This window comes from Pyrus communis, chromosome 1 (genome assembly GCF_963583255.1).
Source record: "Pyrus communis chromosome 1, drPyrComm1.1, whole genome shotgun sequence".
Lineage (NCBI taxonomy): Eukaryota > Viridiplantae > Streptophyta > Magnoliopsida > Rosales > Rosaceae > Pyrus > Pyrus communis.
The window spans coordinates 43,075,868-43,146,012 of NC_084803.1; the positions used below are offsets into that span (position 1 = coordinate 43,075,868).

At 36.6% G+C, this 70,145-nt stretch overlaps 6 protein-coding genes and 1 pseudogene across 13 annotated transcripts; 6 read left to right on the plus strand and 1 right to left on the minus strand.

Annotated features, from left to right (window-relative positions):
* Positions 1-362: 362 nt before the first annotated feature.
* LOC137728322 (large ribosomal subunit protein P2y-like) lies at positions 363-785 on the plus strand. Its single transcript, XM_068467141.1, has one exon. The coding sequence runs from the start codon at positions 426-428 to the stop codon at positions 783-785; it is 360 nt and encodes a 119-aa protein (XP_068323242.1). The 5' UTR covers positions 363-425.
* Positions 786-3,639: 2,854 nt separating this feature from the next.
* LOC137737005 (large ribosomal subunit protein bL21c-like) lies at positions 3,640-7,501 on the plus strand. The gene is made up of 5 exons (XM_068476348.1): positions 3,640-4,097; positions 4,355-4,435; positions 6,282-6,383; positions 6,524-6,598; positions 7,245-7,501. Exons 1-5 carry the CDS (start codon positions 3,762-3,764, stop codon positions 7,314-7,316), a joined length of 666 nt encoding a protein of 221 aa, XP_068332449.1. The 5' UTR covers positions 3,640-3,761; the 3' UTR covers positions 7,317-7,501.
* A 2,080-nt stretch (positions 7,502-9,581) lies between these two features.
* LOC137713739 (DEAD-box ATP-dependent RNA helicase 28-like) lies at positions 9,582-18,063 on the plus strand. 2 transcript variants are annotated; one of them, XM_068453085.1, is made up of 19 exons: positions 9,582-9,960; positions 10,057-10,245; positions 10,327-10,395; positions 10,560-10,666; positions 10,852-10,930; positions 11,292-11,465; positions 11,587-11,735; positions 11,879-11,974; positions 12,097-12,199; positions 12,392-12,454; positions 13,012-13,073; positions 13,271-13,367; positions 13,548-13,666; positions 13,750-13,792; positions 13,964-14,065; positions 15,406-15,504; positions 15,592-15,675; positions 16,430-16,701; positions 17,648-18,063. In XM_068453085.1, the coding sequence occupies exons 1-19, from the start codon at positions 9,628-9,630 to the stop codon at positions 17,661-17,663; spliced, it is 2,256 nt and encodes a 751-aa protein (XP_068309186.1). In that variant the 5' UTR covers positions 9,582-9,627; the 3' UTR covers positions 17,664-18,063. The 2 variants fall into 2 exon arrangements, with proteins under 2 accessions (XP_068309186.1, XP_068309193.1); XM_068453092.1 differs by lacking the exons at positions 15,592-15,675; positions 16,430-16,701; positions 17,648-18,063 and having other exon boundaries at positions 14,422-15,504.
* Positions 18,064-19,341: 1,278 nt separating this feature from the next.
* Positions 19,342-30,651, plus strand: LOC137718411 (mitotic spindle checkpoint protein MAD1-like; annotated as a pseudogene).
* Positions 30,652-38,497: 7,846 nt separating this feature from the next.
* On the plus strand, positions 38,498-42,458 carry LOC137719636 (protein NRT1/ PTR FAMILY 4.3-like). The gene is made up of 5 exons (XM_068458678.1): positions 38,498-38,766; positions 39,385-39,602; positions 40,119-40,556; positions 40,821-40,963; positions 41,232-42,458. The coding sequence occupies exons 1-5, from the start codon at positions 38,622-38,624 to the stop codon at positions 42,124-42,126; spliced, it is 1,839 nt and encodes a 612-aa protein (XP_068314779.1). The 5' UTR covers positions 38,498-38,621; the 3' UTR covers positions 42,127-42,458.
* A 2,391-nt stretch (positions 42,459-44,849) lies between these two features.
* LOC137713770 (uncharacterized) lies at positions 44,850-50,377 on the minus strand. 7 transcript variants are annotated; one of them, XM_068453145.1, is made up of 9 exons: positions 50,111-50,178; positions 49,376-49,444; positions 48,973-49,057; positions 48,546-48,835; positions 47,920-48,002; positions 47,740-47,815; positions 47,131-47,316; positions 46,125-46,253; positions 44,850-45,799 (listed from the first exon to the last, which is right to left on the minus strand). In XM_068453145.1, the coding sequence occupies exons 4-9, from the start codon at positions 48,675-48,677 to the stop codon at positions 45,629-45,631; spliced, it is 777 nt and encodes a 258-aa protein (XP_068309246.1). In that variant the 5' UTR covers positions 48,678-48,835; positions 48,973-49,057; positions 49,376-49,444; positions 50,111-50,178; the 3' UTR covers positions 44,850-45,628. The 7 variants fall into 7 exon arrangements, with proteins under 7 accessions (XP_068309246.1, XP_068309254.1, XP_068309224.1 ...); XM_068453153.1 differs by having other exon boundaries at positions 48,973-49,213; positions 50,111-50,154; XM_068453123.1 differs by lacking the exon at positions 48,973-49,057 and having other exon boundaries at positions 48,546-48,665; positions 50,111-50,373.
* A 2,721-nt stretch (positions 50,378-53,098) lies between these two features.
* On the plus strand, positions 53,099-59,923 carry LOC137713761 (protein root UVB sensitive 6-like). Its single transcript, XM_068453112.1, has 13 exons — positions 53,099-53,955; positions 54,183-54,281; positions 54,436-54,549; positions 55,282-55,353; positions 55,453-55,563; positions 55,638-55,757; positions 57,665-57,766; positions 57,847-57,919; positions 58,037-58,120; positions 58,241-58,305; positions 58,389-58,490; positions 58,590-58,772; positions 59,432-59,923. Exons 1-13 carry the CDS (start codon positions 53,572-53,574, stop codon positions 59,486-59,488), a joined length of 1,566 nt encoding a protein of 521 aa, XP_068309213.1. The 5' UTR covers positions 53,099-53,571; the 3' UTR covers positions 59,489-59,923.
* Positions 59,924-70,145: the final 10,222 nt, after the last annotated feature.

Here is a 70,145-nt window from a genome sequence, read left to right on the forward strand (position 1 = left end):
TAATGCTCCGGCCATCCTCGTCAAGACTTTCACGGACGTGAATTACGTCAAGAAGCTAACCTTGAATTACTCTTGGAGTGGCACGGTGCTGCTCAACCCGTAGCCCAAAAACATCGGTCCGTTGGCGGGGAAAGGTCAGGGGCATAGAGAAACAATCAAATGGCAGGATCAAACTCCAGTATTACAAAGAGAAGAATCAGTGGTACTGCCTAGGATGAAGTCAACTACTACAAAGATAGGACAAAATACCATTCCGATATAAACCCAATAACTAGAATTTGGTTCGAAACGGTTCGGTTTTTTTCATGATTTTTTTTTTTTTTAAATACCTGGAGCTTGAAGCACATTTCTTTTTTTCCCGCATTCGGCTGCAAATTTACCCTTTCTCTCCACACTCCGCAGATCCAGAGCCCTCTCAAGCAGAGATGAAGGTGGTCGCTGCATACTTGTTGGCTGTGTTGGGCGGCAAGACCACCCCTACCGCCGAAGATCTCAAGGACAACCTTGGCTACGTTGGTGCCGAGGCTGATGATGACAGGATTCAACTTCTGCCTTCCGAAGTCAAGGGTAAGGACATCACAGAGCTAATTGCCTCTGGAAGGGAAAAGTTGGCCTCCGTACCAGCTGGTGGAGGTGGTGCTGTTGCAGTTGCTGCAACTGGTTGTGGTTGTGGTGGTGGTGGTGGTGCTGCCGCTGCTGCGGCTGAGGCAAAGAAAGAGGAGAAGAAAATAATGATATCAGGGGAGAAAAAAAGAAAGAGAAAGAAATGGGTGAGAGGGAGCTGAGAGAACAAAAGAAGAAAAAAAGCAAGAGAGAAATGGGGGAGAGAGGAAGGACCTGAAGGTGGAGGCATGATAGTAAAAAAAAAAAAAAAAAGAATAAAAAAAAAAGAAAAAATCACGGCTGGGGAGAAGAAATGAAGAAATAATTAGTATGCTAGGATTCCCAACTTTCTAATAGGAGGCCTAACATTCTATTTAGGCTTAAAAGGGGTTAAAGTTTGGGCTTGGAATTAATTTGGAAATAAATATCCATTATATATAATAATTAAAATTTTACATAAAATTAATATATATTTATTCGGTTTGGTTTGGTTCGATTTTGTACTTTTGGTTTGGTTTTTTTTTTCAATTCAATTTTCGATCTGGTTTTTTTCGGTTTTTGGTTTTGTCAACCCATCCCTAATGCTGCCCTATGTTAAAGTATGGTCCCTGTCACTTGTTTTTCTAAAGTGAGCAACTCTTATGATGTGATTATGAATTTGAATGCTATTAGAATGTGTTTACTTATTGGCACATACACACACACACATATATATATATATATATGAAGCATAGCTGCAAATGAACTGAATGTATATAGTACAAATGGGGAAAAGCTCCTTGATGTGTTCAATGCTTCAAATGCTATCTTCTGTTTGTCATATTGGAGATTTATCATTTACTGGGTGGAACTTTTGTGACGAACCGCCACGCATCTACTTCTAAACACAATAGATTCTTCTTCAAGTTCTAAGTTTTTTCTCCAGTGAATACAAATCTGTTTCCTCCCTTAACTTTTTACTATGTTTTGTAAACATGCGATGCATTCACGAAGGTACACTTGATGTTTTTCTCCTGCAGATGAGATGTAACAACGTTCTCTATCTTCATGGAGTGCCGGAGGATCGATGAAGAAGTTGAAGATGCTGAACTAGAATAAGATGTGCAATGAGGGTTGGTTATAATAAACAGAACTTGGTAACCAGGATTTTATCTCTAGCTACTATATGTAATTGTTGTTTAGTTGGAAATGAAAACCTTTCTACTGATTTACTGCACCCAATTGGCTTATTTGTTCATGTTGATGTTCAGAGTAGCATTAACAATGGCATAATCCACCGTGGAATTTCTTTGAATTGGAGATGATATTGGACTAAAGTTCATTGTTCTAATATAACATAGGCGGCACTCAAGTACAGGCCACAAACTAAACGACCCAAAGCCACCAACCAAAGCCTCACCTACAAACTAAAGTTCATTGTTCTACTTCACGTTTCATTATTGTCGTTGTTTTCAATTTAACATGCGTTTGAAAATAATCTCCCCTTGTTAGTTGCACTTTGTGGTTTGGATTTGGAACATTAACAAGTTGTGCCTTTATTGGCCCTAAACCTTTTGAGCAAAACTACTTTTATTCGAACCCATTGACAATTGTCATTAAAAATCTATTGTGAAATACTACTACTGTCTTTATGTCAACCCATTTTTTGGTCAAGTTCATCCTTTGAGGATGAGCTGAGCCGCATAGACTTCGTTGGTTGCGAGTCCAGCGCCTTTGAGCCACATGAGGACCAGAATAGGTCTAGGCCCTTCTTAAAACTTCTCAGCCTTGTGGGTGCACCTTCTTCATTCCTCCTGATTCCCCAGCTTTTCCTTCTTTTTTCAGTTCGCAAAGACTTGCTTTTTCACTTTAAAAGTCTTATTTCTTATTTCTTTCCCTGGTCTTAGGTTCGATTCTCGTCAAAGTCGAATTTGAACCACATTATTGCTAGCCCATTGTGAGGCTTAGCCCGCTTTGTTCATACATGTTGAGCTCATACATGTCATCTTTGTAGTGTAAAAGGCTTTGTTCATACTCAGATTTGGGCATAGAAGTGGAATTTGTAGTGGTAAAGCACAGTACGCAACGGTCATTGAGTACTTGAGACTCAAGCCCTCTTCTTCTGGAATCACAATGTGTTGATGACAATGATATATGAGTAATTCTTTCGCAGCAAGCAATAGCTTGGAGTGCAGTTACTACCGCGCGAGTGGTCTTTATCTTTTACTGTTGTTGTTACTTCAAGGTAACTATGGTAATCTTGACGAAGAGGGGGTAGAAAGCGAGTGAATTCTTGTAGTAAATCTGGGTGGTCTTTGAAAAGAGCTGCAACCTTGTGATAAATTACCTCAGTAGCCTCGCGGTTATTGTCACTAGATTCAGAACTACTAGTACTACTAGAATTAGCCTTTCGTTTTCGTTTGGATGACCTGCTGATCATTCTGTAACTAGGCATAATGTTTGTAAAAAACTCATAAACATCATCATCATCCTCATCATCTCGGCTTTCGCATAACAGTCGGGTCTTGACTTTGTTGACGAAATCAAGGGCTTCTCGGAAAGCAAGAGGAGGAGGTGGGCAGGGTTGAGAGGTAATTTGATGTTCCTTGGGCAAGAAGGCATTGAAACCTAAGAGTAGATGAGGGTGTCCTTGGAAGAGCTGTTTGACGATGTGAACGACAGCGGTGGCTTCAAATTTTTTGGACCGGAAGTCTTGGAGGAGCTGAACAAAGTGGTGGAAGTTTTCAATCTTGTCTTGCTTTGCAAATACCTCCTTCACCTCCCTCAAATATGCCAAAGACTCGCTTTTTGTTGGTTTCATCTTTTTCGTGTCGTAGGTGTCTTCTTCTTGTTGCGTGGTTTCTAAGACAAATTCCAAGGAATTACAGAAGACAAATAAACAGAAAATATGAGAGGAGAGAGTATTTAAAACTTGGGGTCAATGCCTTGTTTCAAAAGGATTCCCACTGCAAGTGGCAAGTGTTACAAAAATTGATTTTATTTTAAATTTTGCTGAAGGGGCAAAATTGGATTTTAGAGTTTTGCTGATGCAGGGTACAAATAGCAAATTTCATGGGTCGATACAGAAATCCCCCGACGGATAGGATAAAAGTCTGGCGGGCGTAGGAGAGTGACGCAGAGTGCGAGTGGCGAGTGAGCTCTGAAAAGAAAAGGCAACAATGGCGGCCTCTGCAACTGCAACAATTTCGTTATGCTCTACCTTCGCAACCCATTGCAAAATCTCGCAAAACCTTCAAACTCCGGCAACCCATTTCAGCTTTCCGTCTCTCTCCTCTTCTTCTTCCCACAAGCTGTCTTCTTGCTCTTTACGGCGACCCACATTCCCGCTTCTGATCAAGTCGTCGGAGTCGGATTCAGCCGTGGTCGTCGAGGCCGAGTTTCAAGCTCCCGAACCAGAGGCCGGGCCCGATGATTCGGAGCCAGCGGCCTTGCAAGTCGTGGAAACCCCTTCGTCGGAGGCCCCAAAACGAGAGCAGCTGTTCGGCGTTGTCATGGTATGCATTCAATTTCACTTCTTTGATTGTCTTTGTGGTTACCCAGATAAGAATTTTAGCTGATTACATGCTGCTAAATTTCGTTTTTGGTCGTTAATTTGGTGTTTAGTGGTGGTTTAGTGCTGATTACCAGTTTATATAGATGACATTTTGGTTCTGTATTACATTTAAGAGCAAAAATTGAAGTCGGGGTTCTCTAATCAGCTCAAAAATTGTTAGTCTTACTACTGGGGTTGCTTGTGTATGATGCCTAATAGATCGGTGGGCGCCAGTACATTGTCATTCCTGGACGATTTATCTATACTCAGCGGCTAAAAGGCGCTAATGTTAACGACAAGGTATGATATTCTTCGCATTCTTCACCATTCGTTACTTGAATTCCTGTTGTTGTTGCTCCATTTTGGCTTTAGTTTTAGTTGTATGGAATTATCTAGCTGTTAATTGTAGTTTTTGTGCAATGCCTAGCTTTAATAGTATTTTTATGCATCACTGTTACTAGAATCACACAACTGGAGTGGTTTTGTTGAAGTTCATATGCTTTTACTTCCTGGGTTGGATGAGAAACATTCCATTTACAATGCCATTTCCAGAAATCGGCCTCCAATATTAGACTCATCAGTTGAGTTAACCTGTGATATTAGGTGACTTTCGGCTAATCTTACAGCACGTCATAAATTGTAGAAATCATTATTAAAACAAAATGTGGATTGGAAATGCTGCAATCAGTCATTTCAAGACAAATTGTTAATATGATACATGCAAAAAGTCTGACTAGAAATTTTATGTTGGTGCTTCTTTGAAATAAGCAAGAAGAAGACCTAACAAAGGTTAGGAGACGTCAGCAGAGTGTAAGGATAGGCAGGAACACTAGTATGGTATTGTGAAAACGTGTATATAGACATATTGGAGTCCGCATTTAGGTAGGAGTTCTGAAGAGGTAAGGACCTGTGGGAGGCAATCTCATAATTGTTGGAGGACTACCTGCTAGACATACGTAGTGGTCCCTTAATTGATTGGATTGTCTTTGTTTTGAAGAAGTAAAGTAATCCCTTTGTAGCCAAGTTGCTGCTCCGGCATGTTATATTTGGTTTATAAGAATCCTGGTTGGTCTGTCGTAGTGATAGTTTTATGATTTATCCCCTTAGTCAATTCAGCATTCTGGCTTACGCATGTGGCAACAGTCAAGGCCCAATGTTGGACGATTTTATGCTCCAACATAATAAGAAATCAATAATTTAAAAGAACATATGCAAGACAGAGGCTTCTTCATTGTCTTGAAAATAAAGAGTTTTGTGTATTTCACTTTTCTTTTTTAATAAACTGTTATAGTTTCTTCTCAAAAAAAATAAAATAAATAAATAAAGAGTTTAAGTTGATGTTTCAATGGATTTCAAAAAAATTCAGCTGTCAATGTTTTTGTGTATGAAAAAGCTTTACCTTATGACAACAGAGAGGGTATGCTCTTTTGAAAAGCGGTGTCATACACGTATGACCTCAAAAGTTCCTGTCATTGCTAGTTGCTAACTTGGACAATTCTATTATGTCCTTTTCCAACACCATTTGCTTCATCAATCTTGTGATATGGTATTTGCCGCATCAATCTTGTGATATGGTATGGTTTTGTGTGCATAATTTGATCTGTACCTTCAATAAGGAAACAAATGTAGTAAGATAAAAAGAAACATTAAAAGTCTCATTTTTCCTTCAGTTGAAAACTTTTGTGAATCGAAAAGTTGTAGAGAGTGATTGAACAAGAAAATCAACCCCAGAATTTGGGTAGTGCAATGTCACGTAAATCAATATAATTTGGTGTCCAGAACCTTGCATCATGGTTTTGCTGATTTAGAAGGAATTTATTTTGTAATAATATTCTTGTGATTCTGATTTCAAATTATCAATCACTTGAATAAGGATTTAGTTTATCCAAGCTCAGCGGTTCCTCACCCACGCCCCTTCCAGCACGAGTGTACTTTTAACCCTATAGAAATGTACTCTTGCTTTACTAGACTTCATGAAAAATTGGAGAATACTGTGGCCTGGTGGCCTCTAGTTTAGCCTTTAAGGGCTTTGAAATCAATTATTCTTTCTATTATAAAACCAGTGATGTTATCAGTATTGGATCTTTATTTTCTAAGAAGTTACCGCTGCTTTGTCCTCAAGGTGTTTAAACTTGATCTTATGCAGATTGTTCTCAACAAAGTGTTGCTGGTGGGGACTAAAACAAGTACGTACATTGGAAAGCCAGTGGTGACAAATGCCGCTGTACATGCTGTCGTTGAAGAGCAGGTAATTCATTAATTCATTATGTTATATGGAATCTCTCTCTTTTACCATTGTAAAGAAGGTCTGTATATTTGTGAATTTGTTTGCGTTTAGTTAGTATCTTTTTAATATTTTCTGTCTTATTGTTGCGTATTCTTATGCAGGGACTTAATGACAAAGTGGTTGTCTTCAAGTATAAAAAGAAGAAAAATTATAGGAGAAACATCGGTCACCGACAGGTATTACCGTCATTTCTTTGTGAACCAACCAGAACATTTGATTTTATTCATAAGTGCAATGACTATTCTTTCTGTTATCTGTGTAGTTACTTCGATTGACTTGATTTCATACATCGAAGCAAGGAAAGAAAATGAGTTTCAGTTGTTAATATGATGATAGAAACTAAACTAGTGCATACATCTATATGCATCATGCATCATGCATTTTACGGCAATGAGGATTTGCCTCTCAGTTAGTTGATTACCCTACCTTTTATTTACTCTAGTTCAAATCCGAGTCCTATTTCCAGATGCAATTCTTGAACAAAACAATACTCTAAACCTCGATTTAGTTGACCAATGGCATCAGGGTTGTAGTACGAACTGGTGAATCTTGCAGAGTCATCACATGTGATTTGCTGGTACCCCAACCAAAGTCAATTCTTTCGATTTATCATCGTAGATAGGACACAATATTTCCTTATAGTTTCCTGTATGGTTTTCCTCTAATGTCCCCAAGGAGTTTGGTAGTCCTGTATGATAAAAAAGAGCTTATATATATATATATATATATATATATATATATGTCCTTGATCAAATACACATCACTAATCTCCGAATTGCCTATTCCTGTTTTGATGATTTAACTCGTTTGTCATGTATCCAGCCGAATACGCGCATAAGGATAACAGCGATAACAGGCTACCAAGACTATCCAGCAGTTACTCTCGAGTCGTAGGGCTGCATAGGAAGGTTTGAACGTATGATTCGTGATTGGTTTTGTGTGTCTTGTGAAATGTTATGAAGTAATGAATCTTAAATTTCTTTTTTCATAGATTCGTTTCGGTTCTCATTTTGTATGTAAGCTGGTATATGGATCAACATTCGTTTCAATTCCACTATTGATTTGTGTGTCGTTACTAATTTGACATGATTGCAAGTAACCCCTTCCAAGTTCCTGCACAGGGTTGAAATCATCACAACCTTCAACAATTTACACTGTGGCCTGGTACAAATTCATTATTTTACCACGTCATATCTATTTCTAAGGTTCACCAAGGAGGATTCGAACTTGGGTGGACATGGAGCACTGACGCTGTGCACAACTCATGTATGCATAAACACTCTTCGTTTTTTGAACAATCAGAAAAATTAAGCCAGTTGAAAAACATGAAATTTTGTACTTTCATCATTCCTCTGTTTGTAACATGCACGTGAGTCTCACATGTGAGGAGAAGATGGTCAGTTCATCCTTTCCATAGTCACTCCCCATTCATAAACAAAGACATCACGAACTGAAATCGCATTCGGGTGCGCAGTTGAATTCTTTGATTGAACTGCTCCTTCTTGATTGATGCTGCTCCTTCCATCTTATCGCTTTCGGTTTTAGATTTGGTTTTTGTTTTGGATTTTGATTTTAGATTTATGCTGCTCATCTTCTATCTTGTAGTTTAGGAACAGAGGTTGAAGTGTTGGATTTGTTATGGGAATTGGGATGAAATGACCTTTCATTCTCAAGGGTTCATAATCACCATTGATAAACATGGTTCCAATCAATAAGCACAACAAACTACCAAGACATTCAATCGTTTACAAAATTCAACTTTGATAACCTAATTATAAAAGCGCAAAAAACAAAAAAAAAAAAAAAAAAAAAAAAAACAGTGGACTCCCACATATGAAAGTATCAAAATACAATGCATCCAAAATAAAATAAGGGCACTATCAGGTTTTCTTCTACCATAGGTTATGATTTTTGTGGACAAAGCTCTTGCCAGGAGGTTTCCATGGTGCAACAGTTTGTTTATAGAAGTGGTTGGTGGATGAGGAGGCCATACCTGAGTATGTTGGTGACGTCTCCCTCAATTCTTCGCTTTGCCATCAATGTGGCTTTTCAAACACAAACCAAACCTCTGATATCAATGAAAGAATTTTGTTCGTGCTTTAGAATTGGAATGTCATGAGCAGTGGCGGAGCCACTTGAGGACTAAGAGAGGTTCGGGCCTATCTTGAAGTTTCTTCACTTTTAGTTTCTGTTTTTGTGGGATATTTTGTTTTCTTTGACTTATGTACTTTTTTTTCCCGGCTAGCTTTATTATATTTATCTAATTGCCCAAAAAATTGTGTTTTACAGTAGTATTGTTATGAAACCAAATCCTTGTATCAACTAGCCTTCTTTAGTTAGTCACCCTTTTGCATGATTTGTTGAATAGTGAAACCATGCGTATATGGGATAGAGGAAGAAATTTTCATCAGTTCGGTGCGGTAATTTTCGTTCAATTTCAATTTAGGAACTTATAAAGAAGTTTGATGCTTATGATATAATTATCTCAATCTATTTTTTTTCTTCATGAGATTCATCTCTTTTAATTAAAATTTTCCATTCCACTATGAAAATGAATTTTTCTTGCATTAATTATATTATTTTTTAATCAATTTCTTTCATAAGGCTTAGTGGCCCTATCTAGCCTCGATTTCTGGCTCTGCCACTAGTCATGAGGGTTTTAGCTAAGCTATTGGCATGCGACTAACTATGAAATGACCATCTTATCCTCACATGCATGCTACTAACGGAGGAATGACAGAAGTTTTAATTTTGGGTATAAATTTTAACAAACTTAGACTACAGGGATTTAAATCCGATTTTTTTTATCAGATGAACTATCTTCTGAATACCTTATGACCACGATGATCATTTATCCAATTAGACCTTTCATAAAATTCTCTCAATTTTGAGATATTAAACTGACAACTTTGAAGTTTTAGTTCACTCGTACATTCCTTTTAAAGACGAATTAACTGTTTAAGTTAACTATTAAAAAATTGAAAATATCTATAAATATTAAAAAAAGTGCATTAAAACGGGGTGATGTGAAATTGAATTAAAAACCTTGTGTTAGGTCATTCTAAACCCTAATGTAGATGATGTGGCATGTCCACGTAGGCCTGCCTCACCTGTCGAAAACCCTACTAGGAGGAGGAATACGCATTCGCACCCAAAATCCATAAAACCCCTCCCTCTCGATCTCCTCACCCACAATTTTTCAGAAATGGCTGCCGCTTTCGTATTTGAGCCCCCAAGTGACGAAGAATATTCCGACGCCGAAGAACAACAACCGCAGGAGGAGGAGGAAGAAGATGAACAGGAAGAAGACGAAGCAGCTCTGAAACCCTCTCGAGCTTCTCGCCACTCTGAGTCCCCGTGGGACTTCGCTTCCTACTCCGAAACAGTCGCCCAAGAACATGCTCGCCGGAGCACCACCTCCGTCGATTTCAAGATCTCCAAAGCCCTGCAGCAACGATCAGTCCCCAGTGCCGTTGCCCACGACGATGATGGTAGCTCCGAATCCCAATCCGAATCCGAACCCGAATCCGACAAACAGGTCTGTGTCTTGTTGATTTTACTCAAATTCATTCAATCAATTCAATGTGTATAAAATTGCTTAAATTAAGCTATGTTGTTGGTGTTGGTAATTTAGGAAGATTATAAGCCGGAAGATGATGAAGTAGTAGATGATGCCACTAATGCCGGTGATGGTAAAACGCCATTTTTCTCCCCATCAGATGGAACCTCCTTTCATGCAAACTCGTTCATGGAGCTCCATTTGTCTCGCCCTTTGCTTCGGGCGTGTGAGAAACTGGGTTATACCAAGCCCACTCCTATTCAGGTCTCGAATCCTGTTACGCTTACAATCCATTTCCTGTTGCTTTCATTTCAGTTCACTGAATTTATGGGGCTTTGTATGTAGGCGGCGTGCATACCATTAGCTCTGAGTGGGCGGGATATATGTGGGAGTGCGATTACTGGTTCTGGCAAGGTATATTACTTCTCTTTTTGGTAGAGTAACCATTACAGTTAGAGGTGCGGTTTGTGTGTTATTACTTTTAGTGATAGTCGAATCAAAATTATCTTCGTTCACTTCACAACTGATCTTTCTTTTCATCTCAATCTGTTAACGCTTTTCTCACCTTTTTTACACAGACTGCTGCTTTTGCGTTACCTACTCTAGAAAGACTATTGTTTCGTCCAAAGCGGGTGCCCGCTATTAGGGTCCTCGTTCTCACCCCAGCCAGAGAACTGGCGGTGCAGTAAGTTTTAGTTCCATATTCAGTTATCTTATTTATACATTATTGTCAGTTACTGTTCCTTGACTACAGTTTTCTGGACAATACTGCTTGGTTTTAGGAATAATTTCCTATGTAAAACATCTTTTAGGATCTGTCCTTTTATCTTGTCATTTTAGTTTCAGTCTAACTTTTAACATGCTTTTCAGGGTTCATAGTATGATTCAGAAACTTGCCCAGTTTACTGATATCAGATGCTGCCTGGTTGTTGGAGGGCTTTCATTAAAGGTTTGATTCACTTCCATTTCTTAATGCCTTAACTGTCAGATTCCTGGTTTGAGGTTGGATGTCTGGCATCCCTTGAAACATTCAGTTCCAAGGGAAAATAGCGTACCTCCAACATCCAATTATTATATTCCCTCTATCCTTGCATAAGTGAGTGAGGTCAAATATTTTAACTCAATATTAGGACCTTGTAGCTAAATGGAAAACCTACGTTACCCCTCCCAAGGGGAAAAAACATAGTAAGTGAAAGTGAATGAATTATCCACTTGGCATGCATAATGATTTCCAGTCATTTTTTCTTATTAACTTTTTCTCTCATTTCCTTTTTCCAAAAATATTCAAGGAATGGCATTTTTTTTATCAGGCACAAGAGGCAGACTTGAGAACAATGCCAGACATTGTTGTGGCTACTCCAGGACGCATTATCGATCATTTACGCAATTCAATGTCTGTGGATTTGGATGATCTTGCTGTTCTAATTCTTGACGAGGCAGATCGCCTTTTGGAGGTTGGATTTAGTGCTGAGATTCATGAGCTGGTATGCCCTGCCCCCTTCTTGATGCAAGCATGTGAAGAATTGAAATATTTCTGATTGACTTAAATAATTTAATATTTTTTATATATTAGTAAACAATCTCTAATCATAAGTTTTTATGCAGATTCGAGTATGCCCCAAAAGGAGACAAACCATGCTATTTTCAGCTACAATGACTGAAGAAGTTGACGAGCTTGTTAAGCTTTCTCTGACCAAACCATTACGCCTCTCGGCTGACCCATCTGCAAAACGGCCAGTCACACTAACGGAAGAGTAATTAATTATACCCACTATACAATTTTGCTTTGTTCAAATTTTATCATTACCTGTAGCAGCATTTGACTCTATAATAAGGGTATGTTGATGTATGAATTAAATTCACCTTTTTGCCTGTTGTCATTTTGGATGTCATGTAGAGTGGTTAGGATACGACGGATGCGTGAAGTAAATCAGGAAGCAGTTCTACTTGCATTATGTTCAAAGACATTCACAGCCAGAGTGATCATATTCAGGTTTGTAATATCTCCTTAAACCATTATTGACTAAATAACAAATATTTATTCCGAGTTCCTTCCTCATATTGGCTGATATCTTTTGTTAGTTCTGTGTAATGATTGTTTATTTTCTATGGCAGTGGCACAAAACAGGCTGCACATAGGTTGAAGATTTTGTTTGGGTTAGCTGGGCTTAAGGCTGCTGAGCTTCATGGCAACCTTACACAAATCCAGCGTCTAGATGTGAGTAACTTGTGTGCTTAGTGAAGTTTGGTTTTGTGGGTTATTTGTATAATTAGTTAGTGAAGTTTGCTCACCTGCTTAGTTATATCTAATGGTAAAGAAGATTGGCAATGACTGTTGGATATCTTGCTAGTTGACCTTATTTTCCTTTTTATTAATATGTGAAAATCTTTTCTGTTATTGTTTGTGTAGGCTTTGGAACTTTTCAGGAAGCAGGGAGTTGACTATTTGATTGCAACTGATGTGGCTGCTCGTGTAAGAACTAATCCTAGATTTTTTTTTTTTTTTTTTTTTTTTTTTCTGTCTGTACATTAGCACTTCCAGATGTGTGTTCTTACTCACTCAGAACTTTGTTCTCGAATTTTGAATCTCTCTCTCTCTCTCTCTCTCCAACTTTGTCTCATATTGGACATTGAACCGATTGTTGAAATCACACTAACGTCTTTTACACATATAAAACTGCATATTTTTATTGATTTTGAAAATCAAATTTAAAAAGAAGAAGATGTGCTACTGGCTGACATGCACCATGCGGATTGTTGACTTTACCATATAAGATTAGCCAAACTTCATATCGTTTTCCAACCAGGATTTTCAAGGAATTGATGTCCTTAATAATCTTATTGTACTTAACCAGTCCTCTCTGGGTTCCATTATTGTATATTATTTTGTCTTTGTGTATTAGGCGGGGATAGGAGAGAAAGGTGTGGTTGTTGGTCTATGGTCTTTTCTTCCCCTACATCTTGACTCTGTAAAAACTACGAAAATTATGTTGCTTTATAAAAATTAACGAGTCGGTTTATATTCTGCAGGGACTTGACATCATTGGTGTTCAAACAGTTATAAATTATGCATGTCCTCGTGACCTTACAAGGTAATCACTGGCCACTCCCACTGTTGCAATATATTCATGTATTCACCTGTCCTACCATTGACATTTAGAAATAAACTGTTGCTGACTTGTATACCTTATTTTATCGTTTATGCATTTATGGTTTGTGCATGTATTTTTCCTCCTTAATCTTATTTTTGCATCTTTGTGACTTCCTTCTTGTTTCTTTCCTTGTGCAGCTATGTTCATAGAGTGGGTCGTACAGCCAGAGCAGGCAGAGAAGGATATGCCGTTACTTTCGTGACAGATAATGACCGATCTCTTTTAAAAGCCATTGTGAGCATCATCTTCTTCTGTTGTGTTCTTGGACAAGTGTATTCTTTTCTCCCATTCGTCCTTGAGTACACTAACCCTCGTGTTTAATGTTCGCTTATCCAAGTACAAAAATGATGTTCACGATTTCAAGAGAATTGTAGTTTTAACTTATATGTTCCTTGGGGGAATTCAATTTAATAGGCAAAAAGAGCTGGTTCAAAGTTAAGGAGTCGAATTGTTGCAGAGCAATCAATTACTAAGTGGTGTCAGATTATTGAGGAAATGGAAGATCAAGTGGCCACAATTCTTCAAGAAGAGAGGTTTGCATTTTTTTCTCTAAATAAAGGTTTTTGACTTACTTAACTGTCTTCCGTAAAAGTAATTAGATTTGGAATATATGCAGGGAAGAGCAAGCACTAAGAAAAGCTGAAATGGAAGCATCGAAGGTATTTATTAACACCAATCCTTCCTTGCTACCTAATTTGTTGTTATCATTTTTGAGAGCACAACAAGCAATCAGAAGGTTGTACAATGTTGCTACCAACACATTCCTTGGAAAATTGTTGTTGTGTAAACTTATTATTATTATGGTTTAATCTTTGTGGCCTTCATTACAGGCTGAGAATATGATTGTGCACAAAGATGAAATTTATTCACGCCCCAAAAGAACCTGGTTTGTAACAGAAAAGGAAAAAAGGATGGTAGTGAATGCAGATAAGGTAATTTCTTTGTGTACCATGTTGTTTTATGTTGACATGCATTTGTTTCAGTCACTTACAATTTAGGTGATTTATCTGGTTCATGAATGCCTCAGATTTGCTTGGATTATTTTAATACAGTAAAAACTCTATATAGTCATAGTTTTGGGACCAACCCAATTTTATTACCAGAGGGAGGTTATTACTTAATGGAGGTTTAACTACAAAGAAAAGAATTTTTTTTTTTTTTTTACTTAGTTATCTTAAATGAAAGTGTTGGGTACAAAGGTTTACATTAGTAGTGAGCGTGTCAATTTCCAAAATGTGGACATTGGAGCAAGAGAGACACCTAATGGCTGATACATGTATGTATGCAGTGCTATCTTTTATGCCAAAAGTTTGATGCCCAGAAGCTGTAAACGAGAGATTACGTGCCTACAAGCTCAAAGACTTGACATCAACTCTAAAGAATAAATCGTTATCCCGGACAACTTTAGATGAATATTTTTATTTCAATTTCAATTTTGATTGGTGACATTACGTATTTTTTGACTTTATCCACAATTATTTCTATGTGGAGGCTTAGTTTTTATAAGACAGGACCTAAAAACATTATAACTCACTACAGTATGGAGTTTATTCTTATATATAACCAGCCCAGATTGGGATTGAACTTTTTTATGACTAATCCGAGGCTATTCCTATAAGAGTACCACTATACTGAGGTTTTACTTTACTACAGAATGGGTACAATACTACAATGTAAGAAAAATACATTTGCGATGACCTATGGAAAAGCCCTCAGTATGGGGGGCATTGGATACCATTTGTAATTATTCTCTACCTGTTGCATCTTCTGATTACATAAATTTAGTTCCAATACCATATAATGGATGTGGTTCGAAGTATAACTGAGCTTCTTAACCAAAAAAGGCAATATTTGATGCCATTTTCCATGTGGTAAGTGATCTAAAGAAGTTTAACTTGCCCTATACCCACTCTTTGATTAACAGAGAAAATCTAAACCTTATTGTTTCTCCTTTGATTTTCAAACAATGATAAAGCCAATCATTCCAATTGTTATTGGGTTAAAATATTCTTCACTATTTTTTTTTTCCAAACCTTTTCAATAAAGAAGAGACTGTTTGTATGGTTAGAGGTTTTTCAAGTCAGCAAACCTTCTCCAATGTATGGTTGTGTTCTTTTACTAGGAGTGAGAAGCACTTAAGCTGCCGTAGATCTTCATTGTAATCCTATTTTCTCAGGATGACTTGTTTTCTTTTCTATTCTAAGCATTTTTCTTGAATGGGGGACTTAACAAAGTAAGGGCATGATATCAAAGTTCTTCTTTCTGCTGACAGGCATCCAATGAAAGTGAAAGGCACCCTGGAAAAGAGGTAATCAGTGCCCAACAAGCTGAAGATTTAAAACTGAAAGAAAAGAGGAAGCGGGAGCGTGAGGTGATTGTAATCCTGCATTTTCCTTTTTCAAATTTTTATTATAATTCATTTGGGTCAAGTGTGTGACATGACAAGTGTTTGGAGCAGAAAAATTTGCCTCGAAAGAAGCGACGAAAATTGGAAGCAGCTAGGGAAATGTTAGAGGAGGAAAATCAAAATGAAAAGTTTGATGTACATCTCTCTCTCTCTCTCTCTCTCTCTGACTCTGCATATACTTATATATAATATTTCTGTACCTTTTGGATGAACTTTTTGGGGTAATTAGAATTGCCTAAGTGTTCAGGTTTTTGTCATCTTAATTTTGATTCGTATGTGGGGGCAGTCTTGTATTCCTGTGGCCAGCTTAGGCCACTAAGTCATATATATAAAATGTTTAGTTAAATATTATATTATTGTGTTTTAGAGTGGAATAATATACATAAACAGAAAAGATATCAGGATGAAGAAATATTTGGTTGGTTGGTGTAGAGGTTTAGTGCAAGATGATTATTGATTTTTGTATTACCCTTGGGTAGTTGACATTCACTTCATCAGTATGTTTCCCAAGTTTCTGGATATGTGGTCTTCTATAGTTGAGGGATTATTCTCTTTCTCATATACTGTGGGATATGTTAGCAGCCGCAAAATGATTTTGGTTGAGGTTATGTTACTTGTAAATAGATCTACTTGAGAGGTCTTAGCTAGTTTTGCTAGATGGGGGATTTCTTATCCACTATGTTGTAATTCATGTAATTATTTTAATAAATTGTTATCGTTTCTTCTCAAAAATAAAAATTAAAAAACTTAGTGTTCATGTAATCTTGTAGCTCAAAATTCTGAAAAGACAAAAAGAGACAAAACTTTGATGACCATATCCACACACACACATACACACAGATATGTATAATGCAATAGCGCAGAGTAATCATTATGTAAGGAACTGCAGGGTAGTGGAAAAAAGGAGAAGACCGGAACGCCACTTGTTGACCTGGCTTACCGACGGGCAAAAGCCGTGAAGGCTGCAAAGAAGGCAACAGATGCTGGCAAAATTGTGAGGAAGACTAGTAAGAAATCTACTCGTCCCCCCCAAAAAACTCAGTCAAGGACAGAGGAGATGCAGGACCTGTTCCAGAGTGACATGAGTCAAAGGAGGCAGAACAAAAAAAGTAGTGGAGTCGGAAATAAGAAGTCCAAGAATTCTTTTAAGAGCAAGTCGAGGTATGAAGCACCTTATCTTGTGATTAATCCTCCTTTCGATTTTGATTTGTATCTTACGGTCTTACTAAGCATTTTTGTGCTGTACATAGACTTTATGTTATAGATTCAGTCAAATTTTTGAATGGGCACATATCAGCTAACAAGAAGTCCTTGAGAAATGTACCTATAGTTTAGTCACCTGAAAGTTTTAAAATGAACAAACTTGTAGACTGTTTTTATAAGATGCTTCAGTGCAAAGGTGGCTTTGTTGAATGTGAGAACATCAGCACAGGTGATGAGACCTAGTCTACACCCTTGTATTACCCCTTATACGCACAAATTTCCTTTTAACTGCTGACCTCGAGCTTGAGCCTTTGAGTGGATCCATTTGGCTGAAATTCTGTTGACGATTGTGGTATAATTCCATAAGCTCTCTTGCTAGAGTTTGTTTTTGGTACAATAAGTTTAAATTGGGAGAATAGCGACTACATGATTTCTTCTCTATCTCGATCCTTTATCATGTTATTCTTACTTGTGGTAAATAAATTGTTTAGTACTTGAAAGGCCATTTGCTGATGATTTGGTGATCTATAATCATGTCTTGTTTCGTTAAAGGTCAGGCAGTAGGCGGTGTAGTCCTGTAGGTAGGGTTTTAGATAAACAGAAGAATTAGGAAAGGTCCTTTATCCATTAAATGCACAGTGAGTATCTTTTGTTCTAAGCTATCGTCTGCCATTTAGCTGGTTGACATTGAAGTGCATAGAAAACTGTACATTTTAGTTGTTGAAGTAGCTCGAGTATTTGTATTTCTATTCTCCTTAAGTAAAGGGAGCTTCCATCTTAGTAATAGCTCAAATGGTACTATCTCGGCTTGTTGAGGTTTCTCCTTTGCTGCTTGTATTACCTCAATGCACGAATGATGGAAATTGCGTAATAGATCTTGTCTGTTTTTTGATTTCTAAACCAGGTACAAGAGGAGATAGCTTCATCAAGCTGGGAATCAAAATTCCCCATACTGTGTTGGACATGCAGTGAAAGGGTCGATTGGTTTCTTCAAGTGTTACGAGGGAACATCTGAGCGAGAGCACTACGTAACTGGTAATAGCATGGTAGGAGGAAAGGAAGAGCGGACTTTTTGCCTTTCATATGCTCAAGGGGATTTAGACTTGTCTAGCTTGGCTCCCGGTATTTTAGACGTGAATTTTACTTGTTACTTAACAGTTTTCTCAAACTTTTAACAATTGATGATCAAGTTTTGATGAAATTCATTTGATCTTTGGGTCTAGTCTGGTCACCATTGTCAACGACATTGCTGTTATTACTAGTTGCACCGTAACCGTGACAATTGGGTGCAGTCACCAAAATAGATGACCTTTGGGCACCGTTGCCAGAGTCACCAATATAATGAGAGTATCAATCCCACGTCGGAAAAAAAAAGGGACCTTGCATGTGCTTATAAATAATTGAATTACTCATCATGTTTTCAATTGATTTTACGATAGAAGCTCAACTTTCTTCATTTCCTTGATGTTTAATCTTTTGTAGACTAAGAATGCATCATTTTATTCATATTTTTGTGTTTAGAAGAAAGGGGATGGGCGGCCACAATATATATGTACTCTAAAGATGTGCCCTATTTATCTCTCGTTTGGAAGGATTTTGGTAGGAAGTAGGGGGAAAAGGATCCTTTTCCTGAGGATTCCGAGGATCTTGTGCTCAAGGTCGTTTATCATATATCGTGCGGTCAGTTTTCGTTAGGTATTATTTATATTTAATTCTAAATTTTAAATTTTAAATGATTTCTGATCACAATGAACAATTATGATCACATGATCTTCCGGATGCCCAAAAAAGGGATCCGGAGTAGGGACAATTTGATCTTTTGTGTTATACAATCCACTCCTATTTGATTGTACAAAAGCAAAAAAATGACGTAGTGTGAAAGCCCAAGGACAAAAAGGGGAACAAGACAGAAATAAAATTTGCATAATGATGGCGTCGCCCGGGTTCGAACCAACTTTGCCCCTTTAGGGACCACAAAAGAAATTTCGGATAATAAAAAGAGCGATTGCGTCAAGGAAGATTTGCAGCTGCAGCTGAAGAGGTGTATTTAGGGCTGATTTGGTACAGAGGTGATTCGAAAAAAAATTGATATTAAAAATAGTTGGGAGCTATTTTTGTGTTTGATAAACATTCAGCTTCAGCTTTTTTCACAGTTTTGGGTGAAAAAAAGGCAAAAACAAGAAGCTGCAAAACCCAGCTTTGAAAAATCGATTTTTTTTCACATCTGTTTTACATAAAAGTTTATTAAACACTATAATACTGCTTTTTTTTTTCTTTTCAAAAGCACGTTTACAAAAAAATTTACCAAATACTCTGTTGTTTTATTTCACAGCTGCTTATTCTCACATCACAGCAGAAACAATTTTTTTTTTTTTTTTAGAGCACGTCAATACCAAAAGAGCCCTTATTTGGGTTTCAAACTTGAAAGGGGGAGAAAGAGAAAAGACGGTGCAACGAGAAGCCATCACTCACTCGTCGTTACAAAAGAAAAGAAATGGCGCCCTCCCCTTGCGTTTAAATTAGGCCACCGCTTCTCTCTCCTCTTCTTCTTCTTCTTCTGTGCTGTGCTATGCTGCGCTGTTAGAGAGAGAGAGAGAGAGAGAGAGAGAGAGAGAGAGAGAGGTTTAGGTTTAAGGATTGTTTGAAGATGATAGTGAGAACTCCCCCAACGAAGAAGCAACGGGCGGCGCCGTCGGTGACCGAGACCCCACCGCCTGCCCCTGCCACAGGCCCAGGCCCTCTCGTCATCTTCGAGGACGACCCTCCTCCTTCCCTTCCACCTCCCGGTTCCTCCTCCCACCACTTGCTTTGCACCTATCAATGCCGCCAAATGGTAATATTGCTTCCCTCTCTTCTTTCTGCCTCTCTATATGTAAATATTTATCATTTTCTAGATGGAATAATCCATTGATCATCCAAGTGGCTGCTCGATTTTGCATCTTCTGTTTCCCAATTGAAGTGGCTGTTCAATCCATACTAGCTAGATACATTTGAATCAGTTAATTATTGTTGCTGACAATTTATGATATCTAATGTAATTGATTCATTCAATTTTTCATACCTGGATTTCATTCTGGAGGCTAAGTCTCGTATATGCCGCAAATCGTAATTTCGATTGAACCATTTTAGAATTTCTTTCCCTTCACTATATATATTTTATGTAAGGTAAATGTTGGCCTGTAATTGTCGTATTCACGCTGCAGATTGTTTTCCCTCTTTGAATTTTTCCTTATCATCCAAACCCTTTGACTTTGTCCCGACTTTTAATACAAGTTCTACAGACCGGATGTTATTTTCTAATGTGGATTCAGTACAATCATCTGTGTTTCTTTTCTCTTGCTTGTAGACCTTATTGTATATTTTTTGGCTAAGTGGAACCCTTTCCCTTCCTTTGGCGCAGGTTAAATCAGATTTTATAGATGCCTTGAGCAATGCAGAGAAGCAAGCTTCTGATTATCAATCTAAATTAGCGGCTTTAAATGACAACTTCTGCAAAGTTGGTGGGTTCTTTTGATAAGATGTTCCACTACATTGCTTAACATCTCTTTTTTCTCCTCAGCTTCCCAAATGTTTTTGTACTTATGGGTCTCGCAGTTCAATGCTGTACTTCTGTTCGTTACAAAATACATATTTTTCTTTCTGTCTTCTGGCAGGCTGAATGGTAATTGGAGAGTTTTCGTTCCAAACTCACTGTTATTGTTGCACAAATATTCGAAAAAACATTTCTTTACTTGATGGGATTAACTAAGGATGTAATATGGTGGTATATGACTATGTAAAGATTTTCGTCTCAACAAGTGACAAAGCTAATGAATTTTAAATTTTCTTATTTTGAGCAGAGTATATGTCTTCATGCAGGACAGACCATCTTAACTTAAATTTTCTTATGTTGTGGGTTTTGTTTAGCAAAATAAACATATGGTGTAGTGGGTTATGGTTGTAAAGAAAGAAGCTCAGAGTGTAGAACAACTTAAGCTTCAAAAGAAGAATGAAAGACATAAGGATGGTAAAAAAAAAAAAAAAAAAACTGGTTGTAGCAGCAAAAATACCATGTGATTTGAAACGGTGCGTGCAGGAGGCTAAATGAGTGCTAAAATTTGTAGGAAATACTTGTGGATTTGTAGGATTTTAATTTGGTAAGGAAAAGGATTAGAACTGCAAAGAATGAGAAAGTGCAGCTTAAGCGAACTTGGGGTTTAAAAGAAGCTTCGGAGAATGAAGTTCAAGGGTTGAAGAAGACCTTGGATGTTTCATTTGGGTCAAGAAAGAACACCTTAGTTGTGGAAGAAGAATGAAATATAAAGAAAGGAAACTGCTTCTAGGAATACTTATGGATTTTAGGCTATCATGGGGATAGAGTTTGTGGAAAATGCTTGGGATTTGTTTAAGATTTCAATTGAGTATGAAAAGGCTAAAGGGTTAGAACTGCAAAGTGCGAAGAAAGCTCAGCTAAATCTCTTGGTATTTGTTTCAGTCTTATCCTTGGATCATAGTGGGAGGTCTTTTGTTTGAAATAGAAATCACTGCAACTGCAACATTCTGATTGTTGAACTGTCTGTTGGGCTATCTAGTGGTGGGCGGAGATGCACGCATGAGGATTGTTGAAATATAAAAACAACAACTGACCCACATCCTAATGGCTGAGCTTGTGGTGGTAAACCAACAGAAAATTTTCAGTTCCTTTGTTTCAGTCTTATTTTTTTAGAGGAGGATGCATATACAGTCTTTTAAACATTTTCTTTTCATACTGGATATAGAATAGACTATCGGAACTAGTAGGCAATTCTGGATGACTAACTTAAGAGTAGAGAAAAGTCCTGGACTCTTCGACGTTACTAGAACACCATAGAATTATGGGCTGGACCTTGTTAGTTCCATATCTCTACCTGCAAATAAATGTGCCAATACATCTTAAACTGAATTTCAATTTCTGATTTATTTGTAGGCTCCGAGTAACTTGAACCTAATACCATATGAGATTTGTCTTCGGTTTGTGTTGTGGGCCATTTATGTTAAAAATCACAAATTTCAAAATCTGAAAATAATAAACCCTACAGGATAGTTTCTTTCTTGTTTGGAACTACTTTACCATGTCTGCATGTGAATTTATTTCATAAAACCGGTAAGATAAGTTCTTTTCATTTAAATCAAAATTCCTTCGGTTTCTGGAAAGCTAACCATGTAGAAACTCTTTAGATTAGACATTTTATGTTTGTTGTCTTGTCCCTAATTAGTTACATGTGCTGCAGAATCTGAGAAGAAGAAATATCTGGATCAATTTTTGTATGCTGAACAAGAACTTGCCGCTGCAAAGGCACGTGAACAGGCTCTGCAGGAAGAGCTTTTGAAGGAGGTGCACGATTCTCATGAAAGATTGACTAAACAATTACAATCAAACAGCGAACTTGAGGTATATGCTTGAACCTTTATGAATGCTGGGTACTTCCTCCACCATTTGGTTTTCCCAAAAGAATGATTCATTTGTTCTTTCTGTTTTCCTCCTAGTTTTGTTTTGTTCCCCTCTTGGAATTCCAAACAGTTTTTCTGTCCCACTCATCATATCACATTTCAAATTTCAGGTGAAGCTTCAAAACAAAATGAACCTTCGCATGAGAGCTGAGACTTCAGCAGCTTTGGCTGAGGAGAAAGCAAGTGTTATAGAGGGGAAACTGAGACATCTTTCTGAAAGCATAGAGAAGGAAAAAAAGAGTCTCAATAACGATCTTGCCCAGCTGAAAGGAGAATCCAAGCTCACTGTTTCTAGAATAACTGCAGATGTGAGTGGTGATTTTTGATTAATTTAGTTTTACAGTCTATGAATTTATGACCATCAGCAGTCATTCAACCTTCTCCATTCTTGTTTAGCGTGAACAAATGGAATGCAGAGCTCATAATGCTGAGAAAGAAACAGAGCTATTGAAAAAGCAGCTGGATGATATTAAGAAGCAACTTAGTGAGGTAGACCTCTTATTTCTATTGCTCTTAGATACCAGTTGATATGTTCAATGGAAAATCTTTCTCATATATGCATCATCACCTGTCCGTTTACAATACCAAATGCGGTGTTACCTTTTCTTTTATAATTTATTTGTATGTTGGTCTGCTTGGCCTTGATATCAAATGTATTTTTGTATAATATTACGATTTGTCTTATACTGCTACGAGTTGATCAGTTTTTCTTTTGATTCACTTTACTTTTCAGTGCGTGCAACAGAAGAGTGAAGTAGAGAAGAAACTATCAAGTCTTACATTTCAAGAAGTTGAATCCACGCAGAATAATATTTTAGTTAAACATCTGCAAGAAGAGCTTAGAAACTTTGTAAGTTTTGTTGTCGATCTTTTCTTTCTAATGAATAAAATTGTTTCTTCCTATTGAATCTTCAGGTTCTCTATGAAGTTGGTTGACGATCATTCTTAATTAGTTCTTTTATTTTATTTTTTTACAAAAAAATCTTCAGCCCTCGAAAGATTAATTTTTGGTTTGGCGGTTCATAAAATTCTGAACATTAATAATTAAGTAGCCAATATGTCTGTTTATGTTCGATGGTGCATACTAAGTCAATGCATTGTTTGTTTGGTAATGTGATTTCGGTCATTTGGCCTGGGGGTAAGGAGTATATTGTTATGCATAGTTATGGTAGTTTGAGTTTTGCCTCATCAACCTTTTATATTTCAGCATAGATTTTGTATTATTATAGAAGATGAAGAAGGGTAAAAGTTTATCATTTGGTATAAAAGAAATTGTAGAATTCTGAACAAAAAGAAATTTTTTAAAATACTTTGGGGGAGAATATTTTCTTTTGTGTTATTAGGAGCTTCAGTTTCAAGTTTGAACAGATTTCGAGAAGCTTCCGTTTGAAAGAGAGTTGTGTATGACTGAGTTCATCTTTTCTAGACTAATACCTTTCTCTTGACTAGATATGTCCCTCCTTTAACTCCTCTGCATTTCTTGTGTATTCCAATAACATTTTCTTTCTAAATTCCTAGGATGCTGAAGTAAGGGAAGCAAGAAAGCTGAAGTCAGCTCATGAAAATGTTGAGTTATTGAAGGAAAAATTGTTGGAAGAAAAGAGCCGTAGAGAGAGGGTAGAAGCAGAGTTATCCAAACTACAAGAATTACAGCTTAGTATGAAGAAATTGGAGGATGAATTGACATCTTGGAAGTTGATCATTAAAGACATTCCAGGCGTGTCATGTTCTGAGGATTTACCAGTTAAATTTGCATCATTACAAAAGTACGTGAATAGCTCATTTTAGTACTTTGAAGTTTGAACCAGCATTGTTAGATCATTTAGATGAATGAATAAATTCATAATCAGACAGTGAGGCTTTCCTTGATGCTTCTTATTCTTCTTCTATTATTTTTTGTGATCTGTTTATTTTTGTTAAGGCAGCCAGGAGTGCACTGCATAGTGTGACTCTTTTATTAGTTGATTAAAACTGAACATCTGGTACAACATCAATGGTATTAGAATTACATTTGTTTGTGGATAACTTCCCAGCATTCCAGTGGAGCTGAACATTATACATTTGAAACTAAATGTTAAAAACTGTGTATTTTGTATGCATGGGTTGTCTCTTTTGTTTAGACCCTAGAATAACTGTACCTGCTATAGACATTTCTTAGGAAGTAGATGATTTCTGGTACTATGTGATGTATGCATAATGTGATACTATTGATAATTGTTTGAGTAGGAAGACTTCATAATAGATGGTCTACAATGAGCTGGTACCATGTGCTTAATTTCAGTGATTGGAAATATCATCTCTAGACTTATTTCAGTGGTCTGGTTTTCACCCTATGACACCATGTGTGTTTGTTTGGTGTTTGAAACAATCGCAGAAGGATCAAATGGACCTGTCAACTTTCTATATTATTTGTTGTGGGGTTTTTTTTAGGACTGAGAATTATTCTATTCCTTTTCTTCTAATCATGCTTGACCTGTTAACGAGGGTTTCAAGTTTGTGTAGTTGGTAGAGTTTATATGTAGGTTATCAACAAGTTCTGCTGTCATCATCCCCACCATGCAAAATATTATTATTTTTATTTGTTATTTTATCTGAGATTTGTTCATGCTTTTCTCTGCCTGAGCATTGAAGATGTTTTTCGGTTTCCAGTGATTAACATTTTTTCATTTAATGCAGATAGGTAATTGATAGCATGATGAAAGTGGGTGAGGCAAATGCTCATTTGAAACAATTGGAGGTAGCTCTACATGCAGCAAAAATTGATTAACAAAATGCTGAAATAGAAGCTACACTGGCCAAAGAGAAAGTGGATGTATCAAAATCAGAGGTTAAGCGGATTGAATCGATGGTAAGCATGTAACCAGGTAGTTTTATGCCATCTTTTTCTTAATTCATTTAGTTTTGCAGTCTGGCTGTTGCTGAGCTTATTATTTATCCTTCTACTGCTGTACAATCCCTCTAATTTTCTGCTTTGGAAGCTTTCATTGAATATTTAATTTTGGGGGTGGTTTGGGGCTGTGTGGGTGGGTTGGTGGGTGTGCATAGGGAGAGTCAGGTTTCAATGTAGGGTTATAATTGTAGTGGTTTATCTAGGATGAAGAAAAGATTGGTGTAAATTGAACCAATTAATCATAATTTCAATCAACATGCCTGAAGATTGAGCCCTAGAATTGTAGGGTCTCCTTATATAGGCAATCTGATAAGTCATAATGTGACATGAAACTGTAATAACTAGCCCTTAAACGTGTGAGGATGTGAAGTTAAAGAGTCCCACATTGGTGAAAGGAGAAACCTTGCAAGGGCTTATATGAGGTTGGGCTACTCCCCATATTACCAATTGGTTTTATGGTGGAACCTTAACTTTCTTCATGGTATCAGAGCAGGTTGGCCCACGTGTGAAGCCCAATGGCGACACGTGCTTCACGTCACCCAATTCATGTTGTCCACACATGTTTGGCTTGAAAATTCACACATATGAGCAGGAGTGTGAGGATGTGAAGGTAAAAGAGTCCCACGTTGGTGAAAGGAGAAACTTTGCAAGGGCTTATAAGAGGTTGGGCTGCTCCCCATATTACCAATTGGTTTTATGGTGGAACCTCAACTTTCTTCAAAATGATTTGTAATTAACACCTATATTTTTTAAACTAAATATAATAAGCATAATTTATATGCTTATGCCCAAATTTTCTTGCATCCTGCATCATTCTGGCTCTGCACTGGTTGCTTTTTGTATTCTCTAAATTAAGGTTAATGTGTGGGCGATGTAGCTCTTTTTTGTCTAACATTCTTATTCTCATTGATGCATGAATAATTTTTAGTCTACTGATCATTACTTTAGTATCCTATCACACTAAGTGGTTTTGGAAAATAAGTTAAAGTTTGGCTCTCTCAAAGAAAAACAAAAGTGTGGTAATCTATTCAATACGGTAACTATTGTTTTTTTTTTTGGGAGGGGTGGCCGGAGGGGGGGTGGGGAGTATAACTGTCCTATGAAGTGAATGCAACCGCAACGTAAGTTGATGAATGTAACAACTTGAAAAGTCAGTATAGAATATAGATCAATGTTTTCAAAAACGAAGGCGTTATTCATGTTGAGAATGAATCCCACATTGATGGGAGGAGGAACCTTGCATGGGCTTATAAGTAAGTTGGGCTACTCCCCATGGTGCCAATTGGTTTTATGGAACCCCAATTTCTTCAATTCAAGGTGTTTTACTTCTTACAAGGTCATAGAAATATCTTCTGGGACGCAGACTTATATAGTAAAGAATTTTTAGAAGCATAGAAAAAGTAGTTGAAAAAAAAAGCATTATCATTCAAGCATAACAATCATTATCGAAAGCTCTAATATTCCATTTTTTCGTACAAGTCAGTCCCCAAAGAAAGTGATAAAAACAATACTAATTATCTTTTAAGAATGTATGCTGAAGGAAGTATTAAAATGCAGCTCTCTATGGTTACTGAGGAAAGAGATAAGTTGAGAAATGTCATTAATGGACTGAAGTCGGCAAAGAATGATGAAGCAGCCAGTCATACTTTTCTTCAGGTTACATAATTTCTTTCTCTTTACTATTTGTAATTCAAGAAATCTCTGTTTAAGTTCATTGTTTGGTTTCCTCATTTGCACATGCAGGAGGTTGAATCATCACTTGTAAAGAAAGAGGGCTACATTAAAGAATTGGAATGGGGTCCATGTGAACAAAAAGAAGTTAATAGTCGTCAACGTGAAGAAATAAAGTTGCTTAAAGAGAGGTTGAACAATGAAGCTAGAAGAACAAAGTCATTGGAGAGGGAGAGCGATTGACTTTGTTCAGAGATCACTCTGCTGGAGTCCAAGGTGGGTGCCAAATTTATTCAGAGCATTATTGATATTAACATTATTATCTTAATTTTTCTTGGCACTTAAAGGGCCACCACCTGGGTTTGAATGGTGGCTGAGCCTTGAACTTTTGTGGACTTTGCCACCAAGCTCTCCCCTAAAGAAAATATCATTATTACTAAGTTTGTCCATATCATTATTCCAAAAAAAACAAAAAACTATTGTCAGATATGTAATGGCTCTCTTGTACTAACTGGCTGATCCCAAAAGAAAAGGAACTGCAGTTGCAGCCAAGCAATCTAAAAGCTGACAGGCAAACAGAAAAAATTGCAATTCAATTGCGTAATTTCTGATATTTTTTTCTTCTACAGATTGGTCATGGCGATTTCTCTGCTGCTAATACTAAAGTTTTAAGAATGGTGAATACTCTTACGGTTGATAATGAAGCAAAACAAACTATTGAAGCATTACAAACTGACTTACAGAAGACAAAGGAGAAGTTACAAGCTGTTGAAGAATTGAAAAGTCAATCAGGTAAGAAGCACATGGCTCTTTGAAAGAGAAATTTACGTGAAAACTTCCTTTTAAGGTTCCTGCCTTAGAAATGAATGATTTAGAGCATTATATTGTTGTCTCGTTTTTGCACTGACTGTGCATGGATGAGGGTTCAAGGTGTGTTGGGGGTTAAAAGGAGTTTTAAATTGTCATACTACTAAAGTGCGAAAAAATTGATTTAGATTTTAGGAGTTACTTTAACATGGCTTTCAAGCTACTGCCACAGCTACCAAATTTACCCCACCACCAGCACCACCTTGATTGCACCACTGCCCTCATCTACCTCAATATCATTGCTATTACTGTCACCATAGTTGGCACCTTTGTTGGCGCACATGTAGACAGCGCCGTACTTGCTCCTTAAAAGTGTTTTCTAATTTACCTCAGGAAGGTATAATTTACGTAGAAATTAGAAGATAATATATTGTTGTCATCTTTTGACATTTTAAGTCAGATGTTAATTAGTCTGGTCACACAATTGTGTAATGAGTTTATTTGCATTCCTTCCTCTCTTAAACTATTCAGGTGATGCTGGAAAATTGGTGGATTCGTACTTATCTGGGAAGATAGTGCAGTTGAAAGAACAAATTGCAACTCTTGAAAAACGTGAAGAAGGGTGAGTGACTGTGACTGATGACATTGTTAATATGAGCGAATTTTGTTATGCGTTTTTTTAGCCTAAGGTTTCAAGAAAACTTAGGATATTCCGTTCTTGGGGTTCCACACTTTTGCTAATTTCTTATGTTTCAGATGTAAGAAGATTGCATTAGATTTAAGTTATTGGGTGGGCTTACTGTGAGAGGGAGTAGTTCTTCAATATATATGTTTTGGTATCCTTGTCATTGTATATTCACAGTTTACCTAAACTATAATACAACTTTTAGGTTAAACAGGTACAAGACTGTTTTTGCCGACAGAATTTCAGTGTTCAGGAGGGCGTGTTGTGAGCTCTTTGGTTACAAGGTATATATCATATTTGTTGCTCATTTTACTTTATATTGTCATATGACTACTATTCCAGTTTACATGGCATTCCAGTTAACATTAAGAACTATATATAGTGTTGAAACTTCATCTTTGTTAAGTTCTGTTACTGGTTTAAAGTTCATTCTTATGTCTATGCTTAACTAACACTGGCAATCAACCATATGAAGTTTAAGTTATCAAACTTGTCAATTTAAATTACTAAGTTGTTTCTATATATCTTTGCTATATTATTATTTACTTTCAGCCAATAAATAGTTGAGATCATGATATTTATTACAATTTTTAAGGCCTTTTTTGTCTCTTTCTAAACTGTCATTCCTAGGCCGGTGAGAGACCTACATGGGCCATTGTATAACTGTAATGATTATCTTTTGATTACAATTTTGCAGATTGTAATGGATGAACACCAGCGTCCCAATGGAATCCCTGTTACACGTTTTACCCTTCAATCTATATATGCGCAAAGTGATGATGAGAAGCTTGAATTTGAATATGAATCAGGGAGCACAAACATTTTGGTAAGATCGTAGTATATGAATTCATTTTCTTAGGCCATCTTAAAGCTATTTTGGTCATTCAGATTTCAATAAGGAAACACTGCGGGCATATTTTTAGGGGACACCTCAATTTTTTTTCTGAGTTATTGTACTTGAGATCGTAATAAAACAAATGCAGGAAGCAATATAATCATATTATCTTTGGATTGAACAGGCAAATGATTACACCTCGCAGTCTGAGATATCTCATCAGGTATGGCGCATGATGTTTTCCTAATTCTTAGAACTTTTTTACATGCTTCTTTACTGGTAGGACTATTGTTTTTTCGAATGTGGGTGGTCCAACCTGTACCAGATTATTTGAGAACTCCATTGGGGAAACTTTGTTGTGTATACGTTCATGATTCATATTCCATATTTCATATGTCTGACAAACGGCAATGAGAGCTTGTCATAGTTTTTAGCAATAGTTGTACTTATTATGTTTGGCATCCAGGTTCAGATTGTTGAAAAACCGCACACTAGACCTTGTTCTTTAATGTAACCTACGGCAATAGACTAAACTAGCAAAAATATAGAAAACTTAGAAACACACAAGACTTATACTGGTTCGGCAGAACTTTTGCCTACGTCCAGTTGTGATTTCTCTAGGTCCTTTGATTAATAATAGAGAATTACAGAACTTTTGCAAAACCCTAGAACTAATCTCTCTCTCACTTGTCTCGGCTGTCACAGTTTTTCTCTCTAAAATTTAAGCCTTGCCGCACCCTATTTATAGGCATAGGGTGCAGTTTACATGTCCTTTACAGATTGTAATTCCTATTCTAAGTGGAATAGGAAATTAGACTTTCTTTCCAATTCCAAATAGACTTCTAGGATTTCTAATCTAAATTGAATAAGGAAACTAAGATTCTTTCCTAGCCCTTTTGGGAGAAGAATCAGTGCACCCTTTTTTTCCCTAAAACAATCCTAAACAGAAAAGGACACTAATTGACGAGCCAAAACCTAACACAGATTGCCCCCTTTCTTTTATTTTTGCTCTTGCTTTCATTCATTCCCTTTGCTTCGGAAGGAGCAGACTAAACTTTTGTTTTTGGTTTCGTGGAGAGTTAACTTTGAGGGTTAGAAAATAAACCTGTTTATTTTCAACAAAAAAAAAAAAGAAGCACTTTTCCAGTGAACCTGCAATTGCTTTTCTTTTGTAGAAATAATTTTCACAGAAACGATTTGGTCGAAAGAAATTACCATGAGTTGTTCATTGAGTCAATAGGGTACTCAAACGAGTCGGATGTTTCTTCAGGGACTTGAGTTTAAATCTTGCAACGTGGTTTCTGGTTGGTGAACTATTCTGAGATAGCATTTTGCAGGTTGAGATATTTATTCGGAAGTTGAATTCAATCCCAGCTTTCACTGCCAACTTAACAGTGGAGTCTTTCAACCTGCGAACCCTGACTTAAAAACGAGTCAAATTTGATTTCTACTACAGATGAATCACCAAGATTGTATATTTCACTTATCAAGTTTGTGTAGCAGGTATGCTATCTATCCAGGTTTTCCTTTTCCCCGGATATTGTGAACAGTACTTTTCTAAGAGAAGTTACGAATGGAAAAACTTTGAAATATAACCCTCGTATAATCCGTTTAAAGGGTAAATTTGATCCTTTATTCATTCGATCTTTACTAAATTTTTGAGTTTCTAAGAGAAGAAAGTGTGATGTGCCTTATTCTGTACATTATTGCGCTATAGCTGAGAAATATTTCACACTATTTGAAACTGAGCGCAGTGCCTTTCTAGGATTTATACAACCGATTCCACTTAGTTGGACAATGCTTGGTTGTTGTATGAAATTGAGAAACGTGAAGCCAAATAGTTGTGAATGTGGATTTTAATTACTTGGCAGAGAGAATGATGTAGAATCCGAGGTGCTTTGTGTTTTCGAGTGATGCATCCAAATTCTTGTGATCCATAGGAAGTGGGCACTCATTCAAGATGGATGTCAAACAAAATGGCCCAAAATCGGGTGTCAAAGCTCATTGTTTCACTACTACAAGTCCTTTTGGTGGATGCATTATTTTATTCATGAAAACTCATGGACTGCGGGATTGATGGTGACAGTGATGGTAATGGTGGTGGGCGTGTGTTCATGGCTTTTCCTTAAAATCCGTTTCAGTACTTACTGAGATTTTTGACGTCAAGGGTTGACAGACGCCAAACTAAAATCCCACTGTCAGGATTTCTCCAGCCTTGAATGTTGGGATGGTTTTGGTACGGTTATCGTATCAAAACTTCTGTACTAATTACCGTACTAAATTTTTGGTTTGATAAAATCTATTATCAATACAACACTAAATTTTTGGTACACCAAATCTTGATATGCAATATTGTTTGGTTGGCATGATATGGTAATAATAATTGCCATTTTATTTTGAGCCACTTTTTATTTTTTTGTTTTCAACCTAATTCAAGGCCCAAATGTTTGTTTTTTCTATTTTTGTGTTTGTATCTCATATATTGTAACCTAAATCTAAGAATCATCATCTATCATTAATCATTTACAATTCATAGACATAATAAGATAAATGTTGCAGTGGGATTCATGATGGAAATTAAGGTTGCAATCCAAATAACAGTTACAAACTAATTTTAAGTTTACAACTAAATGAAAATTAATTGGAAAACCAAATAGAATCTCCGCAGTAAAAAACCACAAGCAGCAAGCACACCAACACCAACCCCCGCAGAGAGTGAGTGAGAGTGTCGAAGAGAGAAAATGTCCAAGGAATGAGATGCAATTGAAGGATGTTTTTCTTAATATATTGAAATGTTATATAATTATTAAAAATATAAAATCATATAATATTTTATTGGTGCGGTACGGTAATACTATTGGTAATGGTATTGAATACCAATACGGTATCAGAAAATGTCGGTTCAATACAATACCGTGTCATTACCAATTGGCACAAATCAGTATGATACGGTTGACATGGTAATTTGGCAAAATTTTTTACCCCTGCTTAAATTGCATGGAGTTCCTTTGATACATGTAAAGAGAATAACCAAATTGGCCGCTAAAAGAAGTGCAAAAATATTATTCTTACCATTTATTGGTTTGCCTCCTAAACTTGTATAGAGCTGCCAATTCCGACGCTTGAACTTTAATTTAGCCAATAACCCTGAACTTTTATAATGCACCAACTTCCCCCTAACTTTAACCTTAGCTGATTACCGCCCTAAATTTTATAAATAGCCAATTTCCCCCCATGGAGTTAGATTTTTCATCCATCCAATTTTTCATTCTTTTTGCCCCTATAAAGTTGTCAGGGGTTGTTTGCGTGATCAAAATGGATGGAAAATTGGCTATTTATAAAAATTCAGGGGGGGGGGTAATCAGCTAAAATTAAAGTTCAAGAGGGAAATTAGCTAATTAAAAAAGTTCAAAGGGTAATCAGCTAAATTAAAGTTCAGGAAGAAATTGACAGCTCTATATGAGTTTGGGGGGTAAATCGACAAATATACCTTTAAGTAGTATCTCTCTAATAGAGATGTGACCCACATATGTTGGTGGGTTATACCTCTATTAGAGAGATGATACAAATAGATGGTAAACGTAGCATGTCTCTAATAGTTATGATGTGACCAATGATCTCGTTGGCGATAAATAACACGTAGAATAATACATCACGTATTTATGTTCTCGGTATTTGAGGAGAAAAAAAGGGGTAAAGAATGTGGGCACTAACCCATATATACCAATTACCAACTAATGCGAAAGCAGCACTAGCATAAAAAAAAACTAATGTAAAAGGTGATATGGGAAACAAGATATTGTTGGTTAATTTATCGAATGAGTAATGTTAGAATTTCTTTGATGTATGGCTTCAAATGGGTATCAATTAAGGAATTTTAAAATGTTGATTGGTGATTTGCATGACCTAGCTAAGCTCGCAATCATTTCATCACAACACAAGAGAAGAAAAGGAGCGGAGGAATTGAAGCCTCTCCTCTCCTCTCCAATAACGAATAACCTAGAAGGATATTGTATAAGTCTAGTGTACAAGAAACAAGGAACCCTAGCTAGCTATAGCTAGCTTGCTTTGGAATTATGGGAAAGAGATCCTCTCCCGGATCTTTCCCTCCAAAGCTTGGGGATTAAGTGATCCGAGTCTTTGAAATTTGATCTAATGCCTAAAAACAAAAAAGTTAGTAAAAAATTTTAAAAATTATAATAATTTTTTACCATTAGATTAAATTTTAAAGGTCTAAATCACTTGATCTCTCAACTTTGAAAGGAAAGAGCTGGAGAGAATCTCTTTCCAAAATTGTGCATGTCCACCTACCAACTTTCTCTCTCAATCGATCCAATTAATGCACTTTTTGACCTTAACATATAAACATTCTTTCAGATTTTGAAATTGGTCGACCATGGAATGGTGCTTTGAAAATTGAAATATTTGGTCCAAACTCTACTTTTTCATTCGTACACGTGTCAAGGTTATGTCCAAGTTCAGGCAACTGTTGATTTATTTCATGCGTTGACTTGATGGTGTCTGCACAGAAGAAACCACCACCCAACTCCAACGGTTGAAAATCACACCAAGTTCACCTTCCGTGGCCTACCGCCTACGCGGTTGCAACTCACTCTTTCTTCAAACCAACACACACATCCATTAATTAAATTCCTTAAACATGTCATTGCAATAGTGCTATTTGCTAATGCGCTCCCCAATTAGTAGACATGCTTCTAAATAATTGCTATCTAACGTTTGTCGGTGTAAGACAAAAGACAACGCAACAAATTTTAATCTCCAAAGTACATGATCTTGGATGTATAAGGGGAGCACATAATCCCGCTTTAGAAGCTAATGTGCCTACTCTACCTATACCAGTATATATAGCATATATCTATATGGCCAAATTGTAAAAACTTGCAGTGTTACTTATTTTTTGTAGTTTATTCATTCTGGTGAAAGCTATAGTTGATTTAACATGTATGTTTCTTTTTTATTTATCTATAATATTGGATTCTTTGAATTAAAGAAAATGCTCAATTTTAAATATATCGGATTCATTGCCTGTCTCTGGACTTTGAAAGCGCAAGAAACATATATTTTGATCCCAAATCAAAGGTTTTGTTCAAAAGTCTACAAATAAGAAGAATAACAACAGTCGTAAAGATAAAGAGATATGGTAAGAAGTCTTAACGAAACATTTCCGGTACAGTTTATTTTAATGAAAAATGATATTTTTACTCCAAAAAGTCACTCCTAATACTATTCATTTACAACACCTTTTTGTCATTTTGATTAAAATTCAAAGTTTTTCAAGCCATTTTCTTTAGTTTTTCTAATACGATAAGGATAGTAATGAAAAGTACAAGTTAAAAGAATGATGAACTTCTTAGGCACAAGTGGTGGATTCGCTCAATCAGGTGGTTTATCAGAGTTTCATCTTTTAACGACTACGTTCGATGTTCAAACCAGCTTGAGCTCCTTACAATCACTCAATATGGTCCATTTTACTAATTAGTGTGCGCATCAAAATATTGTGACAAGGTCATTTCAAAATATTCCCACAAGATACTTTTTGAAGAAGTTGAAGTTTCATCATAAAACCAATTCGTAATATGGAGCATAGCCCCATTACTTATAAGCACATGCAAAGTCTCTCATTTTTCTAATGTGGGATTCATACTCTCAACAAGCCCCCTCACGTATAGCGAATTTTTAAAGCCTAACATTACAAATCAATGACGTGGAGCACGTGTGATTGTTGGGTTTCTCACATGAAACAGCATACTCTGATATCATAAAGAAAATTGGAGTTCCATTGTTTTTTTATTTTTTTTGGGTCAACAATTCATTTTGTGCATGTTTGGAGTAATAAGGTAATCGGTTGCAATGGCCACCATATCTTATATAATCCAACTTTATCTAAAAAATAAGGTAGAACTTAACCAAAAGTCTTGGGGCTTCTTGTTCGTTTCCAAAGAACATATAAAACAACGACAATTGAAGCAGCGCAATTCCTACAAAAGTTGACCATCGCTAATTACCAAAATAGATTTGAAGTGGTTGAATTACTGTTGATTTGAGTTAAAGGGAGTAAAAATAGGCTTTAATTTTCACTTTCCATAGTGCCTGGTGATCAATCGGTAAAAAACGAAAACCAACCAAATAATATCAACCGCCCACCCTTTCAAATATGCATAGAGACTCGAAAGTGTCGTAGGAAAACAGGATATACCAATTGGCAATTGGTATTATATATTATGTGTGTTGGGATCCACTTAGGATATTCATATGTTGTGTCTCCACTTTGTCTCCCCCTTTTTACTCAACACATATCATATTTCCTTCTACTTGAAGATCAAACCACACCTTTATTTGTTGGGTCAATACAGCAAACCACACCTTACACCACATATATGTAATAGTCTACCTAAAGAGAATCTTTAGGATCAATTTAAAAGTGGTCCCAACCTTTGTAAATATTTTAGATAAATACTCAATATTTTGAAAATTAGACATTCATTCGATCACTGATCCTAAGTGCTAATGTTACCTGTGTAAAGTGATGGCAACAATAAATAAATTGAAAGGCATGTGCAAATTTTTACTATCACATCATCTATGGAGGCGAAATTAGGATTTAACTTGGCTAAAATTAGTCTGTTAGAGGATTCAAATCTCCATGGATGATGTATTAGTGAAAATCCAAGCATGCCCTTCAGTTTATTTGTGTATGTCATTACTTACACTCTAGTGACCTAATAGACGTCCATGTTTTAAACCATTTAGATAATTATTTAAAATATCTAAAAAGGTTGAAATCATTTTTCTACGGTTCTCGCTTTCCTACCGCCAAACTCACACATTAATGTCATGTGTCAAGAAGACCAACCGTTTACTAGCTATCTAGTTTATCATGTAGTTGTTCTTTTTATCTGTAGCGATTCAGTAGTGTTCAAAGTTCGGTAGGTTTTCAGCAGAGTTTTGAGTGAACTTATTAAGTTTTGACTCACAAGGTTGATGATTGGACAAATTCTTAGGGACTGGAGTGCAACTGTGGAGTTTTTTTGGTCACATCCGAAACAGGATATTTATTGGAAAACAATTACTCTACGATCGAGAAGGAACCAATGGATTAACCGACGGAAATAAAAAGTCGAACATCAAGTAATTTTCAACATTGACCGACAACTTTTTACCCTGTCTAGCTGCCCGTAAAAAGAACAATGTAGAGTGTAGACCACACCTGCTCCAACCTTGTCTCATGCATAACTCCACCATCGTCTGGCCTCCTCCTTCCCCATACCATGCAATCCCAAACCTCCCCCTCCTTATCCCTCACACACTACAACCCCAAGCAACCCCACACCTTATAAGTTATAACCCAACTACCCTCTTTTTCTTTCTTTTTCTTCTTTTTTTTTTTTTTTTTTCCCCCTTGTAGTTTTTAGTTTTCTATTTAGATAAAGGCTTGGCTCCTCAAGATTTAGGAGAAGTTCCTCCTAAGTTCTTAGATCATCTCTAAGACCATCTCCAACCCTTGGGCTAAAACATAAAATTTTTAGCTCAGAAAATTTAGATTTTAGCCCAAAAACATATTTTCTACACTAACCCTTCTGGCCTAAATTTTTAACTTCAGATTATTAAAGAATTAAGTTAGGCTAATTTTTTTTTCTTAAAGTAACTTTCTTAAAAGAAAAAATTATGTAGACTATCATAATTTAATTTTATAAACATTTTAACCTAAAAATATTTAGATTATGACAAATATTGAAAAATTACAAACCGACACCATGAAACTCGTTAAAGACTATTAAAAAATATGAAACACATATAAGATTTTTTTTAATTACTTTAGCCGTTAGATTTAAATTTGGACCGTTAAAATTTTATTTTTTTTTGGTTGAATTTCGTCAAATTAGATCTTAATTGTTGGATTCAATGAATTTATAAATATAAAACTAAATAAAATACACATATATGGTGGGCTAGCCCCACTAATCCTGGGCTAAATTGGGCTAAATTGTAACATCCCACATCGCCTAGTAGAGTGGGTCCTGTAAGCCTTATATGTATATTCTCATCTCTACCTAGCACGATATCTTTTGGGAGCTCATTGGCTTCGGATTCTGTAGGAACTCTGAAGTTAAGCGAGTTTGCACGAGGTCAATCCCATGATGGGTGACCCACTGGGAAGTTCTCGTGTGAGTTCTCAGAAAAAAAAAAACGATGAAGGCATGGTCGGGGCCCAAAGTGGACAATATCGTACTACGATGGAGTCGAGTCCAGGATGTGGTAGGGGCTTGGGCCAAGATGTGACAATTTGGCATCAGAGCCAATTCCTGGCCGGAAGTGTGCCGACGAGGACGTTGGGCCCCTAAGGGAGGTGGATTGTTAGATCCCACATCGCCTAGGGGTATGAATTTTACATAGTGATTTATAATAGAAGAATGGTTTCGATCATAAGCATGAAGTTTCATGAACCCGTTGTGTGGTCAATTGAGGAAAAACTCATCCTCATCCATTAATTAAGGAGCTAAGTTTATTCATTCTGTTTAATTTTGTGAGGTCAAATTACTCTTTTGTCCCTATATATACGTGACAGAAAAACTAAGGAAGTTAACTAAAGGACCAACTATGTGAGACTAGGTTGAGCTGGAGGACTCTTAAGAGCTCAACTAAGTCTTTTAACTTCAGAGCTCAACCATAACTAAACTTGGATATAATTAAGTTTAGGGGTGCTTTGCTTCAATTAAGTCTTTTTTTTTTTTTTTTTTGGTGAATAGAGGGGGTGAAGACACCCCACGGCTCATAAGGGTGCCTACAAGATCATCCGTTAGATGTTGCATAAGCCATTGAGGAGGAAACTGAAAAGAATACAACCCAAGGTCCAAATTGTAGCTCCATTAAGTCTTTTAACTTAAGAGCTCAACTAGAAAAGCACATTGGAGACTCTTAGTGAGATTATTAGTGCTTAAATTTTAAGGAAAATTAAGGAAAAGAGTTTGAAAACTTTGAGTTTTAACGATAAGAATAAAATAAAGGGTAAATTGAATAGTATCACGATTGACTTTTTAGTGTAAAAATGTGGTTTTTCGTTAAAGTGAATAGTACCGAGAGCTTTTCGTTAAAGTTCCCTAAATTTTAACTTAAGAGTACAATTAGAGAAGAACATTGGAGATGTACTCTTAATAAGATCATTAGTGCTTGAAATAGCTAGCTAGGTTGGAAGTTGTGACTCTGCACGGAGCCTTTTTTCCTGGATGAAGTGTCATCCACGTGGTTATAGTGAGTGTGGATTTAAGACTTTGGTTTTGCTTACAATCCAACGTCACAAGGAGCTTGGCTTTGGCTTATAAATTTAGAACAACCCACTTGCCTCCAATTCAGAATTATTAGCTTAAGACCAACAAAAGGCAACCTTACACAGTCCTCCTTCACTAGTCCCTCTCCCTCTGCCTCTCCCTTTCCCTCTTCCTCCTAGTTTGGTCAGAGAGAGACACACAGAAACACATATATATATAGCAGCAGGGGCATACATGGAAATGGAACAAAGGAGGCAGAATCACAAAGTTGAGGCCATTAACACATCTGACATGGCTGAAGAGATGACTGTTGATTGGAGGGGCAGACCTTCCAATCCTACCAAGCATGGTGGCATGAGAGCTGCTGCATTTGTTCTTGGTATAGCCACATCCTGTATCTTCTTCTAATTACTTCTCTAATTTGGTTTTTTATAAAATTCATTTTCTCCTGTATATAACTTTTGTGATAATTAATTATTCAGACTCACACTGAAAGCATGTACTGCTATTCTAATGTACATACGCAACCGAAACGGTTTCTTGATTTAGCTTATGAACCACACCTTTTTTCAAATAAAAAAGAAAGCCGCACCTTAATTATCACGACTCTTTATTTTAATACAACCATATATTTAGAAAAGTGTTATTAAACACTTATTTTTACCTCTTACAAACACTTGTTAATTGTTGTCCATTGATTTTCTTCAATTCATTTGATCTGACAATTGAAAATTGAGAGGGGTGTGTAAAAAGTAGAAATGGGTGATATTAGGATAAGGGAATTGAGCTAAGCCGCATAATGAATTAGGTCAAGCATAATAAACTAGTTCGAATCACTATTCATGAGAATCGCTATTCATGAGAGTTGAATTTAATTACTTAAGTAAAACTCCATTAATTAAATTAATTTAAGCAAAGCTCTCTCACCATAGATTGTACTTATTTTGTTTTCTACTTTTGTAATTAAGTTGTATGACATTTCTGTTTTCTTGCACAGGGCTTCAATCATTTGAGATAATGGGAATTGCTGCAGTTGGGAACAACCTCATAACATACGTGATAAATGAGATGCATTTTCCTTTGTCGAATTCGGCCAACGTAGTGACAAACTTTATTGGAACTGTCTTTCTCTTAGCCCTTGTTGGTGGCTACCTCTCCGATTCCTATCTTGGGAGTTTCTGGACCATGCTTATCTTTGGTTTTGTGGAACTTTCGGTGAGAGCTACCTACCTTACCCCTAGCTTAAGCTCAGCCTTCGTTCATCATGATCTCACCTTTTTTGTTTTACCCTCTCTCTTTCTCTCTCTCTCTCTCTCTCTCTAACAACAACAAATTCGATTTGCTGAACTTGTTTATGTTATGAGAGTGAGTCAATATAGAGCGACAAAATAACTCAGTTAAAAATAAAAAGGAAAACTAATGAAAATGACTTGAAAACTTTGAGTTTTAACCATAAGGACAAAATAAAGGGTAAAGTGAATAGTACCAGGTTTGACTTTTTAGGATAAAAATGTGGTTTTTCGTTAAAGTGAACAGTACCGTAAGCTTTTCGTTAAAACTTCCAAAATAAAATCATTCATTCAAATAAATGAATAATTATTTTCTTAACAGTTGATTGATTGAGTAATGTTTCTACTCAATTAATTAATTCATGTGAACAATTGATTTATTAATTTTTGTACATGAGGGTATACGTATGCATTCTGAATTTGCGCGCATGCATGCATGCAGGGTTTCATATTACTGTCAGTCCAAGCTCATGTTCCGCAGCTAAAGCCACCGCCATGCAACGTTAATAACGGAGAGGAGTGTGTAGAGGCAAAAGGGTTCAAGTCATTAATCTTCTTTGTGGCACTTTACTTGGTGGCATTGGGGAGTGGCTGTGTGAAGCCAAACATGATCGCTCACGGGGCTGACCAGTTCAACCCAGATGACCCGAAGCAGTCCAAGAAACTCTCCACCTACTTCAACGCTGCCTACTTTGCCTTTTCCATGGGTGAACTCGTCGCCCTCACTCTTCTTGTGTGGGTCCAAACTCACTCTGGAATGGATGTTGGCTTTGGAGTCTCAGCAGCCGCCATGGCCATGGGATTAATCAGCTTGGTTTCCGGTACCCTATATTACAGGAACAAGCGACCTCAAGGAAGCATACTCACTCCCATTGCTCAAGTATAATATTGAACTTTTTCCAATTTAATCCTCTTAATTAATTAGGAATTTTATATCGAATCTAATATATATCTTATGGGTCAATCAGGAATAGTAGTTCATACAATCGGTTATAAATATATTGTTTGATGTGTATGTGTCGGTATGCAATTTTGTTGGCTTATGATGTTTAAAAAGATTAACATGCATGTGGCTTGTCGAATTCGAATACTATATATGGGAGTCTGCACAATGCATGTAAATAACTATCATTTTCCTTTTTAGGTTTTTGTGGCTGCAATGCTAAAGAGAAAGCAGGCTTGTCCATCTAATCCACAGTTGCTCCATGGAAACCAAAACAATGTGCTGCATGACAATACTACTTTCTTTTCTGACGCTGCCAGCTTTCTTCACACTGAAAAGTTCAGGTAAATTTACAAAGCAAAAGGGAAAAAAATAAATCTTATATTTCAGTATTTTATAGCTAGAATAACTACATCTTGTTTCCCATGCATCGTGCATGTCCTCTATTAAGATAAACAAAAATAGCAACACCAAAATATGTTTATCCACGTATGAAGTATTAAGAAAAGCAACTAGTACTTACTTGAGCGATGCTTGTAAATATATATATTGTCTTTTCTCTTGCAATCATGTATGCTTAATTAATCTGCCAAATTAATTAATGATGATCAGGTTCTTGGACAAGGCTTGCATTAAAATTCAAGATGGCACTAATTCAAAGGAAAGCCCGTGGAGATTGTGCACCGTTGCTCAAGTGAAGCAAGTCAAAATACTGCTTTCAGTTATTCCAATTTTTGCTTCCACCATAATTTTCAACACAATTTTGGCTCAGCTCCAAACTTTCTCAGTCCAACAAGGAAGTATGATGGACACCAAGCTTACCAAATCCTTCCATATCCCTCCAGCTTCACTCCAATCCATCCCTTACATCATTCTCATCGTCCTCGTCCCTCTCTACGACACTTTCTTTGTTCCCTTTGCTCGAAAATTCACCGGTCACGATTCTGGCATCTCTCCATTAATGAGAATAGGTTTTGGACTCTTTTTTGCAACTTTTTCGATGATCGCGGCTGCCATCATGGAGGAAAAGAGAAGGGATGCAGCTGTGCATTCGAACAAAATAATTTCCATTTTTTGGATCACCCCACAATTCTTGATCTTTGGATTATCAGAAATGTTCACTGCCGTAGGCCTCATTGAGTTCTTTTACAAGCAATCCTTGAAGGGGATGCAAGCATTTTTAACTGCCTTGACCTATTGCTCATATTCGTTTGGGTTTTACCTGAGCTCTCTACTTGTCTCTCTGGTGAATAAGATCACAACCTCATCAGGTGGTGGTGGTTGGCTGGGTGACAATAATCTCAACAAAGACAGACTGGACCTTTTCTATTGGTTGCTGGCAGGCCTCAGCTTCCTCAACTTCCTCAACTATCTATTTTGGTCTCATTGGTACTCTCACACCCCGTCCTCTTCATCAGCACCAAGTGCGCTACCCCAGCTGCATGCTCATGATACTACTTGCATGGAGGATTATAAACATCATAGACTGGATGATAATATACCATAACTTATTTAAGAATATTTAGGGTAGTCTTTTCTAAGAAAATAGCTCTGAATTAATGAAGGTGATTAATATATAGGGCTCTGATCGATCTATCGCATATACACATATATATGTTCGTATTATGTATAGAAATCAGTCGCATGCCGTATAAGAGAAGCCAAATTACTCTATATCAATATGAGCATATATAATGGAGAGATGCAAAACTTGAGATGTAAAAATTATGTTTAGATTACGTTTTATATTTTCATAAGATGTAAAAGTTAAATCTACTCTAGTGTGAGAGATGTAATTTGGATCACATTTTTCTCTCTTTGATTGATAGGTCACGTTCATTTGAGAGATGTAATCTAGATTATGTTTTATTTGTAAATTTATATTTTCCAACGAATATGAATATTTTAGATTCCATCCATTTATGGCCAACTAAAAAAATGAAAATGCTTATTCCAAGGTATTTTGCATCTCCCATTGCAGATGCTCTAAGGTGAGGCCGTGTTTAATTTGCACTTATCTATTTTTGGGAAATTCTATAGGCATCCTTTAATAAATAAATAAAAGGAAATTAGTAATGTTGATGCAAATTTCGTACATGGTTGATTTAACGAAATTCCACCTACAAGAGAACAAACACCCTTAGCCTAATTGACGAACATTTGAAAAAAGGAGAGAGTTTTCGCCAAAGGGCTCTGATGCCTAAGTCAAAAAAGTAGTAGAGAGAAAAGAGAACTTGATAGAGTTCTGAGCAGTAAGTGACGATTACGGTTTCTTCTGTTTGACTTGACTATTTATATGGAAAAACCCTAGTAGGCAGTTGGGAGGGGAGGCTGCAGAGCATACTAGCTCTTTGATGATGCAAGCCAGTCTTCGAAGTCTTGCTAGCTAGTAGTTTTGAAGATCCATGTTGATAAGAGCACAAACGCGCTGGAGACCCAGAGGAAACTACATAGAGTTGGTGCCCAGCCACCATTGGGCATTGTATATATGGCCCGGTGGCAAGACATAGTATGAGTGGTCAAGAGAAACATTGTTTGTTAGTGACATAAAAGCCTATTTACCTTTAGAGCAGACTAGTCTGCTCGCGATGTTAAGAGTAAAACTGTCATATCAAACATATTGTCTATGTGTCCTTCTCCTATTGTACGAGGTTGTATTACACTACCAACGTTCAAATTAAGGGGTATCGAAACCCCTTTTTTTTTTTTCTTTTTTTTTCTTTTTTTCTTTTTTTTTTGTAAATTCTAATATTAAAGGGAGGGGGAAGGTTCAAAACTATTACATTCATTTAGGAGAAGGGAAAGTTTCCAATGTGGGACGCATGGATAGAAACTAATACCCTATCCATTAAGATACTGGACCACATGCATCGATATCCTTTTTTTTTATTAAAGTGTACCTTAGACTATTTTATTTATTTATTATAGAAAGTAGTCCACCACATGTTAATAACAAATTAATTTCCTCTTCATGTAATTTGGGTACCACATGAAGTGATTTTTAAGAGCAAAATAAATCGGCGTCGGTGGACAAAGCAGATTCACAAAGAATGCATATGTAGGCAAACACATTGTTATTGAATACATTGGAAAGCACTCTGAACTTTTTCTTTGGAAAGAAACCAAACATGATATTTATATTTAATTAAGATGGAGAACCATGCGTTGAGTCGGTGCCAAATTAATGAATGAGGATCCTCCCCTGATCATCTTTGTGAGGATTCAGGAGATCCTTTAATCGTATCCGTTTATCGTAAATCGCATGATTAGTTTTCATTAGATACTATTTGTGCTTAATTTTAAATAAATAATTTAAAATAATTTTTGACCGCACGATATACCATAAACAAACACAATTAAAGAATCTTCTAGATCCTTACAAACATGATCCGACAAGGATACTCATTCAAAATTAAGACGAAAGATGTTGACTTTTTTTCTTTGCGAGGAATTTGTGTAATTAACAAAGGGAAAGGAGGATATCCCTTTAACCTTTGATTCTCTGAATGTCAGAAAGGCAAATACGAGTGCTCGCCTACCTATTGCTATTTGCCTAGTGGAGTGATGATTTGCTCCACCTCTCCTCCTGTAGATTGTAGAGGAAATCTAACTACCATGAGCCTTGGGGTGATGCATGCATATGGAACATGATGATCAATAATATATAAAACCTTATTGCATCTTCTATGTGTGGATGCACATATTTTTCATTTGTGATTACCGTATCTTGACTAACCATCGGAACCGTTAAATTTATTAATCTTCATTTGAAGATTACTTCTACAAAAAATCATCCAAATTCAAGATTGTTTAATTATCTAAACGCATTCTACAAAAATCATTCAAATTCAAGATTGTTTAATTATCTAAATGCATTAACTGAATGGACGGTTCATCACGAAAATGTTACTTAGTATCCACACCACACCGTCGATTTGTTATGTACATTTGAATGACTAAATGATCTCTAATTGAAATGATTTCTTGCAAAGATCATCTTGAAATGAAAGATCAAGAAATTGAACAATTCCGATTATAATACTTGTACGATCAAAATACGTTATTCACAAGATGAGAATCAACTCATTATCCTATAAAAAAAATGTTCAAAAAGGGCAAAGTTAGAATGGTGAGAGACAGAGATTTAATACTTTTCTACAAGCAGTGAAGTTTGTTCCCATTTTTATGTTGCTAGTCAACCATCCAATCTACATAATAATAATAATAATAATAATAATAATACTAATAATAATAATAGTTTTGTACAATTAAACAGACATGTCTCAAACATGTTTTGATGTCGGTGTCAAACATAAATATGTTGGCCAAAAGATTAGAAAGTCTGTCTAAGGAGTTCCACTCCCATCCCGAAAACCAAAAGGCAACTCCATACGTAGATGGGCTTTACCTACACCCACCACTAACTACATTGATTCATTAGCAACTTTGTTCATGTTACCGACACAAGGTGGAAGGAGAAGAATGAGGCAATACAAAGAAAGTTTAAGGAGAAAGGATGATGAGAATGCTGGTCATACATCCTGGGGTGACGTTGTTGAGTGGCTTGTTCTTAGACAACGGTGGTTTGACATGGAAGTAGCCTTCTCAAATAGAGTTTTAAGTATCTTATTAAGTCTATTCAGAGTGCACGGAAAGTGAATGTAAAATCGGTTCAAGTCACGTGAGTTTTTTGTAAGGAGCAAAACACGATTGGGGGGAGCAGAAACCTACTAAAAAAAAACATAAGGTGGGAATCAAACCATTGCTTCATTTCACGACATAAACGCCCAACACAATACAACTCAAACTCAAGGGGTGGGAAGACGACTGTTATGGCAATAATAACCACGAGGGTAAGAACAATACATATGGCAATGGCATACCACAGGTTTTGAGCTAACAAGTTACGACTAAACCTTTTGACCAAGTTGAGAGATCAGGGTAGTTTCTTTTTTCTTTTTTCTTTTTTCTTTTTCGTCGCTAAGCAAGTGCAGGGAGACAGTAGGGAGCTAAGGAGCCTCTTCATCATTCTCACCTGTTCCCCCTTTGAGATGCAAGTGTTTTTCCCTCCTCTGAAACTCTGTCAAGCCCTTCCCACTTCCAGTCACCCCAACCTTCCCAAAAGGATCCTCAGGAGACTTGAAGATGCTCTCACGCTTGCGTCCAGAAAAGAAACCAATCTGACAATGTAACGAGTTACACCTCTGGATAAGTAATGAAGCATTTCGTAAAAAAGAAGAAAAGTTTAAAATAAGACAGTGGCAACAGTTTGTCTAATCTGTAATGCGTCCACCTTTTGTGATGAGGTACACTTAAGGCAACTCACCGTCTTGGAAAACACTATTTTGATTAAGACAAGGAAGAAAATACTACGAATGTAAAATTTTGGAAACACTCCAGAGGTGCGCAGACAAATTAAAGCAACCGATATTCTTGTTCCTTGAAAAACACCAACCAAAGAAATAGTGCAAACACATTGAAATTCAAAATGTCAAGCTAACATACCTTCTTAGTCTTGCCCTTTGTTGTTTGGAACTGTTGCCAAGCATTTTGACGTTTATTCTGTGTAACTTCCAGTTGTTCCATCCTCATCTTTGACTTAAAAGCATGTATCTTTTTACGTTTGGTGATTTTCTGTAGATTTTGAAGTTGGCAAGAATTAGTGCCCCAAAAACAAGTTGTAACAACACATTTTAAAACATTATACCACAACTTCTAGGGTTCAAGAAAATAATAGATGACCAAAAAATAATTTTGATTGCTACCAAACTAGTACTACAAGTCGGATCTCTTATCCTTGAGACCAAAGAAAAAAAAAAAAGATTTAAATCACTTAATGCACTGAAAAACTACCAAATTTCTAAATTAACAAAGTGAATCAAATTTATATCATGTCGAGTCAATAACAAAATTTGATATCTTATTATTCTACTAAAATGACTGGTTGCATGTTTCAAAAAAGAAACTTCTTAACAGAAATTTCAATTTTCATAATTAACAGCTTTTGAATAGATTAGCGTAAGCACAATTTAATTATAACATTGTACAAAATATCATTTTTATCTTCTGTGGTTGGTTCCTGCTATAGTGTTTTTACCTACTTTAAACCATATGAAAACTACAAAACTTCGGTAGGATACACCCTTCTACAGTGATTCAGTTGAGTTAGATTCCTGAATATAGAAACCAGATACCTTGAGTTTGATTCCTGTAACACCATCCCTACAGTGCTGTGGATTTAATAAATGTGATTTCTATCTATTAATTGTGGGATCCATAATATTGAACTCAATAGTTGGAATGACTCCTCCTATAGGACTCAAGTTTTCAAGCAGGAGTTTGATTCCTATAAACTGGAATCAAACTCAAAAATTCTGGCACACTGTGGAAGGCCAACAGTAATAAAATTGAGTCATTTAAGATTTAACATTTTTGCCCTATGAATATTTTACCACATCCACACTTTTGTACGGTAAGATACCAACAAAATAGATATAGATAGATAAAGTACCACATCCTCTGGATCATCAGGTTCTATACGAAGTTTTGCTGGTAAGCTTCGTGATTGGAAATCAACAGAAGCAGCTTGCGCAATCTTCCTTTTGAGCGCTTGTTTTGTGGCCTCAGCAACCCTTTCAGCTTCCAGCAATGCATTGACAGCCCCTTCTTGAATTGGTCTGACATTGTCTCGATCCACCTGAAGTAAAAAAAAGTAACAATGGCAGACCACAATTACATTTTAAAACAAGAATGATTTATGAGCCAAAATAAAAGTAAGGACATGCAATAACAAATGGAACCAGTTACGGGGAAAAAAAAGGGGATTCACAACCTCAAATATTAGGTTAACTTCATCGCCAAATTTGGAAAAATATGTTCATTTCAAAATTGAATAATAGGCGACATAACTTTCAAGAAGCAAGTAAAGCATCACTCATTGTTATTCAAAATGTCAATTCTATGACCAGATAAAACTTCATTCTACTGGAATAAAATATGTTTCAATAAAAGGAAATAAATATCATAAACAAGATTTTAGAGACAACCACCTAAAAATTCAAAGAAGAATGTCTTACTGAAGTAAAAGCATATCAATTCAAATGTGTCTGAGAAATCATACCTCTTCTTTATTCCCCCAGCTCTCATAAGTAACAAAGTACCCATTCGGAGTAAGAGACTCGATCGTGGCATCATACCTGGACATTCAACTAATCAACCACAGACAAAAAGAAAAGAAAGGTAAAGCAAATGTAGAAAATTGAAACACAAATCTACTGAAACTCATCTCTATTTCACATACCACTCCCCATCTTCACTCCAAACAGCTTGAACTTTTGTGCCAACAGGAAACTTGTCATGATAAACGGAAATATTCCCTGAATCCTACATGAGGAATGATTACAATGTAACCACAACAGGACACAAGAAAGATCTAAACGGGAAAAATCCAACATAAGAAAACAGTCATAACAGTAATATCAGCTTTGTTTGGGTCAACAGAAAAGTTCATTTGAAATGGGTTTAATATAAAGGAAAAGAGTACAAAAATGCACTATAGATAAACCCCACAAAAAGCATTACAGTGGTAGCAGCTTCATAACATGCATTACTAAAGGTCAATGAATGTGGGAACAAAATTCCACATTGGTATACCAAGTATGGTTTGAAGTTATTCTGAAGTTGAAATTTATACTGAGCAAACAGCAGGAAGTTTTTATACAGAACCCCAGTGCTGCGCCTTTTGAGAAACAACACTGTTCATGTAAATCATTCCTAAGCCAAAAGAAAAGCATATTTCTCCATAGCCACATACCACAGAATACATTGTAGGAGTAACCTTGTCAAAGCATATATTCGCTCACAAGAACAACAAAGAAACACAAAAAGAAAAAGAAAGTAAAGAAATTCATGAGGATGTCAACTTACATTTTCATTCCTCTGAGTCTGAGGCAAACTAGGTGATGCACTATCACTTGTCCCGAAACCTAATCCAGAATTCTGATTTTGCTTTGCAGTTGCAAGTAGTTCTTCTGTCAGAGCAATTACCTGCATTATCATAAATTAAGCCCAAACATAAATTTAAACAACATACATACAAATAGACACTACATTGTAAAGAGAAAATTATTGTCAAATTTCAAACTTAGAATCTCAGCGTGAACATCGGATATCAGGTGAAAGAGAGTGAAAGCTGACCATCACCATACATAGCACACCTGCAAAGGAACCAAGATAGAAGTAACATGCTACTTGATGAAGCTCTAAGGATCTAATGTTTTTCTAAATTCTAAATTCTCCAGAGTTCCGATTTCTGGAGTGTATGAACTTTATTCAACACACAAACCATCCTCACCTTATTCAACCCTGTAATGAAAATAAACCTCCACAGGTGCCATAGCAGTTAATTGGCGTTGCTAGTTTGAGCAACATGATGATTCCTTCAAAATAGAGAAGGAAGAAATAAAAGAAGAATGATAATGCATTGAAAACCTAGATATCCCTCTAATAGTAACTACAATTGGCTGTCATCCCAAGGGCCAGAGAAGGTGTTGCCTCAGTTTTCACACGGTAACATTAAGATAGAGACCTATACACTACAAAAAAAAAAAAAAGAAAAAAAAGAAAAAAAAAAAAAAAAAAAAAAAAAAAAGGAGAGTTCCAGTAGGAATGAATCGAAATTGCGAATGATTTGATAAAATGTACATGAAATATCTATACAAAAATATAATACAAAAAGAAACAGACAAAACAGATACCTCATTGAGCTCTCTTGCCATGTCAGCATACTCAGAGTTTGCAGGATCATCAGCTAAAAGCTCCTTTACCTGATCCAGAGGATCGCAGAAATCGTTACAAAAAAAACATATCTACAAGAGAATACAAAGAGAGAAACTTGGTGTACATAAACATTATACACGAGGTTCAATGGCAAAGGAAGAAACTTCAACCTTGATGTACGAATAATAAATGTTTTCCCACAATTTAAAAACAACAAAACAAGCTGAAAATCATTCACAGTATACATTTGGACATGGCTTACAAATAGAGAAAAAGTCCGAATACACATACATTACATATAGAATAGTACAATGATTTCAATTTCTATTGTATTAAATAACCACGGATGCAGACAGATAGTAGATTATGTAGACTCAATTCCTAAAGTGAAATCACTAACTGCACGCATTAAATACCAGAATTTCAAAATTTCTCCCTTTCTCTAGTTTGGTTTGCTACCAAGACAAGATCAATCAAAATTCTGGAGGAAAGTGTTTTTTTTTCAATAGAGACGGGAGTGCATAAACCTAAACAGGTTAATTGTATCATAATTGGTATAATGGTAAGAAAAACCCTAATTGAATAGTAATTCAAATAAACCCTAATCACAGTCACAGCATATATCGACTGCAACGATGAAAATTAACCATCGCAATAAGAATAAAAACAGATGAAACAAATAAGAAGAAGAACAAATGAGTGGAGTGGGGGACCTGGTGAAGCTGATCTTTGTACGTCGAGAGACTGGAGGTCAGCTCCTGTATGCTGAGCTCTTCTCCTCCTTCTCCTTCCATTTTTTATTATTTAAGTTTTCAAATTTTCAGAGATAATACCTGTTGGTTGGTTCTGAGAGATTTTTTTTACAGAAGCAGGAATCGGAAGAGAAAGGGAACATGAAAACAGAGTCAGGAATAAGAAGAAGTATAAGGGAAAGGGGATGCTCCAAAAACCGAAACCAGACCGACCGAAGACAATCGATGCAACAAAACAAACGAAAACAAAAGGTGTTGGGACCCTCAAACAATATTAATGGCCCAATATCTTGTTGGGTCAATAGGTCACTTAGGCCCACTGACAATCGCCGGGTTGTTAAAGAGCCTCATTTATAAGCGGATGATGCTTTAGCAGTGGTAGAAAGCAATTATGTGTATGCATTTTAGTGCGGGTTCGATCACCACTAATCTTCTTACCCAGCAACCAATCACCCCCTCCCCCAAAAGCAAAGATCGAATAGTCGCCAAGTTGTCGAGGACACGTCTGAAGAGGAGGTGAGCACCCTCAAAGTTTACCACCCTACCTGCTAATGGACTGCAGGGCAGCGGGGGGAGGGGGAAGGCGAATACGAACCGATCGAGAACCCAAACCACTTGACTGACTGACCCCTTCATACTCGATTCATTAGGGTTGGGGATGGATGGAACCAATCATAAGTGCAAATAATTAATAATTTAACCCACTAGTGCTATCGTTTGACAAAAAATAAAGCCCCATTTGTAAGGATGAATAAAGAATATTGTTACTTCTTCTTTCGACGAAATAGATTTTTTCTACTGGAAATCAAAAGTTTGTATTTAAGTTACATATCTAAACAAGAGTCATTAGATCGGTTCCCTTTATAAGGAGACTCAATCAATGGACTCGCCTTGGTTGGGTCCAAATACTTTCATTTGGGCTAGGCCCATACATTTAACTTCTTTTTTTAATTGTTTATTTTTTTATACAACAATATATTTTAGACTAACGGTAAGGGGAATAAATTGATTATAAAGTCGTCATCTATGAAATTTGAATAAAAAATCTCTAGCCTACAAACAAAGAAGAATATCACCATACTATAGTATTAAGTGATATTTAATCGCTTATAGATTGACCTAGTTTTCTAGGAAAAAAAATAGAAAAAGGGGATAAAATTAGTGATACGTCTATGTATTAAATGTGGAAAGTCAAAAATACAAGATGCATACAGTATAACTTCTTTAATTTAATAGCTTTCGGACTACCATTTGGTACTATAGTTTAGTAATATTCCTCTTCATTTGTAAGTGATAAATCTTAAGTTCGATTTTCACTAAAGGCGAATTTGAACCATATTATTGCTAGTCATACTAAGCCCATCCTTCTCCCTTTAGTGTAAATAATATTGTTTGTTCAAAAAAAAAAAAAAAAAAAAAAGCTTTTGGACTACCCAAATTCTATTAATTTAGCGAGATAACAATTTATTGATAAATTAATAATTATTAAGTTTTTTTTTTTTTTGCTTACATAACAGTACACATGTACTATATTTTTCCCAAAAAGATTAAAAAAAAAAAGTATATAAACTCATGGCTCTTGATTTTTACAGCATAATAACTTCTCTTCTTTATCTATGGATACAAAGGAGATGATGACTCAACTACTACTACTTTACTACACACTACACCTACGAGCCCCCGCTCGCTGTAGCTCTTGATCGAAGATGTAACACTTCTCGTAAACGCTCATCTCCATCCACCCCGCGCTGTCTCCGCAAGTTACCCAAATTTATCATTTACACAGATGCACACGCACAGCTATAAAAAAAGACTAAGAGCATCTTCAAATAAAAAGTCAAAATATCCAAATCATCATTAACAGTAAAAAAAAGCAGCAATATTGTTTTCTAACCGAAAAACCAAATCTGATGTGGTATGACATGAAATGACAGCTCTCACCCTTACTGTCAAAATAGACAGCAACTTCAAATTTTTATTGATTAATTATTAAATGTTTTTTATTAATTTTATTATTGTTTGAAAACATTTATCTTCCTCCCACACCCTCACCAACCCTGAAAATATCAGTCTGCAAATTGCAAAACCCAGCTTCTTGGTTTAGAGAAAACCCTACTTCGCCACAAATCTTTGAAGCTTGGCGTTCTCTCCAGCCAGTAATTCCTCATTCTCTTCTTGATAGGCCTATGGAGCTTTTTTGCAAATGGGTTTTAGGATTTGGTGTGTATTTGAGTACTGAATATTTGACCATTGAATCTTGCAATGCATTTGAATCAAAGGGAAGAGGCTATGCGAAATTGTATCGATTCAATTTGTTTAGAATCCAATTTAAAAGAAAAGAAGAAAAACGGACGGCTTGAAGTTATCTAGGTATGAAACTTATCGAGCTGATTTAAATTACTTTGCAGCTCAGAAGCCTCGGTTTTTTATATCTTGGGTATCAATTCAGATGCCTATTCTGGTGTACATGCTATCTAGGAAATTATGAAAATAAAATATTGGAATAAAATAACAAAAAGAAAATAATGTAATCAAATTTGTAATTATAAAACAGAAATTATGAAAAGAAATAATATAATAAAATAATATTTTAATTTGATACATCCGGTGGAGTGCAAAACTTAGAAAGATGTTAAAGTGTCGCATAGGTCAACAAATTTGATTTTATATTTAAAAATTGACATTTTCTTTAAAATTTAAACTAAACCCTATACTCAAATCTCAAATTTAATTTAATTCAATAATAATAAACAAGGTAGTGAACACTATCAACGTGAGAAAATATATAACCGTGTAAATGCAGTGTAGCAAATAAAGTGAGATTTGGGTGGGTCCCGCATAGTTTAGTTTAGTCAGATGAGAACACATGACACAGAGTGGAAGGTCCCACGCAAAAGCCATCTCGGATATCGGATATAACAACGGTGGCGATGCGCGTAGAATGAACGAACGATATGTATGAGATTCTCCACTCTCCACAGGTGCCTCGCTCGCCTAGGTTACAACTTGTACATGGTTTAGGGGTGGGGGAGGATTCGGAAGTTTCATCAGTTGCTCCATTGCGGTGTAATAAATGGCATTTCAAAATCCAGTTGTGGTCGATGTTGATGTTGATGTTGCTGCTGCTGCTGCTGCTGAGTCCGAGTGGTGGTGTTGTTGTTAGGCCACCTGCCTCTTGTTCCTCGCATTCATTTCATCCATCCCTTCTTGTTACTTCTCAATTGCCAATTGGGATTTGAAAGATTTGAATTTTCTCAGTCGTTAATTCCAAAGCGACACCCCAAAGCCAAAATTATATAACCCCCCAGGCCCCCCACATCTCCACCCATCCATCCATCCATCCATCCCAGATTCCCAATTCTACTTTGATTAGCACCAATTACCACCAGAGTAATAACTTGGAGAAACAAGAGGAATGCGAAATGCCTCCGCCGCCGCTGAAACTCAAGCAATCTTCTGCTTCTTCCACCAATCAAACCCTCACCACCACCGCCACTAGCGCCCAGGACGCGCGCCTGCTCGTCCGTGAAACGCTGCGTATCAGTGCAAACCTCGCTTCTTCCGCTCCCTCCCAGGCTCTGCCTTTGGACACCCAAGCCCCCAAGCATCAGCTTCCCCAGCTGCTCCACCACGATCAAGACTTCGTGGGATCCAGCTTCAGATTGATTTGCTGCGAGGAGATTGACGGCCGCCGATGGAACTACGTCGCCGAGCCCGATTCCTCCTCCTCCTCCTCTGCTGCAACCACCTTCAAGAAGGGCTCTTTTCGCGCCCTTAGCTTGCACAGCCCCCAACCCCCTCTCGACGTCCGTACTCTACTTTAACCACGTATTATTCTGTTTTTCTAGCTTTGTTTCAATACAATTTCTCAACTTAAGAATCCAACAAGTGTAACCTCTCTGCTGAGTTGCGTAATAAGCATTGACATTGTGTGCAATTTATGCATCATTCATAGCCGTTGCAAAATTTGATTACTTTCTCTCCAATTGCTGAAGATTCTTCTGAGTTTCGTGTGTTGGATTTTTTGGTGCAGGGTTTGATGTCTTTCGTAAGGTCATATGTTGTCCCCGAAGGTTTCCCTGATAGTGTAATCCCTTCCTATGTCCCCTACATGACATGGAGAGCTCTCAAGGTACATATACTTTTATACAAACTTATTTTCTATCATCTGTTTATCATCCCTGCCGTAAAAGCTGCTCCAACTTCTTTAAAAGCATGGTTCAATCACCTTGGTAGAATTGATTGCCATATTAAAAATAACCATTATTTTTTTTTTTTTTTTGTAGCACTTCTTTGGTGGCGCAATGGGTGTTTTTACAACACAAACCCTTTTGAATTCAGTTGGAGTCTCTAGAAACACAGCTGCTCCTGGGGCTGTTGCTATCAACTGGATTCTCAAGGTATTATTTCTTGATCGCATTGCAACTTTTGTATTTTAAAGCATTTGACTTTTAAGAAAAAATTGTAACATTCCTCTGGTTTTCATTTCTTTTGGTTGCAAAAGGATGCTTTTGAGAATATGCCTTCTTTCTGCACTCACATTTGTGTGAAATGTATAGTTGACAATGGCTACTAAGTTTTATGTTACACAATTTTCCACATAAGACCACACCAGGGAGGAGTTCAATTATATCAGCCCTTTTTAGGAGATCTTCATATTCTTGTCCCATTTACAACCTGTTGCCATCAGGTGAAGGACTGTCGGAGTTATGTTAGTTAGTGACTTAGATATTCAATTGAATCCAGCACCACAAATGAGTGCGAAAACCTACTTACTCTTACTCTTGTGACTGCAGTCATGATTAGAATCTGAATCCGCTTGGATAAGTGTTGCATGCTAAACAGTCTGGTAGCCAGTGTTTCTTTTGGGTTGTGCCTCTTTTCATTGTTGAAGTAATGTTGAAATATGTTTTTGTAGAGTCAAGCATACAAATTTGTACCTGTGATTTTAACTTTTTGAGGCATGTTGACTTTGAACTGTACTTTTGAGTTTAGTTAATGATACGAAAGGTCCAAAACTTGGAAGTGTATATATCAGAGTTTACATTAGTGCCTCGTACTACAGTTTTTTCTTCTAATGTCCATATGGTATAACAGAACGAATTTAATCTACTTAATAAATTTCTGTCTAGGATGGTGCTGGGCGGGTTGGAAAAATGCTTTTTGCCCGACAAGGAAAGAAATTTGATTATGATCTAAAACAGGTAAGAAATATTTGCCAACTTCATAGTACTGCACAATATTTTCCAACTACATAACTCACAATAGCTCACTCACCTTTTCTTAATGCTGTGGTGTTTTAGTTGCGGTTTGCTGGTGATCTTCTCATGGAGTTGGGTGCAGGAGTAGAGTTGGCAACTGCAGCTGTCCCGCACCTGTTTCTTCCTTTGGCTTGTGCGGCGAATGTGGCAAAGGTTTGACATTTTCATATAACTTAATGTATTCCATCTCAGTTTTACAACCTCTCATCCTCTTTTGTTTTTCGTAGAATGTTGCTGCTGTAACATCAACATCAACTCGAACACCAATTTACAAAGCGTTTGCAAAAGGAGAAAACATTGGAGATGTGACAGCTAAAGGAGAATGTGTTGGCAACATTGCGGATCTGGTATGCTTGCCCTACTTCTTTTTGTAGGATAATTATGTGTTACAGGAATCTGGACATTGTACCAGTGAACCATATGAGCACATTGGTCTAGTAGTTGATGCAGTACACATGTAGATATTAACCATCCAAAATTGAAACAGCTTGATACGTGTTGTTCACTTTGCTAGAATTGTTCATACATTTTACACTTGCATTAATATTAGGATTTTTAGCCAAAATGGTCCCTAAGATTTGCATAACTCCTCACTTTGGTCCCAAAGATTTGAAATCAATAGAAGTGGTCCTTGAGTTTGTCCACCATCAATCATTTTGGTCATTCCATGAAAAATCTCCACTAAATAGGGCTCAAATGACAAAAACACCCTCAATTTTTGTCAAATCATTTGCCCCATTGTTTTACATTGAGGGTATTTTGGTCATTTTGGTCTTTATTTGATATAATTTTTCATGGAAGGACCAAAATGGTTGATGGTGGACAAACTCAGGGACCACTTCTATTGATTTCAAATCTCAGGGACCAAAGTGATGAGTTATGCAAATCTCAGGGAACATTTTGGCTAAAAAGCCTTAATATTATACATAGGTATATAGAACACATTCTACAAATCCTTTGTTTTTACCATTGCAGTTATGCTGTCATGAAATGAAATTGTTTTAGTCCACTTATGTCCAGTACACCTACAGTCATTGGTATTTTTGCCCAGTTATGCCCCCATGTTCCATTAACTTGTTGGCTTTTGAGACTGTTTAGCTTTGGTGTGTCTTTTTGTGTGCATGATCATCCCTATTGATCTAAGGTCGACCAAGATAAAAATCAATTGTTGAAATGTATTGTAATATTGTGTAAAACTTGGTGTGTGCGCATTTTCTTTGTTTCGTGTAAAGGTTTTTGAGTTTGCTAGTTAGACCTATGCACACAGGATCCAATGTGTACAGGAAAACAGTGAAATAATTTTTGCTAAGTTTATTTGAACACTATTACTATGTGTCACCAGTGCTACGACAATATATGCCTATTATTTTTTTGCTTAAATGACTAGAGCATATTATCAACTCTTATCACCAATATCTATCGGTAAAATGTTGTTTCTACGGTAATACTATATTTTATTCTTGTCTAGGATATCAAAGAAATAGAACCATATCCTTCTTTGAAGTAAGTTCTAAATAAATCCTTTAGATAATAAATGAGACTAACAAGTCATAGCCTGAGTCAGACTCTTAGGTCTTATCTTATTTTGACCTAAATTGAGGCATGATAGATAACTTTGCTTGTATAACTTTTCTCAGAAAATATGCCAGAAAACATGCCCTATGGTGCTATGTATCCTAGCCATACTGAAATTAGTAAAAAATAGGTTTGCAATTTGTCTCCTTGTATGTAAACATTCCTATATATCAGGCACATAGGATTTGTGGGATACAACGTTGTTTGCAATATCTATGTTTCACAGAAACAATGTTATTTGTGGTGTTCCATCTTAGGGATAAGTATGGTTTTATTCTCACCTTCTAGGTGTCTTAGGATCTAACCTGTAGGAGGAATCTAAATGGTAGGGATTGACAGAATTTTTTAACTTGTTGTCTCGTATTATTAATATTGCCTTGAATTCATTCTAAGTGTGATTCATCTTAATTTGGCTTGACCCTTGTGTTATATACCTTTAGTTGTCTTGTGGTTTTTAGTTGGTTTTTCCCAAGTGGATGACTTATCATTGTTTTTTGTGCTTCTTTTTCACTTCTTTAACGGTTCTAGTTTTCTTTGCCTATAAGCTCCTGTTTCATGTAAAAGAATAACAGTACTACAGATTTTTATTTTTTAATTAGTCTCTATGTTCCAATGTGCACTTTCATGCATGAAATTTAATCATTTTTTATTGATGATTGTGAACATATGCCTTGTGAAGCTGGGAACTGGCCTGAGCATATTAATCTCAAAAAGAAATCCATCACTGATAACTACATTTGCGCTCCTTTCATGTGGATACGTTGTCAGCTCCTACCAAGAGGTTTGTGTACAGTAGTGAAATTGATTTAGTTTTACATGCTTCCATGTATCATTTGTTTAATAGAAGTAATTTGTTTCCAGGTTAAATCTGTAGTACTGCACACCTTGAACCGAGCAAGATTCAGTGTGGCAGTAGATGCCTTTCTTAAAACAGGTTAGCATCGATGTTCTACCGAAGAATTCCCCTCATGGCATCATGCATAATAGTTTTCCTGAGTGTATTTTCCAGATATATATTGTAATTGTGCTTTCTTTTTCCCCCCATTTCTAGGGCGAGTGCCGTCGTTGCAGGAAGGGAACTTGAAGGAAAATGTTTTCAATTTTCCCTGGGTGAAAGATGGGCCTGTTGTTCTCGGTATGTTTGCGAAGATCTTGTTCTTTTGTTTATGAATCATGATTTTCTGGTTTCTTTGTTCGACTTGAGATTTTCTCTTTTTTTTTTTAATTCATTTTTATTTTTTCTACTGAGTGCCAGGACCACGATTTAAAGATGCATTCCAAGAGCCAAGTGTATATCTTGCGATAGAGCCCTTCTTTGAGGTAAGCGCTTTTGAAGAGGGGTTAAGCTTGACCTATACTCCTAACATATATTCTTTAATATTTCATTTCTTGATTGATGACAGAAAGAGAGATATGTTGTGACATATAATCCTTCAAAAGGTATAGTGTACGCATTGTTCAAAGATCAAGCGAAGTCAGATGACATACTAAAGGCGGCATTTCATGTGAGATATACTGCCTATTTATATGGTCTTTGGTGTCTTGAAGAGGTTTTTCTTTTCCTTTGTATAGGGGATATAAGATGTTATATCACTCTGTTACAGGCTCAGGTACTTCTATATTTCATGCAATCGTCATACAACAGTCAGCATATGTATCAGAAGGAGAAGAAAGATGGATTTTTAAAATTTGAGCCCACAGCTAAAGATCTGGAGGCGTGCATTGTTGAGTCATGTAAGATGGTCTCAACTAAGTATGGGATTTTCAAGAGTAAAGCTAAAGAGCAGGTAATTGATGTTTAACATTTTTAATTTCATCATTTTGTGACATTCAGTGGCCAGTTAGGTGCCTTATAGTAAGCGCATAGATTCCACATTTGTCAAACAAATATATAAAAGGGAAATGATACCTTGCCAAACAATATAACATGTTAAATTATTAGTCACTGATTGATAAGGTTGATTCCTTTTCAAATTTATCTATAAAATTGTTAGCTTAACAATATAGATCACAAATTGTTTGACACGAGCACTGTCAACTTTAACATCCTGAGATCTATTCAATGATGCAATGGATGTGGTTCAAATGTTTCTGTCTACATAACTATATATCTCAACTTGGAGTTGTCTCCAAATGGACTGAATGACTTAGGTGTAAATTCATAGTTTCTATTTTAAGTGGTTTCTCGGCTCAATATAGACTTACTGAAACAACTGTGTTCTACCAAGACAATTAAATACTCTATGGAAGCATTATTGTTTTCGGTGTTGCAATGGATAAGGATATTGGATTTTGTGTTTGGAAACTACCAAAGTTTTCTACTTTGTTACGATAATATACCCCCATTCAGTTTTTATTTAATTTTTCATCCAGATAGTTGTTTGAAAAGATTAGTAGTGCACATTTTTTTTTGTTTTAAACGTAGTAATAATCTATTTTCCTGTAGGGATGGATGATGTCAGAAGCACATCTCAATCCTGGCCGAGCTCGTCTCATTAAGTGATTAATTTGGACAATATACCAGTACTCTCTTTCCCTGCAAGGTTGGCTTTGATGTTCGAAAAATGGATAGTTTTAATTCTTGTTACAATCATACAAACAGAAGCTTGTAAAGAAGGCAAGAATTACCACAGTATCACTGAGGCTGTGGGAACCATTTGTGTTGTTATGCCGATCATGTCTGTTCCAAGCTTTGCTCGGTGGAACAAACTTAAATGAAGATGGCATGGTGCAGCTTTTGAGTCGTAACTAGATGATGTATTAACGGACAGGTGACATCCACCTTTTTCTCTTCCTTCTGTGTAGAGTTTGGCCTGGGTTTTGCTGTCGTAGGTTTTTTCCGTCTCAGCTTCTTCACGTTTGCCTTTGTCAAATGTATAGTACTGTAGGAACCATGAAATCCTTATATATCAATGAATTTTGCGTTTGTCCTTGCTCACTCATCATTTCTTCATTATTCTTGTACTCTACTTATAGTAGAAAAATGAAAAACTAAAAACAAAATGAATAAAAAGTCCTAAAATTGTCTACAACTGGCCTAGTTTGGGAGGGCCAAGACATGGCATATTCAGCTGAAATGGATAGTCTCATTTCGACTATCTCCAACCCTTGAGTTAAAACCTAAAATTTTTAACCTAGAAAATTTAGGTTTTAACCCAGAAACAGTTTTTTTGCTCCAATCCTTCTGGGTTAAAATTTTAGCCTCAGATCATTAAATAATGAATTTAGACTATTTTTTTTTCTTAAAGTAACTTTGTTAAAAGAAAAAATTATGTATACTATCTTAATTTAATTTTATAAACATTTTAACCTAAAAATATTTATATTTCGACAAATATTGAAAAATCACTAACCGACACCATGAAACTCATGAAACACTATGAAAGAATATGAAACAATAAAAGAATTTTTTTTAATTACTTTAGCCGTTGGATTTAAATTTGGGCCATTGGATATTTTTTTTTTACCGTTGGATTTCATTAAATTAGATCTTAACCACTGGATTTAATGAATTTATAAATATAAAATTAAAAAAATATATACATATATGGTGGACTAGCCTCACTAACCTAAGGGGAATTCTGGGCTAAATTTGGCCTAGAAATGAGTTTTGAGTTTTAAATCATATTTGCCCCAAGGGTTAGAGCAAGTTGGGGTAATTTTAGAACCTGAAATTTGAGTTTTACTCCAAGGTGGAACTGAAATTAATTAGACTTCACTATCTCACGTATTGTTGATTGTGAACAAACTTATGAATCATTTCTATCGATTTTCAATGTCAGAGATTAAAATGAGGAGTTATGCTAATCTTATGAACAATTTTAGCTAAAAAGCCTTTATATTAAGGGTGAGAGTATACAGGTTAAGCCACAAAATAACACTAATTAGGATTGAATTGGCTTGCCCATAAAAGTCAAATTGAAAATTTTTAACTTGTAAATGTAGAGAAATATTAATAAACTGAATAAGGCACGACACAACACTAGCATTCCTTTTAGCGGACGACCTATAGGGAGGCAAAAATCTAACTTGACATGAAAAAATATTTGATAATTTACATCTCATTCCTTTTGTTTGAATAAAGAAAAAGAAACATTTGATGTTAAGCTAGCAAATCTTTCAGAGGACTAATTAAATTAGCTTCTCACGGAAATCGAAGCCATATCGAGGTGTATGATTAGCATGAGTATGTAAAAGGATAATGCACCGCATATTGCATGCGTCAAAAAGGAAGGGATAAAAAGACCATGCTTACCTTTTTACTTCATCAACCATTTTTTTTAAAGGGAAACTAACGAAAAGTTTAAAAAAAAATTAATTTTAATGAAAAATGATAAATAAAGGTGTAGTGAATAATATTAAGAAAATGTAAAAATATGATTTTTCATCAAAAGTAAATAGTACCAGGAGTGTTTCGTTGACACTCCATTTTTTAAATGAGGTTGTTACAAAAGATTTATAACCCAAAGGGTCCGTTTGTTTGCCCTCACTAAGTTTTATTGGGCTAGGCTGGACTAAGTTTAATTGGGCTAGACTGGATTACAGGTTAGCATTGGACTAACTTTAGTGAAAGTGAGACTAAAGTTCACTCGCTCTGACTAAAACCTTGCTTAGCCAGTCCTAGCGAGGCTCCCTAAATACCCTGGGAGTTAGGACTAGCTAAGAATGTCTTCCCTCTCACGCCGCGTCCTCATGCTCGTCTGGCATGACTGCGTCATCTTCGATGACGACGACGACTCGTCTTCCTCTACCCACCCCTTGCCGTTTGCAACTCCAATCCCCACCCATGCCCATTCCCAGCCCCACCCAACCGTGGGGTCTGCAACTCCAATCCCCACCCATGGAAGAACAAGTGAATTCAAGCAGCTAATTTGCAAGAACAAGTGTAATTAGAGCCAAAAAAAAAAAAAAAAATCAAACGAAAGAGAGTAGATAGATGAGTGGAGCATACCTTGTCCTCGTCTCATCACACACGGACTGGATCCATCTTACGCTCCTTTTTCCAATCTCAGATTTTTCAAATTTTCACTCTTTTATTTTTTTTAATTATTAATTTTCTATTTTCATGAACTTGATTGGTTGGATTTGACCAAAATCGGAAAGGCAGATCAGAGAAAGTCAAGCAGCGAAGGATCATCCAGTTTGGGAACAAATCGTGCCTCTGTCGAATACCTAGCCCTGTCACTGTCCAATATCGACACCCATAGGAATCGAGCCTCTGGATCTCGATTCCCTCTTGTGATTCTTTACTTTCTTTGCACTATTCATCCCCTTGATTTTCTTCGCCGGCTGCGATTTTCTTCATTTAAGAACTGGAGAAAAATTGAGAAGTTTTGTTTAGTGCCGAAGAGAAAGGAACGGTGGAGATATGGGAGAGAGAATTAAAAAGAACAAAAGAAAAATATCTAAATTTTAAAAAGGGTTTTTATTACAAATGGTCAATGAGATTGATTACACTCATTATTTTGGTCCCTCACCTTCAAAATCGATCAATGTCGTCCCCAACATTCATTACCCCACATCAATTTGGCCATTCCATTAAAATTCCATCAAGTATTATGTTAGTTTGCATGTGAGACCCACAAATCCAATGAAATGATGACACGTGGATTACACAAAATATGGGTTTTTATCGCAATAGTCCTTGATATTGATCCAACTCCTTATTTTAGTCCCTGAGTTTAAAAAATCGATAAATTTGGTCCCTGACTTTCACTACTGCACATCAATTTAGTCATTCCATTTAAAATTTCATTAATATTTTTCATTTGTGTGCTAATGTGGTCCCACTAATCGAATCATATGGCTCCATGTGGATTAACTATAAGAAACTTTTTTTTAGCATACCCTGATGAAGAAGACGATGACTTTTTTTTCTTTTAGTTTTAAATCTTCAAAAAAAAAAAATTTCTTATAGTTAATCCACGTGGCGTCATATGATTGGATTAGTGGGACAAAAAATATTACGAAACTTTAATAGAATGATTAAATTGATGTGTGATATTGAAAGTTAGGACCAAATTTATCGATTTTTAAAACTTAGGGACCAAAATGAGGAGTTGGATCAATGTCAGGGATCATTTGCAATAAAAACCGTTATTTTGTGTAATCATTACATTGGATTTGTGGGTCCCGCATGCAAACTAACAGAATAGTTGACGAAATCTTAACGGAATGACCAAATTGATTTGCGGTAGTGAATGTCAGGGACGATATTGATTGATTTTGGAAGTGAGGGACCAAAATGATGAGTTTGATCAATCTCAGGGACCATTTGTGATAAAAATCCTTTTAAAAATAATTTAATTCGTAGTTTAGTCCAGCACTGCACCAAACACTTCATTATTTTTATTCTGCTTAGTCCAAGCCAAGCCAATCCAACTTAATCCCTAAAATTATTCTAGTCCGAAATAGTCCGATACAACAAACATACCTTAAATTTCTAGCTTATGCCTTGTCGATCAACATATCCACACTCACCATGGGCTAACCCACCCCCCCTCCAAAAACTTTGAATCAAGCATTTCTCGGGATAAGAAAAAAATTAAGACAAAAAACTCTAACGATGAATTCAACTCTCTGCTTGCCAGAGTCAACAATACAAAATATAATACAATTGGGACAACTACTTTTTTTTCCTAAAAGCGTGTAGTTATGCCTACTAAACTGTTTTATTTTTTCTACCAAAAAAAAATTGTTTATTTTCCACTAGTACTAAGAGAATTCAATATAAAATAAACGAAAAATTAGGATAAGCGAGTGTATTGAGTAGCATTCTTTTAAAAATGAGAAACAATCAATTAATTAAACCATAAGATTGAGAACTCGTATGCATGTGGATTAATTTGTTAGTAACACTATGAAGTTGGGTTAAGTTTTATCTTGTGAGTTACGTACATAGTACTACATACCAATGCACATATTATAATCCTTATTAAAATTTGGTTATAGATACTGTTCGAGCTAGATCTGTCCCTCGCACAACTCCCCTGAGTCTTGCCTGTCGGGCAAGGTTTGCTGCTTGGTGTACTGCAATTTGAGTTTGTTATTAGTTTGAATGGTGCCTTTGTGGGGCCTTTGTTAGGCCTTGAGGCTCACAATCAAAACTAATATGGGTCTGAGCGTGCCATAACTATCTCTGTATAACATATTGTTCTTTTTTAGTTGTTAAATGGGTTGATTACTTGCATCACAAGTTATTTAGACTTCTTAGTTTGATTGGATTGTTTACAGATAGGTTAAGTTTGTATAAAGTTCTTTTTCTTGCCTTGTAAACAAGGACTTTTACTCATAATATCATATGTCCGACTAAAGGGAGTTCAGGGCCCTTCAAACGATTTCTTTGGTTAAGGTTAACAATTAAAGCAGTAAGGTTAATTAGTTTAGCAAGATTAATCATAGATGGAACTTTGAATGAAAAGCAATCGAAAATGATATAGGATCCAATGAAAGATGCATAAAACAATAGATCTACTTTATGTAAGTACAAATAAAAAAGCTTTGGGCAAGATTATGACCTTGTTAGGCAAGGTTCGTTTCTTTCCAACCACTTCTCTTTGTGTTTTACAAAGGTTGTAATCTTTGGAGAATGAAATATAAATCGGGTTTACTAAAGGGATTTGATACTACAATACAAGGGAAAGGTAGCAAAGCTTCTAAAACTTGACAAAAGATGGCTTTCTATGGTGATTCTACGACTAAAAGGGTAAAGTTTAGACAAACTAAAGCTTTCTGGTTTCTTGCTTGCTGGAGTGCAAAGTTGGACGTCTTTTGATTGATTGGTTAAGTGTCCTTCTTCCTTGTGGCTTTAGCTTCCAAGCTTCCCCTTTTGGTGATGGCCTCAGAGTATGGTGAGCCACCATTTATTTACCTATCCATGCCCTTGAAAAGTACTTTTTGTTGGGGGTAAGCTGTCCTCTAAGTGTCACTTCTAACATAGACTTGTTGCCTATTCCTTGGCAAAAAAATGATTTTAAATTTTGCCTGGGCTGCCGCCTTGTCCGAGCCCAATCTTCCTTCTACTTTTTGCGTCTTAGGCCTCCAATCGCAGTAAGCCTAACATTAAATACCCACTCAAACAGTATCCTGTTTAATCATTGTTAAGTCTGCTAATCAAGACATTGATAATGATTAAAATCAATTGCATGCCGAAATTGGGTATTAGTGCCTCTTAATTAGCCGTTTCAAATAAACCTTTGCATTAACCCACGATTTCCATAGTAAACTACCTACTTGTTAAATAACTTCCACTTCACTCTTTTCGGCCACCTCCTTCAACAAACTTAACTATCTGAACTGCCAAATCTCTTGAATTCTCTACCCTTTCTTGCCTCTATTTCTAGCCATTTTTCACTCTTTCTATTGAATTTAACAATGGCTCCTAAATTGCGCCATGCATGCGAGTCTGGAGAAAGGATTATCACTATGCGCTGTCGGCTCAATGACCTTCATAGCCCTCGAGCTGGCCTTAATCTGTCCATTTTCTTCGAGCAAGAGGAGGTGCATTCACTGGGGCTTGCCTAGGTTTCCAGAGTTCTTGTTACTGTGGAAAGCAACATGTCCGTTGCCAATTGGTCACTCCCAATTCTTGCACTGTTGAGGCAGGAATCTTTGCTTCAAAGTGGTTTAACTTTAAGAGGGGTTTCCCCTTAATGAAGGATGAAGCCTGGTCCAAGTGGGTGGATGAATTAAAGCCCATTTGAAAGCAGAAATGGATGGCAAATGGCATCTATGAGCTTATCATGACGTCCAAGACCACTATCCCCATGAAGCATGAGTTTTTCTTAACAGCTCTCATTTTCTGGAACATATGGACCAATACTTTCAATTTCAGAGTGAGTCTTATGTTTCCCACTATCCTGGATATGGCTTAGGTCTTTGATTTAAAGCCATCGGGTAAGTTGATGCGAGAATTATACGCACACAAATTAAACCCTCTTTTTGACAATTGTAGTAAGTATGTAAGTAGGGATCGTTCTGGACCGGGGATTAGGAGGGATTGTTAATCACTTGGATTTGACTCAAAAACGCTAAAAACACAATCTAAAACACTATACTAGACTCAAAGAATGCAAAACTAAACTTTAAAACACTAAGACAAACCAAAGACTCAAAATGCTTTAAAGCATAAACTAAATTGATTTCTAACTAAATTGAACAATAAGGTAAAGGGGGATTTAGGTTTTGATTAAACTAAATGACAGATTGTAAATTAAAGCATAAGGAAATGAAGTAAACACAAAATGAATGAATCAACAGCTAATAAAAAGAGATAGCACAAATGGAGATGAAGCTAGAGATTCGATTTCACCATTGCTAAGCCAAGTCCATGCTTGTTAAGTCAGATTATACTCATCCCTCTACTTATTTCTTGGGTTTGTTTCACTTAGATATGATCAGCCATATGATGTGTGGATTTGATCAAATGTCTCTAATCATGAGCCTAATTGTGATGTGCAACTTTGGTTCCTAATCAAGACTATGTAGTGCACAAGAAACTTTCACAAAACCAAAGGGAACACTCGGCAGGATGTTTGCAAAACATTCCCTTCATTCATTCACATATCTACCAAGATTATGCATGATGTGTGCTTTAATCTTGGCTAAACAACCTGTGGTTAATTCAAATGATGATCAAGCATTAAAATCAACACACTAAGTCACAATTAAATCGGAGAATGAAACAAGAAATAGATAGATTAAATGAGAATTCCGAATTAACTACATGGCAATCTTGCAAGGCTATATCGAATCCCTAGAGAGAGATTAGTTACACTTCATGTTTACAAAAGGTTTGACATAAAAATATATAACATGAGTGAACATAGGATTAAGAAGAAAGAACCCTTGAAGCAAAACTGATGTCGAAATCCTTTAAGAAATGGGAGAGTGTATCTAATGGAATGACGCCGAGAGGAAGTTCCTCATGGTACAAAACAAAGAGAATCAAAGAAACACCTAAACATTCCAACAACTCAAACTTGAATTGTATGAACGTTTAGGCCCTCTTATCTTCCTCTTCGTCGTAGCACAAGGTCTAAGGGATGTTGTTGGTGTGTTGAATGGATTGGGAATTATGGAAATGGATGAGGAGTGGTGTTTGGATTATAAGGGAATGGTAGCTCACGGCAATGAGGGAAGATTGGATGTGTTTGTGATGTGATTTTTGTGTATGAATGCATGGGTTTTTATAGGGGGAATGGGATAATATGTGGGTGATTGTTTAAGAGTGAATGTGGTTGTTATGATTGAGAGTGCATGTGGATGAAATGATGAAGTAGGAAGGTGGAAATGCATGTGTTGAATTGGTGGTGCAATGATGAAAGAGTAAGTGCATGTGTGTGTGAATGGTGGTGCAATGATGAAAGAGTAAGTGCATGTGTGTGTGAATGGTGGTAGCTAGGGTGAATTATGATGAATGCATGTGGAATAAAGATGGAGAAGGTGGTGATGCATGTGAATGCATGTGGCTAAGGGTTGTTGATTGGGCTAGAGGTTTTGCATGGCTCAAAGGATTGTTTGATTGGGCTAGGCCCTTTGTTTTATGTCCAAAGTGCATACAAGCCTTTCAAATTCGTCCAACACTTTGGCTCCAAGCATATGCTATCCATTCCAAGCCCAATTTTGCTCCAAAATGCTCCAAAATGCATCTTTTTGCTTCCTTAGCCATATGAACCTAAAAACACACGAAAATGGCTTAAACTACTAAAACAATTATGAATTAACAACATAGATGCACGAAAACAAGCTAAGTAAGTCGCCTAAATATGCTCCTATCATAAGTGTGTAGACAGTACACACAAATGGACATCCCTCTCTCATCTTATTACTCAAGGCTCAGAGGCTATGAAACTTCTTTCACGGGCTTCATCCCTTTTGCCAAGAAGATCTTCAGCCTGCCTTCCCCCACTGCTGACCCAGCTTAGGAACACATGTACTTTCTTCTCTATTGGTTGAATAAACATATGATCCCCAATAAATCCAAATGAGTAAAGTTAGAATAGATCCCTTTGGTGGAGACGTAACATTCATTCGACGATGTCCCCACTGGCTCATTTATTATGGCACATCTCTATCACCTGCTTTATGAGAGGACAAGGGACCAGCCCTTTGAGACCAACGTCAATAGAGCTATTTGGATTGTATCTCTGGCTTCAATGGTACTTCCCAGAGTTCTGGGCTGCCAACTTGGAGTTTCCAAAGGGAGTAACTCCCGCCTGAATTCTGGCAAAGGCTCCCACCACCAACCACTCCACCTTAGCATGCCTCTATTTTTTCAAAATATGTAAGACTCGGGCTGATCTTGAATGGGGTGCTTCAGTGCTCAAGAGGTACCCTTGGTTTTCAGCCAACATTTTCCATGATTTTTTTGGGGAGGATGCCAGCAGCCTCTGCAAGGAGAAATTCATTAGTTGCATCTAGCAGAAGGATTTGGCATGGGAAGTAAGGAGTGATCACGTGGGCTATGAACGCGGGCTGGAGGTCTACCACCCTAACTTCTGTGGTAGGCAACTGGGGTTTAGACAGGCAATCCTAGCTTCCTTCTTCGATTCAATCTAATGTGGAACCTCTTATTGTCTTCATTCTCCTTCAGATACTACATTTCGGGCAAGCAGACACATCTTGGAGGTAATGAGCAAGATAACTCACAAGCTTGCGACCTTTAACTTTAAGTGCACATCTCTGTTCACCACTTGGAGGGAGGTTAAGTGGTCTAGGAAGTATGATGGAGATCTCAGAGAAGCCCATGATAGGATATTCGGGCAAGTTTTCTTTAAATTTCTTCCCAAGAAAGAAGAGTTTGAAAGTTGGAAGGAGGTCATCAATTAGAAAAACCAACTTCCATTGATAGGTAACCTACATTGTAATGTCTTTCCTTCACTTAATATTTTCATAGTTTGTGATTGCTTAATTATTTCTTTGATCTTATAGCCCAATGTAACCCTAATGAAGTGGATGTCGGGCTAGAAAAATAGGCTGATGATGCCTTGGTTCTTTAGGAGGCTGCTGCAGAGGTAGCTAGGCAAGGAGCGAGCTCTAGCCATGTTCCTGAGGATGTTGGGAACATCTCTAAGATGTTCAATGAATAAGAGACAGAGGCTGGGCTCGAAGCAGAAAAAATGGCTCCTCGTCGGGCAAGATCTGCTATTGTAGAATCTTCTAACTCTGAGCTCGAGGGGAGGCCTCAACCTAGACTTGATCCCCTTGTACCAAGAGCCACTTCGACCAAGAAGAGGACCCTGTCTCAGATTTCTCAAGTCTCTAGATTTCCTTCTGCCCTCCCAATTGAAGTAGGCAGGAAAAAACAGAAGTATGCTAGTAAGTGATTCAAACTTGATTTTTCTTTATTTAATTTCATCTCCTTAAGTTTTGAAATGATCATGTTATTTCCTGTGATTAGGACCTGCCAATAACAAAAAGCTTGATTCTTCTCCCAATGAGATGAAGGCAGGTGTGGAGGGGCAGCAAAATGATAAAGAGATTTTTGCTAAGATCTTGGAGAAGTTGAATGTAGTTTTCTTGAATATTTGGGCACTTAATTATTTCTGAAATTCATCTCTTGTTCTTAGCTAGTTCTTGTTGTTTTCCAAAACACGCTTCCAAAGCAAAAGGGACTTCCCAAGCCAAGCCTTCTTCACCTTTAGCCCGACCTATGCTCCTCAGGCTGAGCCTTCAGAAGTAAAATTCTTCTTCTCAAAACTCGTCAACTTTGTATCTTTAGTGAGGGCTCGGGCAGGTCTTTTCAGCCTGTTGTGAGCTCAACCTCCTCGAGCTACTGGAGTCTCAAGAATTCCAATCCCTCGACCTAAAAAAGGTGTTGCTGCTGAATCTTTTCCTTCCCTGCTAAGGTTGCTGCTGCTGCTGTTGCTTCTGGTGATGCTGGCATGATGCCTCATTTTTTGGCTTCTCTTCTAGCCATACCATTTTTGCCCGACTTAGTTAGATAGTTCTGGCAAATTAGGACAAAGATGAGATCCCCAAGGCGCCATTCTGAGCCTCAGCATCTTCAAGATTGACGCATGAGGGTTTTCAGAGAATGGATGTAGATGGACTTTTCTGCTTCTTTTAGCCTTAGGGGTCTTCACGATGCTAAAACAGCTCTCACCGAATTATACCAAGCCCAACAGATGACTAAGGTGCAATATGAGACATTCATCTCT

Bases quoted from the DNA above. Each gene is read 5' to 3' on its own strand.
- LOC137719636 (XM_068458678.1), top strand. From the start codon at position 38,622: ATGGAAATGGAACAAAGGAGGCAGAATCACAAAGTTGAGGCCATTAAC. The intron at 38,767-39,384 runs GTATAGCCACAT...TTTCTTGCACAG, and splicing joins AGCTGCTGCATTTGTTCTTG to GGCTTCAATCATTTGAGATA. The intron at 39,603-40,118 runs GTGAGAGCTACC...GCATGCATGCAG, and splicing joins TTGGTTTTGTGGAACTTTCG to GGTTTCATATTACTGTCAGT.
- LOC137713761 (XM_068453112.1), top strand. From the start codon at position 53,572: ATGCCTCCGCCGCCGCTGAAACTCAAGCAATCTTCTGCTTCTTCCACC. The intron at 55,564-55,637 runs GTTTGACATTTT...TGTTTTTCGTAG, and splicing joins GTGCGGCGAATGTGGCAAAG to AATGTTGCTGCTGTAACATC. The intron at 58,491-58,589 runs GTGAGATATACT...ACTCTGTTACAG, and splicing joins TACTAAAGGCGGCATTTCAT to GCTCAGGTACTTCTATATTT.
- LOC137728322 (XM_068467141.1), top strand. From the start codon at position 426: ATGAAGGTGGTCGCTGCATACTTGTTGGCTGTGTTGGGCGGCAAGACC.
- LOC137737005 (XM_068476348.1), top strand. From the start codon at position 3,762: ATGGCGGCCTCTGCAACTGCAACAATTTCGTTATGCTCTACCTTCGCA. The intron at 4,098-4,354 runs GTATGCATTCAA...GATGCCTAATAG, and splicing joins AGCTGTTCGGCGTTGTCATG to ATCGGTGGGCGCCAGTACAT. The intron at 6,599-7,244 runs GTATTACCGTCA...TCATGTATCCAG, and splicing joins GAAACATCGGTCACCGACAG to CCGAATACGCGCATAAGGAT.
- LOC137713770 (XM_068453123.1), bottom strand. From the start codon at position 50,191: ATGGAAGGAGAAGGAGGAGAAGAGCTCAGCATACAGGAGCTGACCTCC. The intron at 48,003-48,545 runs GTAAGTTGACAT...TTCCTCATGTAG, and splicing joins AGACTCAGAGGAATGAAAAT to GATTCAGGGAATATTTCCGT. The intron at 45,800-46,124 runs GTATGTTAGCTT...TTACATTGTCAG, and splicing joins CAAAGGGCAAGACTAAGAAG to ATTGGTTTCTTTTCTGGACG.
- LOC137713739 (XM_068453085.1), top strand. From the start codon at position 9,628: ATGGCTGCCGCTTTCGTATTTGAGCCCCCAAGTGACGAAGAATATTCC. The intron at 11,466-11,586 runs GTATGCCCTGCC...GTTTTTATGCAG, and splicing joins GTGCTGAGATTCATGAGCTG to ATTCGAGTATGCCCCAAAAG. The intron at 12,200-12,391 runs GTGAGTAACTTG...TTGTTTGTGTAG, and splicing joins CACAAATCCAGCGTCTAGAT to GCTTTGGAACTTTTCAGGAA.